The sequence below is a fragment of the Sorex fumeus genome, unplaced genomic scaffold (assembly GCF_029834395.1).
Source record: "Sorex fumeus unplaced genomic scaffold, SorFum_2.1 ptg000024l, whole genome shotgun sequence".
NCBI classification, from domain to species: domain Eukaryota; kingdom Metazoa; phylum Chordata; class Mammalia; order Eulipotyphla; family Soricidae; genus Sorex; species Sorex fumeus.
Window position 1 is genome coordinate 14,097,188 of NW_026606081.1, and position 72,089 is coordinate 14,169,276.

The 72,089-nt window shown below is 43.2% G+C and overlaps 1 protein-coding gene across 2 annotated transcripts; it reads right to left on the reverse strand.

Moving 5' to 3' along the window:
• Positions 1-1,613: 1,613 nt before the first annotated feature.
• On the reverse strand, positions 1,614-57,048 carry TRMT9B (tRNA methyltransferase 9B (putative)). 2 transcript variants are annotated; one of them, XM_056114107.1, is made up of 5 exons: positions 56,948-57,048; positions 24,865-25,062; positions 16,809-16,963; positions 8,804-8,977; positions 1,614-2,729 (listed from the first exon to the last, which is right to left on the reverse strand). In XM_056114107.1, exons 3-5 carry the CDS (start codon positions 16,960-16,962, stop codon positions 1,702-1,704), a joined length of 1,356 nt encoding a protein of 451 aa, XP_055970082.1. In that variant the 5' UTR covers position 16,963; positions 24,865-25,062; positions 56,948-57,048; the 3' UTR covers positions 1,614-1,701. The 2 variants fall into 2 exon arrangements, with proteins under 2 accessions (XP_055970082.1, XP_055970083.1); XM_056114108.1 differs by lacking the exon at positions 56,948-57,048 and adding an exon at positions 56,428-56,452.
• Positions 57,049-72,089: the final 15,041 nt, after the last annotated feature.

Sequence of the window (72,089 nt, forward strand, 5' to 3'; positions counted from 1 at the left end):
TTTTTAAAGTATTCCCCTTCCCTGTTAAGTTCCCCACCAACTGCCCCCCCCCCCCCCAAGCTCCTGGAAGCGCACGGCCACATTTGCGGCCACGCAACATCTTATTATCTCATTCTTACTTTGGACAACCTTGCAGGCTACTGAATGTCACCTTCCCACACGGCAGAGTCTGGCAAACTCCCCGTGGTGGACCCAATATGACAAATACCAGTAACAATGATGGGTCTTATTCTCCTAACCCCGAAAGAGCCTTGATTATGGCACTTTTTAAAATCTCAGGGCTAGGGCGAAGGAGATGTTACTGGTGCCTGCTCTAGGCAATCGACGAACAACAGGATGATCGTGATCATGTTAAGTTCAATCTCTATAGACCATCTGTTAACCACAAGAATAAACATTTCTTTATTTATTGTATTATGGGCCATAACCATGATACTTAGGGCTTATTCCTGGCTCTCTGCTCAGGGATCATTCCTGGCCATTCTTAGATTATTTGCATGCTGGGGATTGAACTCAGGTCAGTCATGTGCAAGGCAAGTGCCATACTCACTGTACTATCTTTTCAGTTCCACACTCATTAATTTTTATTGAAAATAATTAACCCACCAATACTCTTTTTCTGACTCATTAGCATATATTCATTTTTCTGAGCTGAGTTATATTTGGATACTATATCTCTGGATTTCCTCCACCTCTTTGCCCCTTTGATTGATGGCCATTTAAATTACAGAGGATTGCTTGACAACTAGAATTGGGAAGGGCAGAGAAAAGTGAACTAGTGACAAGCATCACATACTATTGTGTAAAGGAATGCATGATAAGAAAGGAGGACATCTCTGTGATAGTCCAAGCTATTTGTTAGATGATGTGGTAGCCATTATGACATGTGGTCTCATTTCATTACTATAGTAACGCTTTACAAGACAATGCAAGGAGGCCACTTACATGGTGATCACCATAACACTCTTTGATTGTACCCTTTGTCCCTGCTAAAGCACCTTCCCTGAAACCACTTGAGCGTGAGGTTGGAATTCTTTGCATGAGCTCATGAGGCATCCATCTACCAACAGGGGTGCTCAGGGGGCCTTGAGCAATCTCCTCACCGGCTGCTCGGCTTCATACTCTACAATAATACCCGTCTCCAGGAGAAGGAACAGGAAGGAGTGTGCTGGCTCCAGTGTTAATACGGAGTCTGTGTTTTCAAATTAGATAGCTCAGTAAAATCCATAATTGATCAAGTTAAGGTGCACGGCGCACTGACAAACAGCCTGTGTCTGTTTCAACTCCCTTATGACTTGTCTCTCTTTGAAGACAGTTCTAAAGATGAGCGAGATTTTTACACGATAGAGATATTTTTACAATAGTTCTTCAAGAGTGACGTTCACCTGTTGACCCCAAAGAGAGATATCAACCATGGAGCATACAAAACAATATCTGGATGCATAGAATTCTTGTGCTTGGTCAATGCAAAGCAAACGATTGCTATTATAATTTTTTTTCTTTTTTATTTAGTCCTGCCAACATGATGTGAAAACATTTCCCTCCTTCCAGGACCATCCAGAGTAATATTACACAAAGTGCATGTGTGTTTTGAGTGTATGTGGCCACTCACGGATCAGCTCATACGTTTTCTGACACCTTAGAAGGTCCCGAGTTCAGTCTGTGCGGCCGGCTGCACCCAGAATGTCTCAAGCGACCCCGTCACTCACAGTGCCGCTTGGCAATTTTCTCGGCGACCAGACACCAGTTGCCGTGGTCGTTTCCCGAGCTGAGAATACGGAGCTCTGACACGTGCTGAGTGAGCAGCTCACAGAGCTCGCCCTCGCAGAACACGTGGTAGTAGCGCATGAAGGCCGTGGTCTCCCAGCTCTCAGGCCGCTGCTGCTCCCTGCTGGGACCCCCTGGGTTGGAGACCGTGGAGTGGACCGCGGAGACCCTCGTCAGCCTCTGGCCGGCGGGAGGGTCCCCTTCAGCATCACCTGCCTTTGCACTGGCCCCGCGCGGGCCGCTGCCCTCCAGAAAACGCGCATCCCCGTTTCTCTTGACCGCGTCTGGACCATCTCCCTGGAGTGACCGCGTGGCAGCCGGCGCGCTCGGCCACTCCAGGTGTTTCCCAGATGCTTCCACAAACACATCCTCATCCAGAGTCGGCTCTACCGGGCCTGGGTGCGCCAGGTCTAGGCTGGCGTGTCGGCAGGGCTGCGTGGACACGGCGCGGGTGGGGGCCCAGCCCTCTGTGCCCGTCAGGGCTCTGGCTCTTTCCACAAACTGCTTCCGCAGCGTGGACTCATCGAAGGACCGGGAGGAAAACCAGGAGCGGAAAGATCTCTCCAGTGTGTTATAGAATCCGTTCTCTCCCTCGCCTGTCTTGGAGACGCTTGCACAGCAGTTGGTGGTCGCGACAGGCCCGCTGTCCACGCTGTGGCACCGTTTGGAGTCCCGACGCTCTTGCAGGCTGGAGGCGCGGGTCCAGTGGGTGCAAGGTCGAGGGCAGGGCTGCCTCCTCTCCGGCTGTGCCTGCTGCTCTCTCATCGACCGGCTGGGCTCCGCCAAGAGCCGAGAGCACAAGGCCCGGTTCCACGGGACAAGAACGTCTTGCTTCTCGAAGTGCCGGTTCTTCTGCTCCATGGCCCACACATAGATCATCAGCTGGCCTCCGGGGACTAAGATGCGGGCCATTTCCTTGATTGCCCTGATTCGCCTTTGTTTTGTAGAAAAATGATGTATGACTGGAAAAAGAAGGAACTGGATTGCAACGTCTGTCGAGATACATACATCAACATGCATTTATTTAGACATTTGTATTTGATGAGGACTGCTATGTATTACAAAATAATGACAGAGTTTGGACAGGTAGAAAAGTCATTTCCTAAGGAAGGAGGCAGGTAGAAGAAATGGTACAAACCATAAGAATATTATGGATTTTAGCTTCCCTCCACACTTTGTTTTGGTTTTTGGGCCACACCTGGCAATGCTCAGGGGATTGCCTGGCTCTGAGCTTAGGAATCACAACTGGCAGTGCCTAGGGAATCATATGGGATCCTGCGGATCAGACCCAGGTCGGCAGGTGCAAGACAAGCACCTGGCCTGCTGTACTATCTCTCTGGCCCCTGAACTTTAGCTTTGGTTACTATCCTTTTGTTGTTGTTGTTGCTTTGCAGGAGGGTGTGGGGAGGGTTCTAAGCAGAGAGCAGTGTTATGGGGTCTTCAGTGAGTAACTGAGGGTGCTTGTGTGGGAGCCCTGTGGTACCCAGATTTGAGGTAACGGACCTAGCACTTTGCCTGAGCCCCAGACCCCTGAGCTATCTCCCTGGCCCCGGCTTCAGGACTTCTCAGAGAAATGATCTTTGGCAATTATTTGGCTTCTGTAGATTTAAAGTTTATTCGTCTATTAAAAATATACCTAGAAAAAAAAAACACCTGGGATGAATAACATGTAAGGGCTTGTCCAGGACCCCACTCCTTTGAATTTTGCTAAGCAGGAGGATGACCCATAAGAATCAACTCAATTTACACAGAAGCACTAACTCAGTAAATGTTCCCAAATGGAATTCTGTGAAATAATTAATCACTTTAATGGTTAGTGCTTCTTTTGGGGGGGATTCTGGGGAACACTCTGGAGGTGCTTGGGGTACTGTGGGGGTGAAGGGGACTGAATCAGGGTTGGCTGCCTACAAGGCAAGTGCTTTAAATTTGTACTGTCTTTCCAGCCCCTGTGGTTTGGTTAGTACTCCTAATGTATGAAAAGATTAATAGTGGTAATGAGTATTAATAAAATTAATAGCAAAGAGAAGTAGAAACCAATGTTATTTTCTATTCAGATAATAATCTTGGCCAAGCACAAGTCCAAATGATTGCCTGTAATTGTAGGAGTGTTAATCACTACATCACTGTCATCACTGTCATCCCGTTGTTCTTCGATTTACTTGAACGGGTGCCAGTAACATCTCCATTCATCCCAGCCCTGAGATTTTAGCAGCCTCTCCTTACTCGTCTTTCCCAACAAATTGGAGGCTCTTTCAGGTCAGGGTCATTCCCATTATTATTACTGTTTTTGGCATATCGAATATGCTACAGTTAGCTTGCCAGGCTCTGCTGTGTGGGCGGGATACTCTCGGTAGCTTGCCAGGCTCTCCGAGAGGCATATATGTACATATTTCTTTAACATATATGGTGTGGTAATTATGGAAAATGAGTAAGGAGTGTCTTATGATCTTTCGCGGCTGCGCGTTGCAGGAATATGTTCATTCATATGTGAGGCTCAGCCCAAGTGTGCAGAAAGTGGCCTGGAGCATGATGGCAATTGGGCAGTGGAGGTCGGTTGCCAGGGCTGGGTCCCTTGGGGCAGGGAGGGCTCTCACCCGCCCCCTCTGGGGCACCCCAAGTGAAAACAGCCTAGCATGGAGTCTGGGACTCTGCGCCAGGAGTATTAATGTTACATGTAAAGTGTTTATGTACCATTTTAAAAACATTCCATTTATAGGTACTCCTAGTACTTCCAGTCCTGCGCAGTATTTAGTGCATTAAGCAAAACTGTCTTTGTCTAGACTTAAATGTGATTTTTTATATAGGTTTTTATAGGTTTTTATAGACTATAAAAACCAGCTCCCAGAGGGAGAACAGTGCAGTCCCCTGCCCCCGCGCCTGGCTATTCCTCGCCGGGGCCCCTTGGAGGGGAGCGGGTTGTGCTTTCCTCCCCGCCCTGACCAGGGCCCTGGCAGCCGAAGACCTCCAGGACCAGCCACCACCATGTGAGACCACTCTCCGCACACCTGAAGGTACCGGCAGAGGGACAAAGCCACGTGGGTTCCGGGGCCGAGATCTCCAAGCCTACTCGGATTGGAGTCGAGCATCCTCCACCCAGATCCTCCAAATTCCAGTAGGTGGGGGTCACACCCACCAACTGGCCCCCTGGCGCCGTGTAATCCCATCAGCAGCCAAGACTCAGAGACTATAAAAACCAGCTCCCGGAACCTCGCAGCTGCAAATGCGGCCACGATGACATCTTATTATGACATCTCATTCCTACTTTGACAAACTGGCAGGCTACCGAATGTAGCCTGCCCACACGGCAGAGTCTGGCAAACTCCCCGTGGCGTACCCAATATGCCAAATACCAGTAACAATGATGGGTCTCATTCTCCTAAAGAGCCTTGAATATAATCTCAGGGCTAGGATGAAGGAGACGTTACTGGGGCCTGCTTGAGGCAATCGACGAATAACAGGATGATATGTGATCTGTGATCTGTGAAATGTGATTTTAGGCATATTTTTATAGACTTGTAGGCTCTTATCACAATATTTTAATTTAATTTAATTTTTATTTCTTTTTGTGGGTTTTGGGTCAAATTTGGGGGTCGTACTCTTGACTGTGCTCAGGGATCACTCTTGAATGGCTCTGGTCCCCATATGGTGTGGCAGGGATTGAACCAGGTTGGCTCCATATAAGGCAAGTATCCTACCTGCTGTATTACTGATCTAACCATTACTATCTACCTTTAGAAAACCGAAAGGTCTTCAATGTTTCAGAATTCTAGGTTTCAAATAAATTTGTCTTTATATTCATTTATTACATTTTTTCCAGTTTTTGGGCCACACCCAGCAATGCTCAGGTGTCACTCCTGGCTCTGTACTCAGGAATCCCTCCTGGTGCTGCTTGGGCGACCATATGGGATGCTGAGGACTGAACCCAGGTCGGCTGCAGGCAAGGCAAATGCTCTTCCCACTGTGCTATTGCTCTGGCCTCTATGCATTTATTATATCTAATTCATTAATAAATACTTATTTTTTGCAGAGGGTTTTGGGGATTTTGGGGGGCTATACCAGACTTGGTGCTTTGTGGGTCGGGGGAGTCATTCTCTGAAATGTTCAGGGAACTACGTGGTACCTGAGATTGAATCCAGGGCTCTTGCAAGCAAAGCATCTGTTCCAGCCCTTGGTCTTTGCCCTTGCACCCAGTGACCATTTGTTTCTTAATTAATTTGGAGGTGAGTCCTAGGGGTACTCAGGGCAGGGAAGGGTCCCATTTCCTCTTCGAGTAGCCATGAGACACATTGAAAGCAGAGAAGGACCTAACCCTTAGTCCCCAAATACTTCCCGTGGGGCATTTCACCACAGTAACAAAGCTGGTTTGTTTCTATGCCCCCATGCCCACAACATGGCACAACTCCAGAAAGCCACAACTTTAGAGCCCTAAAACTAAGACAAACAAACAAAAAGCAAAATCTATACTTGTCTGACATTGTTTTGATTTCTAAGAATTTCAGTGGATAGAACAATCAACCAGAGATGACTGAAGGTACAAAACATTGCGGAGAGTTGCTAAACTTAACCAGAATTTGTCCTCTTAATACTTAGAATTAAAGAATGCTCTCAGTTTCCACAGCAAAAACAGTGGGACTGCCACAAAGCAGGTTTCTATGACAATTGTGTCCTGCCAGTCTCACCTAGTTCTGTGTTATGACATCCAAGCTTGTAGTTCTGTGTTTTGACATCCAAGCTTGTGTGACCTCCCTCTTTAAAGGTATAGTCTCCAACAAATGTTAAAAAAGAATCCATTTTTCAGCTATTCTAAATTTCTAAAAGCTTACTCACTTTTATATAGGATCAGTTTGCTTTGACAATGTTTATAATATTCAAATAGATTAATTTAGGAAGCATATGGGGTGGTGCTCAGGGGTTCTCCAGGTTCTGTGATTGGGGGGTTGCTCTTGGCAGTGCTCGGGGAATCAGTAGTGCCAGGGATGAACCCAGACCTTCTATGTGCAAAGCATGTGCTCCAGCCTGTTGAGCTGTTTCTGACCCAGATTAATTCTGGGGAGGTACGGGGTAGCTCCTGTGGTGCTCTGGGTATCTGCAGATGAGTTAGTCAGTCTCTGCCAACTGGGCCAGATGGTTGGGCTTGGGCCCACGATGCAGTGTTGTTTGGGACTTGTGGTACTTGGGACTACCAGGGCCATCAGGTAGTAGTTGCAGGCCTCCAGGACTGCACCCAGTGACACTGGAAGTGGGTTATATGTAGTGATAAGGATAGAACAAGAATCAGGCACACATGGCATATGCCTAACGCTTATGCTAGCTACCCTACCTGGCCCCTCAAATAGATCAATTTTTATTTTGCTGTGTTCAGGGCTTCCTCCTGGCTCTGCACTCAGAGATCACTCCTGACAGGGCTTGGGGGCATCACATGTGGTGTTGGGGATTGAACCTGGGTTGGCTACATGCAAGGCAAGCACCTCACCAGCTGTACTATCTCTCTGGTGCAACCAATAATTTTTGAATAGCATTAGATGTGTTTTGCATCTCGCTGGGGAACTATGAGGGAATGTACTCCCTGTTAGGAGCAACTTCAGCAGTTAGAGCAGAGGGAAGCATGCAGTGTAGGAGCAGGGGCGGGAGAAATAGTGACTGGTCACATGACACATCCTAGTGACTGGTCACATGACACATCCTTCTAGGTAGCACTCAGGATATAAGTTCCACGGTATCCTATAAATAAAAGGTACCCTGTGGCCAGGAGGACTGGTCATACTTGGAAGCTTGTCACAGTTCTGTAGGAGTTGAAGGGCACTTAGAGAAGGGACCAGTATGATAGTAATAACTGGAAATGATCACTTTGGACAGGAACTAAGTGTTGAAAGTAGGTAAAGGGATATACATTATAACCTTTCAGTATTTGTATTACAAACATACTGAGAGAGAGAGAGAGAGAGAGAGAGAGAGAGAGAGAGAGAGAGAGAGAGAGAAGAAAATAGACGAAGAAAAGTAACCTGCTATAGAGGTGGGGGTGAGGGTGGGAGGGAAATTGGGGACATTGGTGGTGGGAAATGTATACTGGTGAAGGGATGGGTATTGGAACATTATATGACTGAAACCCAATCATGAACAACTTTGTAACTGAGTATCTCTCTGTGATCCAATTAAAAAATTGAATAAATTTAAATTTAAAAAATAGTAGCACAGCGGTAGGGCGTTTGCCTTGCACGCAGCCAACATGGCCGACCCGAGTTCGATTCCTCTGCCCCTCTCCAAGAGCCCGGCAAGCTACCGAGAGTATCTCGCCGCACAGAAGAGCTTGGCAAGCTCCCTGTGACGTATTCGATATGCCAGACACAGTAACAACAAAGTCTCCAATGGAGACGTTACTGGGCCCGCTCGAGCAAATCGATGATCAACGGGAGGGCCTTTACTTTACTTATCTCACTACAAAGTTAAAAAAAGGTCCCCTGTAGTTTCATAAATGTAACAAGCACCAAGTCTTCCAATCTAATTCACACTGGAAGAATCTGACTTCATTCTAATATGATAAAGAACTATTTTTTTTTTTTTTGCTTTTTGGGTCACACCCAGCGATGCACAGGGGTTACTCCTGGTCCACACACTCAGGAATTACTCCTGGCCATTCTCAGGAGACCATATGGGATGCTGGGAATTGAATCCGGGTCAGGCTGCGTACAAGGTAAACGCCCTACCTGCTGTGCTATCACTCCAGCCCCAGATAAAGAACAATTTTCAATGCATAAAATATTCTAATAACTTTCTTTCTCCTAACTAAAAAAAATTGGAACATCAAATGAATTCAATAGCACTCTGAAGGTTTAACTAATTAGAGCAATCATATATACCATTGTAAGCATATTTGATGTTAGTCAGATAACCCAACAGACTGAAATGCTTTAAGAAATAGATAAACTGAATCGAGTAGCATGTTCTAAGAAGAATGGATATTGATCTGTGAGAGCATCTACAATCATGTATCATTATTCTCATGGGGGTGAGGAAACATGGGGCCAGGCTGCCTTACCTCCTATGGAGATGATGGCATCGAAGCCCTGATCCCTAAAGGGGAGATTAAGGTTGTCACATACCATGACTTCACATCCTCTACTCCGGGCAATCTCTACCAATGGCCCACAGTAGTCACAGCCCAGACTGTGGACCTGGCTGTTCACTTTAAGATACTTTCCAGTCCCACAACCTACAAGAGAGGAGAAAAAAAGTGTTACATGCAATGCCGAAGGGAGAGTGGACAGTAGGTAGTGTGTCTACATGAACTACCAAGACAGACTACAGCATGGTATGATATGCACAAAAAGAAAAGAAGTTTACAGAGATCACTTACATATTTTCCTATAGAGAAGGGAGAAGGAGTGGGGCTAAAATAATATTTATTGAATATTTACCAATGTTTACAATCTGTCACTGTCACTGTCCTCCTCTTGTTCATCGATTTGCTCGAGTGGGCCCAGTAAGATTGTGAGACTTGTTGTTACCGTGTTTGGCATATCAAATACTTCATGGGTAGCTTGCCAGGCTTTGCCGTGTGGGCGAGATACTCTGGGTAGCTTGCCGGGCTCTCCGAGAGGGGAGGAGGAATCGAATTTGGGTTGGCCATGTTGGCTGTGTGCAAGGCAGACGCCCTACCTAGTGTGCTATTGCTCCAGTCCAATCTAACATAGAATTTAATACTGCTTATTAAATACCAAATATTGAATGTCCACAGATCTGGGCATGGTAGCCCAGCCAGAATGTGCTAGCTGGTCTCCTGCAGGACATGTGAGCTCCTTGTCTGTCAGGAACAGTGCAATCTCTTACAAAAGTTACCTTCACCCACGTATTTCATGGTTTGTTTCTAAGTTACAGCATAGTTGCTAACTCTATAAGTATTTTTCTTCTGTAAATTGCAAATATACTTTTATCTTTATTTGTTTTGTTTTTATTTAGGGGTGTTGGGGGCCACACCCACCAACGCTCAAGGGCTACTCTCATGATTTGCTTCTCGTGGTGCTTGAAAGACCATGTGATTGATGCGGGGGATGGAATCAGGGTCAGCTGCATTGAAACAAAGTGCCTCAATCCCTGTGCTATCTCTCCAGCTCAGTACCTGGTATATTTTATTTTTTATTTTTTTGATTTTTGGATCACACCCGGCAATGCATAGGGGTTACTCCTGGCTCTGCGCTCAGGAATTACTCCTGGTGGTGCTCAGGGGACTATATGGGATGCTGGGAATTGAACTGGGTTGACTGCATGCAAGACAAATGCCCTACCCACTGTGCTATTGCTCCAGCCCTCGTACCTGGTATATTTTAGCATAGAACTCTGTCACCGTATTTGTTCATCACTTTTTCTTATTAGGTGCTGAAAATTCGTATCATCTAATGCCTCTTCTAAAAGAACTATTTAAAAATATTTTTAGAGCAGGTATTTTTCCTGTGGGCATTAGCTATCAGTTTTCTTGCCTGATACTTGTCTGAAAACCATATCTAGTGCTATTTAAAAATTAATTGGGACCAAAGGTAGTGAGGCACTTGTCTGGCACATAGCCAACCCAGGTGCAGTTCCTGGCACCACATGTGACCAGTCCCCCAAGCCCTGCCAGGAGTGAATCCAGAGAGCAGAGTAACCTTTGAGCATGGGTGAGTGTGGCCCTACACAAACAAACAAACAAACAAACAAAGAGATCAATTTCCCATGTCTGAGCTATGTCACAGTACTCTTATAACTATTCCTTATTAGGAATTGTTCAAAAATCATATGAGACACTAAAAGCAGAATTAATGTTCATCTTTTAAATGTAGGAGTGCTGCTATTTATTCAGCCACTGATTAAGCTGACTGAAGCAGGCATAAATTCCACATACCTTTTTTTAAAAACATTTTTTAATTGAATATCTGTGAGAAAGATCATTAAAAGCTGTTCATAATTGGGTTTCAGTCACACAATGATACAGCACCCATCCCTCCACCAGTGTACATTTCCCACCACCAATGCCCCTGTTCCCCGAACAACCCACCCTCTACCCCAGCCTCCCTCTATGGGAGGCATTTTCCTTCTTGCTCTCTCTCTCTCTCTCTCTCTCTCTCTCTCTCTCTCTCTCTCTCTCCTTTTCCTTTTGTGCATTATGGTTTGTAATAAAGGTACTAAAAGGTCATTGTGTGTGTTCAGGGCATTCAGTAATTTTATCAGGACGGTAAGGCTGAAGTAGTTTTATAACCGGGTGACAGTTTTGGGGTATAGATGTGACTGCCAAGGCTTCTGGAAGTACAGGGAGGTAGGGGGAGGTAGCCTTCCCAATCCCGAGAAAGCCTGGAGATTTCAGTCATAAAACTTGCATACCAGAATTTTTAGCAGATTATGTCTTAGTGACGTCCATCTTGAGACAGTGCAGTCAGGCTGGGGGTATGGCGGTGATTTTGGATTGTGGAAACAAGCAGCTGCCAGGGACTCTGCTTGGGTGGGCTCTAGGTTGACACGCCCTACTCCATTTACCCTGTCTGTTCAGCCTTGCATGGGTCTGAGATTAACTGCGGTTTTTGATCTCTTTCAAGATTTATTTATGGGTCGCTTAAATAAGGCCAATAAATGAGCTTGTAAAGCTGAGCCAGAGGTAGTTCGTGGGCATGGCTCCCACATATCTAACCTTTGGCCATTTAATTTCTTGGTTAACTTGGTCCCAAGTTGTTGGGGTCCAGCCAAAGGCACAGCAGCAATTTTGGAGATATTAGGAAGCTTGAAGGCACCATCAGACTGCTGATGCACTTGCCCTGCAGGTACAGGTTGACCTGCTGGTGGCATTATGCCACCAAATTGATGTTCTTTAATGCTAGGTGAGACAGTGGAAGATATGTAAGTAGAAAATGTTTCCAATATCATGATTTCAGCATGTATGACTGGGGCCTTAGAAAAATATTTTAGATTTCAGAACCACTGTGTCTAAGAATGCTGAGTGAAAGTATCCAATATTTATGAACAATCAAGGGCTTTACAAAAGTATTCTAAAATTGAAATCCTGAGCATTTTATTTTTAAATTTTATTTATTTACTTTTTTGATTTTTGGGCCACACCTAGCAATGCTCAGGGATTACTCTTGACTCTGCACTCAGAAATTATTCCTGGCAGTGCCTGGAGGACCACATAGGATGCCAGGGATCAAAACTAGGTTGACCGCATGCAAGGTGAGCACCCTATCCTCTGTACAATCTCTCTGGCTCCAAGAAATCTTGAGCATTTTAAAGACGAAGTCATATTTTAAGAAAAATAGGCTTGAAAACTAATTTGGCCTTTAAAAAAATGGCTCAGGGAATGCATTTAGAGAAATGAAGAGGGAATTGACTCAAAAATACTATCAAAACAAGCTCATGAGCAATTAGAGCTAGAAGGACCTGTTTAGAGAGCATTCTGTAGCAATGCAAAAACTGAAGGCATTTCAAATCTCCTGTACCATTTATAGTGCCCAGGAACCCTAGATTTATTCTGTATTCAGTTCTAATGGCATCAGGATAGTAGTGGAACTCCCAACTATGATGCAATTACCCATTTCTTAAGTGCATACACAGAGATACTGCTGCAAAGGGAAAGATTTTATCCTAATGAGGAAATCAGGAATAGTGCCAAGCCGAGTCACCCCATTATCTTAAGTGTACAAGAAATAAATCAGGACATTTTTGATGTTATGGCAAGCTGCAGTACACAGCAACTCTGCTCCTTGAAAAAATCTCATTAAATGATAACCTTCATGGCACTGGAGCAAGAAGACCGAGTGTCTGGAGTGTCTGCATTCTTCCATCCCCATCCAGTTTACAATGCACACCACACTACGAACAAAGGAGAAAACAAAACTGCCTTAACTCAAAAAGATATTTTGCTGCAAGGTAGGCAAGTATTTGCTACAAATCATGAATCTGAATGTTCCTTCTGAAGTTTGCTGCAGCAACAACATTTTCTAAAATGATAAGTTCTTTGCCAAGAAACTTATCTGAAAAGATAATTCTCTTTTTCTCAGGGGAACAAAGAAGAAAAAATGCTTACTTATTTCCTATTTTACATTGATTCCTAGAGGTTGTATATGAGAGAATATGTTTTATTCTGCAAGCACAGTGCCCAATAAGGTTAGAAACACTACATTTTTATGAACTCAGTGAAGGAATGATACTTAGATAGTGATTTAGCGAAGCAAATCTGACCAAAGACCAGGAACAAATACATGGAGAGTTAGAGGCAAAGGGGATATCAATGACTGAGAGATGTTTTGTTATAGTCAATGAGAGCTCAGTCCTTGAGGACTGTTGCATCTGACATCTGGTCAAAGGTAGCCTTATTCACAAGATAAATTAGCTACTCTCTTCCTCCTCATTATTTTATTTGATTTTATGGCACCAAGATTTATAACATCATTAATGATAGTGTCAGGCATATGGTGTGTTTCAGTCCTGGCCTGCCATCAGGGTATCCGTCCACCACTGTCCAGGGTTCCCTCCCACACCTACCACAATCTCTGCCTTTGTAGGCTCAGTTCTGTAGATTGACTCTCAGAGTCTGTTGCCATTGGCCATATGTTATCCTCTTACTGGGTTTCTTTATATTCCCTATGCAAGAGCAAGGACTTTCTGGACCTGTCCTCCTCCTTCTGACTAGCTTCACTTACCAAGATACCATACTGTCATGGAATCCAAATAATGAGGTCAAACCAGAGAATATTCTGCATACATAATTTAATGGCCTTAGTTGATCAGCTCAGCTCAGCTCAGCTAAAGGTTCTGCTACAATTGCAGAGATCACAGTGTTTCCTAAGAATATTCTGCTTTTCTGCTGCCTTTGAACTGCCAGAGTTATTTTCTTAGCTTATAGCTTATAGTTCCTGCCAACTTAATTCTTGCTGCCTAACTGGGGAATGGGATGGTACAGTCAGTTCAATTTTAGTCACGAAGAGTTGCACCACTGAAACAGTGAAACATCCTAGAAAAATCCTTTATGGGTACTTGAAGATTGATTGCCTTCGTATATTTATTACCTGTGTGATTTTTGTTTTTGTGTCACATTCGGCAGTGCTCAGGGCATACTCTAGTTCTGTGCTTCAGGATCACTCCTGGCAGGGGACCAAATATGGGCTGGGATTGTTCCCAGGCTGACTGCTTGCAAGACAAATATCCTACTCACTATACTATTCCTCTGGTCCAGAATATGACTATTTATTTGTATAGCATACTACATTATGTGATAAATAACACCTCCGCTTTGTTCTAAACCAGGAAGTGTATTCCCTATTAAAAAATTTTAAGCAATTAGAATTTATCCTCTGGAAGTATTTGATCATATCATTTCATCCCTTTTTCTTTTGAGTTGTTGGGCTTTCTTACTGGCTTTGAAAAACGCTTTGTAGATTAAGAAAACAGAAACAGATATTACAAGGGTTAAGGCACTTGCTTTACATGCAGCCAATTTAGGTTTAATCCCTGGCATAGCATATGAACCCTCCTGAGCGCTTTTAGGAGTGACCCTGAGCACAGAGTCAGGGTAAGCTCTGAGCACCAAGTGGTATGTCCAAACCTTTCTCGACACTCCCCTGATCCTAAAGTCAGGATTTTATTCTTTTCTTTTTAAAGGCCATATTCAGCTGTGCTTGAGGCTTACTCCTGGCTCTGAGCTCAGAGATCGCTCCTGATGGTATTCAAAACTGTGGTACTGGAGATTGAACCCAGGTTGGCCACATGTATGACAAGCATCCTATCCACTGTATTGTCTCTCTTTTTCCCCTTTTTATTTTTTGGTTTTTTTTTTTTTTGGCTTCACTCTAGTGCTCAGGGTGTTGGGATTGAATCAGGATCAGAACATACAAAGACAGCAATATAACCCCCTTTACTCTCTCTCTTACCCAACAGCCAAGTTTTCTACGAGACAGGCTATATGCATCTTACTTAGTGTTTGGTATTTTTGACTCTGTATACAAATTTGTTTAGATTTTTTTTCTTGTAGAACTTGAATATTTTCTGATTAAAAATATCACCACATTGGGCCAGAGAGATAATAAGGCGCTTGCTTTGCATGAGGCTGATTCCAGTTTGAATCCCCAGCACTCCGCATGGTTACTGGAGCACCACCAGGGGTCACTCCTGATTCTTCTGATTACAGAGACAGGTATAATCCCGAGGACTGTTGGGTATGGCCCACTCCCTTCCCTCCCAATTACAGATGATCGAAATAAATAAATAAATAAATAAATAAACACAGTTGATCCTTATTGCTGGCCGATTCCATATGGGGATGCTCCCCTAAGCTTGACACCCACAATCAGTCCTGGTACCAGGCACTGGTTCACCCACTGCCAGTGCACTCATGCAGCAGTGACGGCTCCGAGTGGCCTGAGACACACGTGACCATCCTCCCTCCTCCCTCAACTCTCAAGCTGTTGGCACATGTTCTGCAGGTAGTCTATTTATGCTGGGTTGGTTTTGGGTTTGCATTTTTGTGCTTCTGGTTGTTTCACTAACGTGGTCCCCAAGCACGGGACGGGAATACTGTCTAGATCCCTAAGCACAATTAGGCTGCAGTGTGTCTTATGGACAAATGGTGCATTAATGAGGTTCTTTCAGGCCCAAGTTGCAGTGAACGGGCCATCAGGTCAGTGTTAATGAGTCAACAGTATGTAACAAGGAGCCCTGAGACAGAGACGTGCACAAAACTGGTTAGGTACTGTTCAGTTGTCAAGAATGTGATCCTCAGAAGCACACTGGAAACTGATGCCACATTTTCCCTTGAGGAAGTGACTCAGTGTTCACAGAAACTTTATAGGATGTATGTATTTTTGGATAATAACAAGCAACCATACTTTATGATTCCTGACTTTTGCTGGTCTCATATTTAGACTTGTCTTTTCCCTCTGAGAATATTAAAAAAAAAGATCCAGTTGTCATGTACTCCTTTAATAGTTTTATTGCCTTACTCTTTGCTCCATTTAGAATCTGTGATGTAAGGCAGATGACAATCTGCTGCTCACGTGTCCCCTCGCTTACCTGTCACCACCTTCCCACACATCCACAAGATGCTGGGATCTAAGTAGAAGCAGGCACTAGTAATAAACCCCTACATAATAGTTAAGGACAAGGGTGCATGAGATGAAAAAGTCATAGAACTTTTGTTTGCTGGGAGGCCATAACCTTGAGTACCCAAGGCTAACTCCTGGGCCTGCACTCAGAAACCACTCCTGGCAGTGCTTGGGGAAACAGAGATGCCAGGGATTGAACCCGGATTGGCCACATGCAAGGCAAGTGCCCCACCTGCTGTACATCTCTCCAGCTCCAAGAACTTTTTTTTTTTGAATACTGGGGATTGAACCCAAGGTGTCACAGATGTTCAGCAAGTGCTCTACTGATGAGATGTAGTCCTAAAATAATTTTTTTTTTATAATTCCACAACTGGCTTTTCTGTAGAAGGCAAGAGAGCCACTCAATGACCCACCAAAATATGGTATTTTCACATGTGAATGTCTCCAAGCCTAAATAGCCCAGTTTCAGAAGCAATTATTGCAATTCTGTCACCTTACTCTGTTACCAGCAGGTTAGTTTTGTTGGAGGTATCTGCAAAGGCTCTGATAAGACTGCTATTATCTCTTGTGGATCTGAGATCACTGTCACTGTCCTCCTGTTGTTCATCGATTTGCTCAAGCAGACCCAGTAACATTGTGAGACTTGTTACTGTGTTTGGCATATCGAATACATCACGGGTAGTTTGCCAGGCTTTGGCGAGCGGGTAAGATACTCTCAGTAGCTCCAAGAGGAATCGAACTTGGGTCAGCTGTGTCAGCCACAGGCAAGGCAAATGTCCTACCCACTGTGCTATCACTCCAGCCCGGATTTGAGATAGTTTTGAAAATACTCATTTAACTGTGTGCTTTTCTGCTCTAACATGCAATCTAGGTGCTGGCGTGGAAAGGACACAATCTCGGATTTCTGGTTAGGAGAAAAACGAATCTACAAGGGAAAGACAAGACAGGATGTGTTTCCACCTGCGTGGCATGGTGGTGGGTTACCTATGTCAGCTACAAGGCTGCCGGGCTTCTGCTCCTGGAGGAACTGGCGGACGCGAGGCCAGGCTTTGCTCTGCAGGTCACTGAAGTAAGGAGCGGTGCTCTCATACACAGCATGTACGTGCTGCTGCTCCAGCTGGGCAGCTTCATGATCCATCCTGGGGGAAGAATCCTGGTCAGACTGTGCCCTGCAGACAGTGGAAGTCAGGGGCAGAACCCCCACGTTGGGAATCTACAGCTGCGAGAGGGTGCTGTTTCCATGCTGTTTCCATAAGACGCAAAGAACAAAACCTTCACTAAGAACCTCACTGTAGTTGTGAAGAGACAATCAAAGGCAGTAATTTTTTACCCACAAAATTTTCAGGAAATACTGATTTGGGGATGGACAAGTTAATCATCGCACATCTGTGGAAGATGTCTTGATTTTTGAAGCATACAAAAAAAAATCTTACTGACGGTTCACTTTGCATAAAATCTTTATCTCTCATACTAGATAGCTTTAAAAATTTTAAAACAGGTAGCTCTGGGGCTGGGGCCATAGTACAGCAGGTAGGGCGTTTGCCTTGCATGCAGTTGACCCGTTTTTGATTCCCAGCATCCCATATGGTCCCCCGAGCACCACCAGGAGTAATTCCTGAGTGCAAAGCCAGGAATAACCCCTGAGCATCGCTGATGTGACCCAATAAGAAAATAACTAACTAAATAAATAACTAAATAAATAAAACAGGTATCTCATTGCCAATTCAATTACAAAGCCCCATTGGTTCAAACTTCTAGTATATTTGAATTCCAGCTATTTCTCTGTATCTCATGCTAAGTCTATATTAGAAATGGGGCTCAGTTCTTTATTTTTTAAAAAAAAAACTCAGCACAGTGACAGGTACTTATGTTAACTTTAATGTTTATGGAGTAAAATGCTACTACCATATCTAGCCCCTCCTCTCCTGCCTCTAGTCCCTTCCTTCACCCCCCCTCAATTCAGCAGACTCAGATGTATAGGCATAGTCTTGTCCAGGGTTTGTTATCATTGGCTAGATTTTATGCGCTTCCTGTCTTCCTTGATATTCTACATGTTTGGTATCTGTCCTCCTCCCTTTCAGTCATCTCATCACAACACTTTCAATTCCATCTAAGTTTCAGTGAACTGGAGGATCTTATCCTTTCTTATAGTTGAATGTCATTCCAATGTGTGTTTGTGTGTGTGTGTGCGTGTGTGTAGTATTTTGGCTATTGTGAATAGTGTTTCATGAACATAGGAGTGGAAATGTCTTTTCTAATTGGTTTTGGGGCGCTTGGTCATAGATGCCAAGAAGAGAAATCACTGGGTCTGATGGAAGCTCGATTCAATTTTTTTTTTTTGAGAAATGTCCATACTGTTTTATTTGGTTGGTTGGTGTGTTTTGTTTGGGGGCCTCACCTGTTGATTTTCAGGACTTACTCCTGGTTCTGCACTCAGGGATTACTCATGGTGAGGCTTGGGAGATCATATGTGGTGTTGTAGATCCTGGTCAGCTGCATGTGAGGCAGGTGCCCTACCCACTGTCCTAGCGCTCTAGACCTCCATACTGTTTTCCATGGAGGCTGATCCAGACAACATTCCCACCAACAGTGTGTGAGGGATCCTTCTCCATCAGATCCCCACCAAGAGGTGCTTTACTCTTTTTCAGTTGGGGAGCCACAACAGTGGTACTCAGGGCTTACTCCTGGCTCTACACTCATGGATTACTCCTGGTGACCTCAGAGGGTAAGGAGAAACCTTATGGGATGCTAGAGAACAAACCCAGCTTCTATAAGGCAAACACTCTACCCGCTGTCCTATACTATCAGTCTAGCCTTAAAAGGTGCACATGTCTTGCCTAAATTGTTCAACAATATTTTTGTGAAGTATTAAAGTATTTTTTGGGTGTGTGCTTGTGTGTGTGTGTGTGTGTGTGTGTGTGAGAGAGAGAGAGAGAGAGAGAGAGAAGAGAGTTTTCAATACCTTCCCCTTCAATTAAATTATGTCACATTAAAAAGATGACTGTTGCTTCATATCTTAGACTTCTTCAAAGGAGCTTATAGCATATATGATCAGTTTTTGGTTTCTTGGGAAGGCAAAGTGCTATTTCTAATCTGTCCTAACCTATACCTAACATTTTTTCTCACCATACTTCCCCAATAAATAGTACAGAGCAGACCCTCAGAAAACACACACAAGGGGCTGGAGAGATAGTATAGCAACTAGAGCACTTACTTTGCACCTGGGTGATCTAGATTCAATCCCCAGCACCACATATGTTACCCTGGGCCCCACTAGGAGTGATCCCTGAGCACAGAGCCAGAAGTAAGTCCTGAGCACAGCTGAGTATTGCCCCAAAACAAAAATAAAAGAAAATGCACACTCAAAATCAGAACAGGATCTCAGTCTAAGTATAGAGAGTGACTGGCTTTATAAGAAGAAGGACCTCTTTTTGTGTGTGGTCAGGGAGAGGACTGTATATTCAACATCTTGCAGATGAGAGTGTGGCAAGAGAAGGTATTTAACTGGATAGTCTTTCTGTCCTGGCTAACCCAAAATTGCTAGAAGTATTCTGGGAATACTTCTGGGTAAGATGATATCTCATGAGTTACTCCATTATCAAGTATTTTATCCTTCCCCATTCGTTACTTATTTTTGTGGAGAGATACTATAATCTCCTATTTCTCCCACTCTTAGCCACCAATTTTAGCATCCAATTCTTTTATGGCTCTTGCAACCAATAAGTATTACTATAATTAATGCCAAATAATAACATTCTAATCCATCCTTCCTTCTCCTGCAAGGAAGAGCTTCTCTGGATTTATTCTTAAGAACACAAATGATCAGTAGGCTGCCCTAAGTTACTATGGACCTTCCCACAGACTCAAAAACAAAATCAACCAAAAACCTGGCAAACGTGAGGTCTGACAAAACTTCCACACAAACTGAAACAGCTGATGTTGCACCCTCCACTAATATTTAAAAAGGAAACATATGGCTGGCTATCACTGCCTACACACAAGAAGAACCAGCTAAGTGCTTCTATTTTTAATAAAAATCTCAGTAGACTTAAGTCTATTAAAATTTTTCTCCTTAAGGAATCAATTGGGCAATATAATTAAGAGAATGCCAGAATGAGTAAATGTTATTTTATCGCTTGGCTGATGTTAAGTGGTAATAGATATAAACTCACGATCACGATCACAATCATCCTGTTGTTCGTCGATTGTCTCGAGCAGGCACCAGTAACGTCTCCTTCTACCTAGCCCTGAGGTTTTAAAAGAGCCATTTCAATGCTCTTTCAGGATTAGGAGGATGAGACCCATCACTGTTACTGGTATTTGGCATATTGAGTATGACACGGGAAGTTTGCCAGACTCTGCCGTGTGGGCAGGATACTTTTTGTAGATATAAACTCAGTTCCCTCCAATTTTGCTGCAACTCTAAGTTCAGAACTTGTATTTTCTGAAAAGCAAACATTGGAGATCTTTTGTTCAGTCCTCAAATTTCTGGGTCTTTATTATAACCAGGTCACTTATTATTATTATTATTATTATTATTATTATTATTATTATTATTTAGTTTTGTGGTGCCAGAGACTGAATCCAGGGCTTCACACAGACAAAGCTGGTGCACCCAGTGCTGAACTACATCCCAACTCAATGAAGTAACTTAAAAGTGATATTTCTAACAGTGTTTGTGACTAGTCCATTTGTGACTGTTGTCACAACAGTGTTATAGTATTGTGACTACTTCTAATCATAGTATCTATTATATTTTAGAGTTAAGGTGATTTATTGAGTTCAGAGTTGGAGATGTCTAAATATGACATTTTTTAAAATTCTTTGGATCTAAGTTTCAGCAACATTTTCCAAAGAAATTATATATATATGAACTAAGGTCTTGTGAAGTTGGTTATGTGGTTAGCTATTAATATCAGTACAAATGCAGGGTTCAAGGGAAGCAAATGTGACTTGGTTTATTTTAGTTGGGATTCCCAATCTGTGTTCTGTCAAATTTTTTTCTTCTTTTTTTATTAGTGAAACACCATGAGGTACAGTTGTAGATTTACAATTTTTTGTGCTTGGGTTTCGATTATACAATGATCAGATACCCATCCCTCTACCAGTGCCCATTTTCCACCACCATAGATAATATCCCCCCCACCCCCATCCCCCCATCCCCCCCGCCTCTGTGGCAGGGCAATCCCCTGTGTTCTCTCTCTCCTTTTGGGTGTTGTGGTCTGCAAAAGAGGCATTGAGTGGCAAACATGTTCAGTCCATAGTCCACTTTCGACATGCATCTCCCCTCCTGGGAGGATCCTCCAAACATCCTTTATTTGGTGCTCCCTTCTCTATCTGAACTGCCCTTTCCTCTAGGATACCCGGCTGGCCTCTAAGCTATGGAGTAATCCTCCTGGTGCTGATCTCAGCTATTCTTGGGTATTAATCTCATATTTTGTTACTTTATGTCCCCCAGATGAATGCAATCTTTCTATGTCTATCCCTCTCTTTCTGACTCATTTCGCTTAGCATGATACTTTCCATGTTGTACCACTTGTATGTAAATGTCATGACTTCATCTTTCCTAAAAATTTTTAGGTATATAATATCCTCTAAATAAAATAGGTCAGCAGCCAAAAGCTCATACTCTATCTCTTCTCTGAGATTCAAAATATATACCAGAATTATACAGGTATGGGAAATGCTGAAGGAAGTGTCTTAACTAACTTTGTTTTTGTTGTTGTTGTTGTTGTTGTTGTTGGGCCCTACCTAACCATTTCAGGGGCTACTCTCAGATCAGGGATCATGTACTAGGGGTTGAAGCCGCATGCAAAGCATGAACTCCATCTGTTTAACTATCCTTCTGGCTCCTAAATGATCTGTTAAATCTGTTTTATTTCAAATTACTGAGTCTATTATACACTTTTTTTCCCCCAATAACTACCTCTTGTCTTCTCAGGAAATAATAATTTGAAGAATAAACTTTGGGAAACAGGAATTTAGTTTCTGATCCATTGAAGTCCTCCAAACAAGAGAATTATTTTCTCTGAATAGCCTTTATTCACTTAGGGTCTTTTTTTTTAAAGGGGGCCTGGTTCTGTGCTCCAGAGTGATCCATAGAGGTACTCAGTGACTCACATATGGCACTGAAAATTGAACCAGAGTTGGCTGCATACAAGGCAAGTGCCTTACACTTTGTACTATCTCTCTGGCCAATTCATGTCATTTTAAAAAAGTTATTATCTAAGAAGCATGATTTATGTACTCAATTTGTAAGAAGTCTGAAAAAATTCTTTAAAGTATGAGACTAAACATTTTAACTCCACATCCAAAAGGAGTCTTAGAGAATGGTCACTGCTGATTTCAGAGAATCCACTTCTTACTCTAGATCTTTCTTTCCATGAGTTCCAAATACTGGGTTTCAAGTCCATATGAAAACCAGATCTACAGGGAACTCGCCCATGAATATGGCTAATTTCATCTTGAGAATCTGATCGGAAGGACTGTCTGACCACATGAATGATTGCAGACTGTGGTCATTTGGGGTCTATTTTAGGAATCCTTTTTATCCATGAACATATGGATGAACTGAGGGAGATAAAGATAGTATATAAAACAAATGTTACTCTAGTTAGAAAAGCAGGTTAAAACACTGTGATGTTTTATAAAGACAGTGGAGGAGAGAGACAGAAAATACAGTGTGTGGCCTTCTAGTTCTCATCTCTGTCTGGGGTCTAGGCAGAAACTCTGTGCCATTCAGCTCCAATAAGCCTGTTCATTTTACAGTGCTAGCTTTGAGTCTGCTGTACTTCTCTGATAACCTTAAATATCAATAACATTCCCTGTTTTCTGTTATTAAAGAACATTTTTAAATTATCCTTTCACATCTCAAATAACTATCCTTCAAGTTAAGCAGTGCTGCTATTTAGTGTTGTTATACTTCACTGTTATCACCAAAAAAATCAGATAACAGACAGTAATGATGAAACAAGGAACAAAGGTTTAAAAACCATCAGAAAACAATATATAAAATGTCAATAGTCACACTTAATTGTCTATAGATAATATTATTATAAGTGTTTTCCTGAAAGGATAAAACAACAAGATCTGCTGAAATAGTGCAAACAAACTAACTACACAGGCAGAAAGTAAAGGCGTGGAAAGACATTTTAAGCAAATGGCAAACAATATGAGGCAAGGATAGTTATATATATTTTAGATAAAATAGACTTTAAGCTGAAAATTGTCAAAAGAGTCAAAGAAGGACATTATATAATGGTAAAGGAGTCACTTCATATAATATTTGTAAATATTTATGTATCCAACATCAGAACAGTAAAATATATTAAGCACAAAATGAGATATGAACAATGATACAGTAATAAATAGGGGATGTAAAAACATCACTCTCAACAATGGATTATTCAAATGAAAAAAATCAATAAATGTGTTTAAATAACATTATAGGAAAAATGAACCTTGGCACTGGAGAAAGTACAGAGGGTAGAGTGCTTCCCTTGCATATGGCTCAAAATAGAAAAGTATATGAACTGAGGGAAAATCAAGAGTCCTGGAAAAGTACTATACTCTCAAAAAAATTACTAACTATATTCTTATTTTATTTATTTATTTATTTATTTATTTTGGGGGGGTCACACCCAGCAATACTCAGGGGTTACTCCTGGCTCTGCACTCAGGAATTACTCCTGGCGGTGCTCGGGGAACCATATGGGATGCTGGGAATGGAATCCGGGTGGGCCACATGCAAGGCAAATGCCCTATCTGCTGTGCTATCACTCCAGCCCTGTTCTTGTTATTTTAACTTAGGACTATTTTCAAATTCCTTTTTTTTTTTGGAATAAAATAAATTTCTATTGCATTGTTATAGTTTCAGAAAATATAAAGAGAGAAAGAATATAGTATAACAAATTAAGCTTATTTTTTTAAAGCTTAATTATACAGGGCTGGAGCGATAGCCCAGTGGATAGGGCATTTGCCTTGCACGAGGCAAACCTGGCCGACTCGGGTTCAATTTCTCCGCCTCTCTTAGAGAGCCTGGCAAGCTACCGAGAGTATCTCACCCGCATGGCAAAGCCTGGCAAGCTACCCATTACGTATTTGATATGCCAAACACAGTAACAACAAGTCTCACAATGGAGATGTTACTGGGCCCGCTCAAGCTAATCGATGAACAATGGGAGGACAGTGCAGTGCTATATTATACATATACATATATACGTGTATATATATGTGCCTGTCTGTCTGTTTTTGGACTTTGGTATTTTATGCTCCTTCCACCATGGTCCTGTATACACACACACACACATACACACACACACACACAGAGTAATATTTTATCAAAGTTTGGTCACTGGCCAATTATGTCTGATTTATTTGGGGCACTCATTTGTTTTCTTTTTGAGCCTCACCAGTAGTGCTCAGGTGTCACTCCCAGCTCAGTGCTTAAGGGTCACTTCAGGTGCTAGGGATCAATTCTGGGCTTCCTGAATGCAAAACATGTCCTCCTGCCCAACAAGCTATTTTTCTGGCTCCTTCAGATACTCATTTCAAACACAAAACAGAGAATTTTTTTTTCCTTTTTGGGTCACACCCAGCGATGCTCAGGGGTTACTCTCCAGGCTCTGCACTCAGGAATTACCCCTGGCAGTGCTCAGGGACCATACAGGATGCCAGGGGTTGCGTGCAAGGCAAATGCCCTACAGCTGTGCTATCGCTCTGGCCCTCAATATTGTCATCTTAATGGTCAAGATGAGAATGATAAGAAGAAGGCAACTTTAACAAGGCATGTTCTGAGTGAAGGAACACACTTTGAGTGGGAATTCTTCAGCTTGGAAAGAATCTGAGCCTGGACCACATCTTTCAGTTCCTGGTGATCCAGTCCCTGAAATCTCTTTGTTTTAACCATTCTGACCCTAATTTTTATCATCTAAGTAAAAAAATAAGTAAACTTAATTTGTTATTCTGTTTAGTGCTGAACATGCATTGTGCCCCAAAGCTCATATAATTTGACTTTCAGTAATATCTGAAAGCAACTAACCTGAGTCATCTTGTGGTTACAGGCAAATCACTTCTTTGTGAATCACGCCTGTTGCCACTCACGATCCAAGAGTAGCTGTTGTTTTTGACATCTTCCTGTATGGAATGTAAGTGAAAGGTAGTAGAGGGGAAATGAAACATAGCGAGCTCCTTCGCATGATGAACCACTTTGCATGAGTCACTGAAAGGAGCACAGACCCTATTAGGAAATAAAAGCAAATAAAATATGTCATTTTACATAAAAAAATTCACTTGGAACTTTTCCAGGCACCCTCTCCTCATTCATCCAGGTACCTTCTGGTGGCAGGGCCCCTTCCCGGTGCTATGGCCACGAGTTATGCTTCCTCTACATATTTCATAGGAACCATAAGTTACCCTCTTAGATGGAACTTTCACTAGGTTAGCTTAATAACCAGAAACACATTAGCCTGTAATTCATTAAGTCTATCTCAATTCATTCTGCATCTCAAGCAGAATAGTAACAGTGAGTGTGAAGGTCTAAGCCACACAGGTCACAATGGTACAGCAACACAGAAGCCCACCAAGCTTACTGATTGAAGAGGCTAGCCCAGAAGACACCAACAGTATTGAAGCGCTAGACAACCTCTCTGACAAGGAATTTAGAAGGGTGCTTAGGGAGGATGCTTAGGGAGCTAAAAGAAACAACAGAGAGCAATGCCAATAAAAGACAAGAGGATTTGAAGGTAGAAATGAGGAAAATGTAAACAAAATTAGAAACGGAAATGTCAGACCTGAAAAACCTGGTAGCCGAATTGAAAAACTCAGTGGTTGGCCTCAGCAACAGAGTAACAGCTGCTGAGGACAGAATCAGTGAGCTTGAAGATGAAGTTCAGACACTCTCCAGAAAAGAGCAGAAAATGGAAAAGAGACTCATAATTCGGGAAAAGATGGCAAGAGAAGATAGTGATGAAGCCAAGAGGAGTAATATAAGAATTATTGGAGTCCCAGAGGGACAGGAAGAAAACCCTGATGAAGAAGAAACTGTCAAAGACATCATTGCTACAATGTTTCCAGAGCTGAAGAAAACATGCAACCACATTCAGGAGGCCCAAAGGGTACCAACTAGAGGAAATCCGAATAAAAATACCCCAAGACACATCCTGATCAAAATTACTAAAACCTTAGATAGAGACAAAATTCTGAAAGTAGCAAGATCAAAGAAAGAAATTTCCTATAAAGGAGCATCCTTAAGATTCACAGCTGATTTGTCTGATGAAACCCTCATGGCCCGAAAACAGTGGTGGGATATAGTGAAAAAACTCAATGAAATAAATGCCTCACCAAAAATACTTTACCCAGTGAGACTCTCTTTCATAACAGAAGGAACAACACACAGTTTCACAGACAAACAACAGCTCAGGAACTTCATAGTCTCAAAACCATGGTTACAAGAACAATTAAATGGGCTACTTTAAGACAAGACAGGCCCCTCAAATATACCAAATTTCAACAGAAAAATGGGACAAAACCCCATAATAATAATCTCTCTCAACGTCAATGGGCTAAACTCACCAATTAAAAGACACAGAGTGGCAGGATGGATTAGAAAATTGAACCCAACATTCTGCTGCCTGCAAGAAACACATCTCAGTAGTCAAAGCAAACACAGGTTCAGAGTCAAAGACTGGAAAACAATCCTACAGGCAAAAAACTCCCATTGATCATCGATTTGCTCGAGCAGGCCCAGTAATGTCTCCACTGTGAGACTAGTTACTGTGTTTGGCATAGCTTGCCAGGCTTTGCCATGCGGGGGAGGGTAGCTTGCCAGGCTCTCCAAGAGGGGCAGAGGAATTGAACTCGGGTTGGCCATGTTGGCCGCGTGCAAGGCAAACGCCCTACCTGCTGTGCTATCGCTCCTTATTTATTATCATCAGGTTCTGTTGTAAGTGTTTATATAACTCTGGCCAGAGAGCTAGTACAGGAGATAGGTGCATGCTGTGAATGTAACTGTCCTGCTTGATCTGGTACCACAGGGCTCCTCTGAAAGATCCTTCTGGCTGAGGCGCCCCCCACTGCTGTAGGGTCAGAGCAGGGATGCTTCACTCGTAGAATGTCTCAGGGGGGCCCTCAGAAATACTAAGTAATTGAGTCTTCACAAGAACCTGAAATAGAAAGTACAGTTTTCTCCATTTTAAAGCCCTAAACCTGAGATCAGAAAGAAGGTTCCATCACTAGTAAGTGCCAAAGGCAGGATCTGAGAGCAGAGAATGAGATTCCAGCATGCCCGTGGTGAACTATATAGCCGGCGAGGAGAGGGGAGGGAAGAGAGTGTCTAGAAGAGGAGGTGGCTCAAATATGCCCCCTAGATCACATTATCTTCTGGAAAAGTTCGAGGTTTATCTTTCTTAGTTGACTTCCTTTAGGAAGAGGACATTATCATCGTAGGACATTATCACAGTATCATAATCCTCCTTGAGGATAAGCGGGGGACATTATCAGCAAATTCTAAATAAAGGAAATGGAGGTCATCTAAAACCTGGTGAAGAATGTGCTCCTGCTGAGTCTGGGTGGGCCCTTAGGTTTACAGGGACAGCTGTGAGGTTGGAAAATACAAAAAAGGGAAAAAAAAAAAGGAGAAAGGCTGGCAGTACCACAATGATGAGGAGGTCAGTTATCAGAGGTTGTTCCCCCACAGGCAGTAATGGGACTGTATTCATTGTTGTTGGAATTAATTTTGATTTTGTAGATTAGAGATTATCTTAAAAGAAGAAGAAAACTGAATATGAGTTTTCAGAAAAATGAAAATAGAACACTCAGCTTTTCCCCGGATATGTGCTGCTGGTATCAGTTTGACAAAGCTGGCTCTCTGTACTGAGATAAGGGCAATAAGATCCCTGAAATAACAATTTGTCAGAAGGTGGTTCTGATATCAGAAAAGGCTGAAGAAGCACTCTACCCATCCTTCCTTCTAAGAAAGAGAATTTGCAGGTTAAAGGAGGAGGAGTCCTCTGTCATTTTACTTTTCAATGATTGCTCAGGAGGAAGCTTCTATAGGAAAATGGATTTTTTTAAAGCCCAGAATTAATTTCTGTTGTGTTAGATTAAAGGCCCTCCCGTTGATCGTCGATTTGCTCAAGCGAGCCTAGTAACGTCTCCATTGGAGACTTTATTGTTACTGTGTCTGGCATATCGAATACTCTCGGTAGCTTGCCAGGCTCTCCGAGAGGGGCGAAGGAATCGAACTCGGGTCAGCCTTGTTGGCCGCTTGTAAGGCAAACGCCCTACCCGCTGTGCTATCGCTCCAAATGTTGATTAATTTTTTTTAATGGTGTTGATCATTACCATAGTCCAGGCCATCTGGAGAAAGATAAAGATTCTAAAAAGCAGCCTAATATTCCTGAGTGTGAATCTGGCAGGCAGTGGTATCCAGAGGCAAAATGCAAATTCAGTTAGTTGTCTGTGATCCTGGTGTAGTAAGGCTGCAGACAGTCAACACTGGTCTTGCCCCAGAGAGGGAGGAAGGACACAAGGAGTTCAAGAGCTTAAGAGGCATCTGCAGAGCTTAAGGACAAAAAACCAAATTCCACCACTTCATTCTTAACTCAAGACCCAGGGCTGAAGGCAGTGGAAAAATCAGTTTCCAAATTTGAACCTGTGAAATGCCAAACTGCTGGAATTCCAGGCTCAGCAATCATCTTCTGTCAAAGCTAGGTCCTGTCTTGCCTTCTTTGCCTGATGAGGGAAATGGTTTCCTTGCAGGCCCTACAATTTTCCCACTGAAGAGGGGTTTCTGGTGGGTAGGACACAACAGGGGTTTCTGGTAAATTCACCCCACTCTAGACCATCGTATTCCTGCTCCCGTCTCACTGAGTCTACATCAAATAAAGATGGGTTATATGCTGGTCGAATTACAGATTGTGGAATCTGGAAGGCAAAGATCAAAGGAAAAATGAAAATTCTAAAAAAGACACTCAGGCAAGAGGAGGCAAGAGGATACTGAGTTGAGCGCATGCTGAGTTTATCAACATGGGTGCACATTCCAGGGGTTCCATCCCTCCGGGGAATCACAGTTCCAACCCAGGCAGACGGAGGGGATTGAAGGTGTTCTAGTACAGCCAAGTTTACATTCTGCCAGACTTATGCTAATCACGTTATTTTGCAGCCTATCTCATTTATCCAGCAACAAAACAAAACAAACACAAAGCAAGATGAAGTAACAACAAAACTCAGTATCGTGGTGAAGGAAATCCCTGGAGCTCATTGTATTTAAGTTGATTTCCTTCCCCCTGAGTCTCAGCCACTTCTGGATAATGACTACATCTGCCTCCTCACCTCTCCATCCCACAATGCCTCTCATTATATGTGACAGATATGGAAATCTTAGGTAGTTATCATCCCTAAATGTTATGCCCCACCAAAGGCAGCAGAATCACTTAAGAAAACATTTTGAGTGAGTTGTGGGTTTTAGAAATGCTAAGTTGTCATTTGTTTGGTTTTGTTTGGGGACCACACCCACCCAACCATGCTCAAGGCTTTCTCTGGTCTGCTTTCGACACTCTTCATAGTCCCACTCTGCTATAAAACCAGTTGAAAGTTAAAAGTAATACCCCCAAAGGAATTCAATGCCCATCTCTCATCCTTTACTCTGGCCTGCTGCAGGGAAAGGAGGTGGGCGGGAAATGGGTGTGGAGGGGCTTTTTGTCCTACTTGTTCCCCTCTTTCCTCACACACTAGCTACTTCAACTGTCTGCAGATGCAGGGGCTGCCAGGGGGCTGCGGGTGGGGGAGTGCTGGCAGAGAGGCAAGGAGCTAAAGAAGTCCGGATTGTTCACGACATGCATCAAGTCAGCCCTCTCTGGGCCTGGAGCCGACTCCGGCCTCTTCCCATTTCTCTTTTGCTCAGGGTGGGGGGCCCACCATCACTCACCCACTGCATCATGGCAGACCCTCATTACTGCTCACCTCTCACCTGTGGTTTTCTGACATTGTGATGTGGATGGGCACTGTCCCACCCCCTTTTCCTGAGAGTTCTCCCAGCAGCTGGCCCTTCTGCTTTTGCCTGCACTGCGCATCACTCGCCTGCTCCTCACCTCTCCAGCACCCGCTGTCTCTTCAACCCATATCAGGTCCCAGGAACATCCTCCCCACTGTCCCAGCCGCGCGACGTGCTGGTAGCTCCCAGTCAGCCACCGGCTGCTCCTGCCAGGCTTCAGTGTTTTCGGGCTTAATACCGCACTGCATCTTCACCACAGATGGTGGCACACATGGAACTTGTCTGTGTAGGTCCCTTGAGCCATGAGGCTGGACTTGAGAATGGAAGATCTCCCTGTCTTCTCACAAGGGGTGTGTGTGTGTGTGTGTGTGTGTGTGTGTGTCTGTGTGTCTGTGTCTGTGTGTGTGTGTGTGTGTAAGAGAGAGAGAGACAGAGGCAGAGGAGAGTGAGTGAGAGAAAGAGAGAGAGGGAGTGGGGGAGGGAGTGAGTGAGTGAGGGAGGGAGAGAGAGAGAGAGAGAGAGAGAGAGAGAGAGAGAACACCACAAACATCTCTCTCAAGAAATCTTCCAGACCTTCGGGGAGGAAATGGTTGATGGTTGGGAGGTTAAATTAATCACCAGAGACCAATGATTTAATCAGCTGTTCCTTTGTACTGGAGTCTTTCTAGAAACTTCAAAGCTTCCACACAGGTGAACACTTGGAGATCTGAGGAAAGTGCCCTTGGGACAGGGGCGTGGTAACTCTGGCCCCTCCTCAGCCCTGTCTCAGCATCTCTTCCTGGCCCTGCTCCTCTGGGTTTTCCTTTCTCTGTGACAATCAGGCCATGCAAGTGCTTCTCTGAGGCTTGGGAGCTGCTCTACCAAGTCCGCTGAACCCGAGGTGGGGCTTCCTGGAACTTGTCGTTCTAACACGCTCATCAGGAACACAGGCTCCACAAGAGGAATGTGAAGTGGGCTTTGCAGGCAAAGCCCACCTTTGTCAGACTCTGCCCTCCACCTGTGTGTGGAGAGAGGAAGACACGAGTGCAGTCAGCAGACACCCACTGGTGCTGGACTACTGCTTGGTGGGGGTGGGCCCCTGGGCCTTGGAAACAGGCCTGGAGCATTTGTATATTTCAATACATTATTTTTGTAGGGGGAGGTTCACACCCAGTGATATTCGGGGGTTACTCCTGGCTCTGTACTCAGAAATAACTCCTAGCGGTGCTTGGGGGACCAAATGGGATGCCGGGGATAGAACTTGGGTCATCAGGCATGTAATGCAAACACCTTACCCACTGCTCCATCGCTCCAGCCTTAATCCAGTATTTTTAAACAACAGGTGTTAACCTCTGCCTCTGCAGGACCTGCACGGGGAGCCACAGTTCAGAGTACTTTGTCACCAAGTATTTGGGACTGTCTGTGCCTGTGGTTCCACAGATACGGTCCACTCTCGCCACTGTTCTGTGTTGAGGGGGGTGCCGGCCAGGCGACAGGGAGCACCAGACGGCAGCCTCTAGTTGCCCACAGAGGCCCAGGGCACATGCTCCTTTCTGGTTGCTTCCTGTTCCTGCAGAGTTGCCAGGCAATCATGGGTCCCCCGCAGCTGGCTTGTGACCTGTGGCTTCTGATTGACTGTGAGGTATTTTCCACTCTGGCACACCCCTCTGAAGTATCCGCTCCAGCCAGGGAGCTAATCTAGCTTTGCAGGGCCTTGCTCTGAGCGTCTCAGGTATCTGCACTAGTCCATGCTCGGGAGGCTGGGCCACTAAACTCCAGGGGCGCCTCTGATGCGGGGGGGGCACAGGCTCCTCTACGCTTCTAGGGTTTGAGAAGCCTAGACTTTTCTCTCTGCCCCCCCTTCACCCCTGCCCCAAAGTGGGTGGCAACCACTGCTCCCTGTAGGCCGCCCTCCTCTGCTCCCTCACTGCACTCTCGATTCTCTGATAATCTGTTGAACCAGCTTCTCATGTGAAGTTCTCTCTGCTGACATGACTGGTGCAGTTTCTACTTTTTATTCCCTGAGTCTGGTCAACAGAACTAGATAACTCTGATGAACACTGCTGTGATTTTTTTAAAATCCTACTGTGAAAGAGAAATAAAAAGAAAAGAGAAAGGAAAAGGAAAAAGAGAGATAGTGACACAAAGAGAGAAAGGAAGCATTCGAATCCATTTCAAAGTCCTGCAAGAGTTTACTCACTGCTAATGGGTGTGTAAATACCATTAAACCAGAATATGAAATACTTTCTGATGGGATATACCCAATTCCTTGAACACAGCCCAGCACAAAAACAAGACACCAGATTACCTTTGCTGTGTAAATGCATAGAACATGTTCTCTTTTAAACACAAAACACTAAACAATTATGATCTTAGATCGCAAGTTCCATTTTCTCTTCTCTCCCTCTTTGTTTTATTAGTTATTACTTTTGTCAGTGAGGATTCCCCATGCTTTCATTATACATTATGGTATATTTCTTCTTGAGCTAACTATTCAGTTTGGTTTTGTGATTTTTGGGGGATGGGGGGTGTGGTGCTGAGAGGAGCTGGGGCCTCTCCCAGTGATTTTCAGCAAGCTAGGCTGGTGATATAATGTGAGTGCCACGTTGTTTGGCCTCAGGTTACCCAGGCTGCCTGGGGGTGCTTTAGGCCCCTTCAGGGTAATACCCAGAGATATCTTTTTTTTTCTTTTTGGGTCACACTCAGCGATGCACAGGGGTTACTCCTGGCTCATGCACTCAGGAATTACTCCTGGTGGTGCTCAGGGGACCACATGGGATGCTGGAAATCGAACCTGGTTCACCTTATGCAAGGGAAACAACCTATCCACTGTGCTATTGCTCCAGCACCCCCAGTGATGTCTTAACCCTTGCACTACCATGCCCCCTTGCCATTCTCTGGTAATGTGCTTTGTAGTGAGAAATATGCTGGCTAATGCTTTGCAGACAGGAGGCCCAGTTTCCATCCCTAACACCACAGGGTCCCCTGTGCAGAGTTGGGAGTGACCCTCTACACCGAATAAGGCACAGTCCCAAGCATGACTGGGTATTGCCACAAGCAAAACAAAATTTTAAAAAATTATATAATTTTGTCTTTGGTCCTGGAGCAGAGCATCTAAAACCCTTTGAATTTTCTCTTGTGAATATGACAGGGTCCTTTCTTGGTTCTGGTTTTGTTCTTAGTTCCTGAGATAGCTCTGGAGAAATAAGGTAAAATTGGTTTAAAAGAACAATAATAATAAGCTTTTTTCAAACACTCCTGACTTTATATAGAGAGGTTTACTTTATTTTTTGGCATATTGAATACGCCACAGGTAGCTTGCCAGGCTCTGCCGTGCGGGCGAGATACCAAACACAGTAACAACAAGTCTCATGATGGAGACGTTACTGGGCCCGCTCGAACAAATCGATGAACAACGGGAGGACCGTGACCGTGACTTTATATTTTAGGTTTATCTTTTTTACTGCAGGATCATGGTCTACAGTAGTACTGAAATCACTTTTTTAATAAATTCAATTTAATTTTTATAAAGTTGTTCATAATAATTTATTAATTCAATATTCCAATACCAATCCCACCACCATTACACTTTCCCACTACTATATTTTCATCCCGAACTCCAAGCTCCACCCCCAAGCAGAACTGAAATAATTTATTTTGCATTTCTTATTATAAATAATCCACTGAAAATGAGACAACAAAGGTTTCTTAAAGAAAAGTGGATGAAGATTGTATTTCACACAGGCGCCATTAAGCCCTTCTATAAGAGATTAGTGACATGTTGTTAAAGGTTGAGTCTTGTGTGCTTATATCTACATCTCTATATATTACCCCCTAAGATTGATTGCCTTCTTGGGGCTGGAGCAATAGCATAGCGGATAGGGCATTTGCCTTGCACACGGCTGACCTGGGTTCGATAACCCAGCATCCCAAATGGTCCCCTGAGCACCACCAGGGGTGATTCCTGAGTGCAGAGCCAGGAATAACTCCTGTGCATCTCCAGGTGTGATCCAAAAAGCAAAAAAAAAAAAAAAAAAGATTGATTGCCTTCTAAATCAAATGTGGTGTGCTACTCTTGGTATATTGGTGGTGTAAAGTATGAGATGTCCAGGAATAGATAGACTCATGAGTGAGTCTTGTCCCAGTGTGTGGAGAGTGGCCAGGAGCATGGTGGTGACTGAGTTCTGGAGGTTTTCGGCAGCCAGTGCTGGGGCCCTTGGGGTGGGGAGGAGACTCACCTGCCCCGCTCCGGGGTACCCTGAACGAAACAGCCTGGTGCAGGGTCTGGTGGCATGACTATGGCATGTCCTGGTCTACCTGTTCTGATGGCTGGTCTGTCCCAGAGGGGGCCAGCGGACCATGGGGTCAACATGTCCATCAGCTTGTCCCTAGAAATGTCTTCAAGAAGCTGCTGCACTAGACTACCTACCATAATAACTCAGATGGGAGAGCATGAGGGAATTTCAGTAATGAATCAGCAGCTCTGATAGCTTTTGATGACCAATCAGTAAAAACTGGTAATGTATCCATCACTGGATCAGCATTTGCTTATGCAAGGAAATTGTTCCTTTTACTGCCATCAGAAAGCTTTATGGGTGAAAGGAAATCAGGAAGGTCTATCCACACTGTTCCCATCTGACATTAAACTCATCAAACAGGTCACATCCCAGAAAGTATCATATTTCTGCAAACATTTATAGTCCCTTACAAACATTTTATGTGCACGTTAAGTAGGGCAGTGCCTCATTTGAAATAAAAATTACTCTATATTGTTTTCCTTTTTTAGAGATGGGTTATAAACTCTTCAGCCTCTGTTATAACAACGGCAAAAATTGGGGCTGGAGAGACAGCAGGTAAAGCACTTGTTTTGCATGAGGCTTACCTTTGATGAGGGGCACCCCCACCCACCCCACCACTACCATGCACAGATACACACACACACCAGTCCATGACCATAGAGCCAGAAGTAAGCTCTGAGCACTGCTAGGTGTGGCCCCCAAACAAAACAAACAATAAACAGTGGCAAAACATTGGTTTGTAACAATGCTGCAAAACAAATTTAAAGTTTGTTCACATCTTGCTTAGCTTCAATTACTACTTTCACTGTGACAGTATTTAATACAAAGACAATGTTCTAAAAATGTATTTACTCCTCTTTGGGCATAGTAATGATTACTGACTATAATTCTATGCAAGTTACAGCTTCTATACTTAGCAAGGAAAGGAAAAAAGAACATCCCAACGCTCTCTTTCCTTTCTTGAATGAGAAGAGACTTTGGTTGTAGCATATGAACAGAAGAGTTAAAGACAAACTTTTGCTTATTTTGTTTTGGGGCCATCATGGGCAATGCTCAGGGGTTACTCCCAGCTCTGAACTCAGGAATTACTCCTGGAAGTGCTCATAGGGACCGTACAGGATGACAAGGACCAAACCTGAGTTTCAGCTATTGCTCTGCTACACTTTGGAGGATTTTTGATTTGTACTTTTGGCGCAATGCACTAGTACTTAATTTAGCCAATCAAAGATTTCAGGGAACTGTGCACATCTCTTTAGATAATCATTTCCAAGAGAAAATAAACACAGGAATGGATTACTTTAATACTTTAATAATCAGCGTTTGAAGAAAAAATGTATAAAAGGTTTCTGTTTCTCAGTTCATTTTTTAATGAACTCTATCAAGTTTACTTTCATGCTGGAATCTTATTACATAGACTTCCTATCCAATACTTCTGTGGTACTAATCACCAGTGTTCTCATTGACAATAAACATTTCTTGATCCTAAAATGTTCTAGGATTATAACTACACCATGTAAGAATGGAAAGGGACACATAAGATATTCAAAGTATTGTGAACTCTGATTTGCTTTTTAAATTTGGGGATATGGGGTCTTCTGCCCTCTGCGATGCACTGTTCTGATTGACCCTTGAACAATCAGAGTCTGGTGGGTGAGGGGGGCTGGTGGCATTCTGACCATGTGGTCTAGGAGCCAGGGAGCCCTCTTTGGTTCCCTCACAAGGACCCCTACTCACGACTGGTGGATACACCCATAAGTCATCCGTCTTTCATGTTACTCTGCAAAGTTCACTGTCACTGTCCTCCCATTGTTCATCGATTTGCTCGAGCAGGCCCTGTAACATCTCCATCATGAGACCTGTTGTTACTGTGTTTGGCATATCGAATACTCATGGGGAGCTTGCCAGGCTTTGTCATGAGGGTGAGATACTCTCGGTAGCTTGCCGGGCTCTCTGAGATGGGCGGAGGAATCGAACTCGGGTCGACCATGTTGGCTGCGTGCAAGGCAAACGCCTTACCGCTGTGCTATAGCTCCAGCTCATACCACCCTGAACGCACCCCATCTCATCTGCAAAGTTCAGTGCTGATCAAATGGTTCTCAACTCAAAATTTATACCAGGTTTTAACTAAAAACCATATAATTTAACATAAGTAGTTGAGGTTCATACTTTTCAGCACCAACATATTCTTGTTACTCACTTTTATGAAAATCTTTCCAATACAAACCACATGCATATTGTCTTTTTAAATAACCTGTAAATAACATAATTCTTTATTTTGGACACAGGGACCCCTATGGAAAACAGTATGGAGGGTTCTCAGCAAACTTAAAATTGCATTGCTATATGCCCCAGCAATTCCAATTTTGAGTATTTACCTCTAGGGCAGAAAATTCATAAGGATGTATACATACCATTTTCATTGCAGCATGCAGTACAAGAACTTAGATTTGGAAATCAACCTAGATGTCCAACAACAGATAAGTGGGTCATGAAGACATGGTGTATATACACAATGGAATACAGCAGTGAGAAATGATTAAATCATACAACTTGCTGAAACATGCATGGAACTGGAAGACAACATGTTAAATGAAGCAAGCCAGAAGATAGATAAATACAGATGATACCGCTTTTATGTGGTATTTTAGAGTAACTGGATGAGGAAAGCCCATGGTTTGGGGAGGCAGGTGCCTAGATCACCCTTGGTCCCAAAGTATAGGGAGGAGAAAGGACAGTAATTGGAGGTGGGGACGCGGGGAGAAGAGACAGATGAGGAAGAACAGGAGACAAGGGTCAATGTACATCAGTGGTGGTGAGGAATGATAATGTTAAATATTCAGACCACACAATCAACAACACTAAAATCCTAAAACCCAAACTTTAATAAACAAATTAAAAAAGATGCCTGTTGAGATGACAGGCTGGGGTGGGGGTGGGGGAAGAGGGCACCTGGGAACTCGGGGGGTAGAAGATGAACCATGTGGGCTGGGTGATAGAACATTATCTATCTAAAAACCCAACTATGCATAACTGTAAATCATGCGTTTTCATTAAAAAAATTGTGGGGGAGGGGAGAAAAAAGAGAACACAGGGATAGTCGCAGCCAAGAATTCTAGCAGAGATGCAGGGACGACCTCCAGGGGTCACGGTGTCCTTACCTAAACTCAGTGGCAGGAGGGAGTTTCTGGGTTTTTTTTATTTGTTTTGGTGATGCTCATGGGTTACGCCTAGTGATGCTCCTGGCTCTGCACTCAGGAATTACTACTGGCTGTGCCCAGGAGACCATATAGGATGCGGGGATCAAACCTGTATTGGCTTCGTGCAAGGATAACGCCTTAGCCGCTGTACTATCGCTTGAACCCTGGTAGTTTCTGGCTTTAATCCTGCCCTCCCGTCCTTCCTTCCCTCTCTCCCTTCTTCCCTCCCTTCCTCCTTCCTTCCTTCCATCTTTCCTTTCTTTCTCCCTCCTTCCCTCCCTCCCTCCCTCCCTCCCTCCCTCCCTCCCTCCCTCCCTCCGTCCGTCCTTCCCTCCCTCTCTTCTTAGCTCTTTTTGGACCACACCCCAGTGATGTTCAGACTCCTGGCTTTGTGCTTGGGGACCACACACAACTTGGGACTTTGAATCTGAGGCTCCAGACTGCACAACCTGTGCTCGGACCCTCTGGGCCACCTCCCAGCTCTTTGGGAGAGCTTCTTAGTCAGTTTTCTGCCCAGCCCAATTCCAATTCTCTCTCTCTCTCTCTCTCTCTCTCTATATATATATATATATATATGTATGTGTGTGTATATATATATATATGTGTGTGTATATGTATATATATATATATATATATATATATATCTTGCTTTTTTTGGCTGAAAAGAAACCAAACACTAAACTTGTTGGAACCCTGACTAAAAATGTGAAACACCTCTCGATCTCTGAGGGGTCAGTTCTGGAGAAACTCGTTTGGTGACATCTGCACTTAAACACTTAAACTTTCTAGGGGTCTGAAACATGACCTGGATACAGGAGCGGCTGGGCAGCAGGTCTGGCCTCTGGCTAAGTTCTTGGGGACTGGCCTCTCGTTGCTTTTTAACTTGAGTCACACTCCTCAGCTCCACCCCTACCACACCTGAAACTATCTCCTTCCAGTTCTCACATTAGTGAGGCATTTATTTCACTGACACTGAGCTTCTTCCTAACAGTTTGGATCTGAGCGTTCTCTCCAGTCTGCAGCTACCCACACCTGCTGAGAGCGATGAAAACCAATGCAGCAGCAGGGTTGGAATGTTTACTTCAGGCAAGAGGCTTTCTGTTCTAAGTGCCACAATTATGAAAGCATCACAGAAGTAGGAAATACACCAGCTGAAAGAATGGCCCTATTTGCAGACAGCTTGCATTGTATTCTGTAAGAATATGTTTGACATTTTAAGCGTTTTTTTTTTTACAGTGGTAAATTGTGCTTTTCCTAGCAGTGGGAGTTATTAAGTCTGTTCCCAGAATAATCCAGACTGTTCTGGAAAGTTTAATTTTTTTCTTTTTTTCTTCAGTTTTGGTGCTCTATGTAATCACTGTGCTTATATTTTCAAAGATAAGCATAGAAGGATACATAGGCTATTATTTCTAATTAAAAACTACAAACACTGGGGCTGGAGCAATAGGACAATGGGTACAGCACTTGCCTTACATGTGGCCAACCCAGTTTTGACGCCTGGCATCCCATATGGTGGCCCAAGCACTGCCAGGACTAATTCCCGAGTGCAGAGTCAGGAGTAACCCCCTGAGTGCAGAACAAGGAGTAACCCTAAGCACCTCCAGGGCAGCCCAAAAAGAAAACAAAAAACAACTACACATGTCATTTATTCAAAAAATTCCGTTATAGCATTGTAGCACTGTCCTCCCATTGTTCATAGATTTGCTCGAGTGGGCACCAGTAACATCTCCATTGTGAGACTTGTTGTTACTGTTTTTGGCATATCGAATATGCCACGGGAAGCTTGCCAGGCTCTGCCATGCAGGTGGGATACTCTCGGTAGCTTGCCGGGCTCTCCAAGAGGGACGGAGGAATTGAACCGGGTTGGCCACATGCAAGGCAAACGCCCTATCTGCCGTGCAAAAGTTAAATTGAGGGTGGGGAATATGATAGAGGTTAAGATGCTTATCTTGCATGTAGCTGATCCTCATTCAATCCCCAAAACCACATATGATACCCCAAGCACAGCCAGGAGTTATCCTTGAGCACAGAGCCAGGAGTAAGCTCTGAGCATCACTAAATATGACCTAAGCTTACACACACACACACACACACACACACACACACACACACACACACACACACCACAAAGCCCTGATTCTAACTAAAAACTTAAAAAATGTCTAAAGAGATAGTCTAAGACACTGGAGCACTTGTTATGCATGTGGAAGGCCTAGGTTTGATCCCCAGCACATGGTCCTATAGGCACTGCCAGTAGTGACTCTCTGAATACAGAGCTAGGAGTGATCCTTATTTACACCACAGTGACCCTTAAATATAAACACAGTGACTGGAAATATAAATAAAAGCAAGTAAGAGGGGCTAGAGAGTACAGTGTACGACAGGGCACCTGTCTTGCACATGACTGGCCTGACTTCAACCCCTAGCTCCCCATATGGTTCCCTGAGCCTCAGGAATGATCTTTGAGCTGAGACACAAGAACAAGCCACAACCACCACCAAGTGCAGCTCCCAAACAATAAGAGCAGAAACAACAACAACAAAGATAAAAGACTGAAACTGAAGTTGTTAAAGCAAGATAGTAATAATTTTTATAACGACTATCCAAGACTTATAGGATCGGGATGCCATCTGCCTGGATGAATGTTTGTGTTTCCTGAAAGTCCCGTGTCAAAGTTCTAACCCCCAGGGTAAAGGTATCTAAACAAAGAGCCTCTAAAGAGGTAATCCTGGTTAGATGAAGTAGAAGGAGGAAGCCCTGGCCCCAGGACTGAGTGCATGCTAGGAGACGCTCCAGAGAACTCGCTCCAGAGACAGAACGGAAAGACTGTGTGAGAGCAGAGACAGCGGCCAAGAAAAAGGTTCTCAGACAGCTGCCACCTCAGCACAGTTATCCACTCAGTATTGGTGTCTTGTCATGCCACTCCTTGCTAAGACACCATCTACTCTGCAATATGCACAATTATTCTCCCAAGAGCTGATGATATGCAAGTCAATGTATACTACAATTCAGTTCCAGTAAAATATAGAATGTTAAAAATGCATATATTCTTGAAAACTAGTTTCATTTACTTTCTTTTTGAGAATTTTTGCCACATTCAGGGGTTACCCCTGGATCTGCACTCAGGAATTACTCCTGGAGAGGCTTGAGGGACCATATGGGATGCTGGGGATAGAAACCAGGTTGGTCATGGGCAAGGCAAGCACCCTACCTGCTATTATACCTCTCCTGCCCCCAGAGCTAGTTTTCATTTTCAAACTAGTTTTATTTTTAATTATGTATATATTATTATTTGGGCTGGAGTGATAGCACAGAGGGTAGGGCGTTTGCCTTGCACGCAGCCAACATGGCCGACCCGAGTTCGATTCCTCTGCCCCTCTCGGAGAGCCCGGCAAGCTACCGAGAGTATTCGATATGCCAAACACAGTAACAACAAAGTCTCCAATGGAGACATTACTGGGCCCGCTCGAGCAAATCGATGATCAATGGGAGGGCCTTACTTACCCCAATACTCAGATCTGCTGAAAAGGCAACAGTAGACAATTTGTTTTCTATTACTGGTTATGAATAACATATGATGTCGCGTGGCTGCAGTAGTGGCTGCGCAATTTTAAAATTCCAAAATTTTAACAATTAAATCTGGAGGGATTTCTGCCAAAACCTGCTGGTTCCGAGATTTGTTCCTGAGTCTCTTGGATCATGGCCATTAAGCAGCTTGATCAGGAGCCAGAAAGGCCATTCATGGGCGGTGATTCAGGGTCTCATTGGGGCAGGGAGGAAAGGGCCGGCTTCTCCCCCATCCCATGAGGCCCCACGTGTCTTGTCACTGTGTCCCAAACCTGACTGACCAGTGGCCTCTGGAGGATGGTGGCCACTGGGCCACCAGGGGGTACAGGCCAAGGAACGAAACTTATTCCCACCTGGGGTGGCCCGGTGCCGGTAACCTACTGCAATGACCGGATGCATTTCTGCCAAAAGCCTTTGAGTTTCGAGATTTGTTTCTGAGTCTCTGGGATCATGGCCGTTAATCAGTTTGATCAGGAATCAGAGAGGCCATGTCTCCAATTATATAGCTGAGCTGGAGGTGATTTCTGGGTGTGTCTCCCACATACCTAACTTTTGGCCATTTATTTTCTTGGTAAACTGCTCCAAGTTGTTGGGGTCTGGCTAAAGGTACAGCAGCAATTTTGAGGTATCTGAAAGTCTGACACTGCCATCAGGCTGATGATGCACTCGCCTGCCAGATACAGATTGACCTGCTGGCGGCACCATACCCCCAATAAATCTTTTTCTTAATGACTTCTAAATATACAAGAAAATGAGAAATCACCAGCTCACGCGTGGGAAGACAAGACTGCAAATGGGCAGACAGTTACAAAACCGAAGCTTAAGCGTTTTCCCTTGGGTATTTCATTTCCTTAGAAAGCCGGACATATTGAGGAAACTGCAGTATCAGGTTAACCCTGACCCTATATCACTAAAAACAATGAAAATTTCTTCAATGACTTTCTTTTCACCCCACAATCTTGCCCTGCCACTTGTCCCAGAATTTCAGACTCCCTGTAAAGGCAAATGTGTCCCCTTTCTGGACTTAGCCTGTTTTGGTTTCCTGCCTACCTTTCTTTCTCTCCTAGTTGCCTCCTCTCCTGAGTCGGCACAGGGTCCCTTTTCTGATAGAAAACGACAAACACACACACACACACACACACACACACACACACACACACACACACACACACACGTGCTCCCAGACCACTTTTGCCCTCAAGAGAGGTTCACAAACCTCACCTACTCCCAAGTGTAGTCTCAAACCTCTGCAGCTCACTGTCTTAAAAAGCTCCTGGGTTTTCCTCCTCAGGCTTCTTGCCAGGCAGAAGAGCAATGCTATACTTGAGAAAGACTGTAGGGGAATTCCAGGGGCTGGTTCATTTGGCTGGCACCTCTGGGAATGACATTTGAGCTCTCGGGCCATTCATCATTCAGGGCCCAGCTCTTCATCAGAAAGGCCTCCACAGCTAGTGTGTAGCTCACGGGAAGGAGTCCTAAAACAGAGTAAGGGCACAAAGAGAGGAGGAGGATGACGATGAGGAGGATGACAACAAAAACTTGTCTTTTTGGCTCAGTCCATCTTGTTTTCTAAGGGAAACTACAATTGTAGCTCTCTGATATTTGCACTAATCATTTTTTTCTTCGTAGGTTAACTGTTACCCTAATTCAACAATAAGAGCAATGCAATAACTATTTCTTGTCCTTATTAAATCTGAAGGCACCTAATTGGGAAGTATTGAAAATATTTACCTGCTTAATTTAGAAGAGACAGAAGAGACAGAAACTTTGGGGGTTAGGTAAAGTCATGTCAAGTAGGGAATGAATGTAACTCCAAATCAAAAATTTTATCATATAGAATTCCCAGGGCAGACAGGCAGTCATGGCATGAGGTGGTAGAGTTCTTCATGCAGTGAGCTTTAAGCTCCATCTCACAGAAAGATAAATCTGGAGCCAGAAAGATAGTATCAGGGTTAAAGCATATGCCTGGACTGTAGTTGACCCAGGTTTGACACTGGAGCATTGCCAGGTGTAGCTATGGTGGATCCCAAGCAATACTGGGGTGGCTTACAGGATCCCTAGAATCCCGGGGTCTATGCAGCACTAAATCCCCAGGCCCTCTCGACCTATCAGCTACATTGGCCAATAATCACCAAGAGAAGCCCTAGCATCCCCTTGGCCAAAGAAAAGGAAATTTGGTGTTACTGTGGTCATTTATAATACTGTAAAGACAACCCAAAAGAAAATTATCTAACTGACTTCATAAACAAGGAGTTTATGAGTCCACAAATCCACCTTATCACACTGCTGTTTAGTTTAAAGAAAGATCCAAAAAAACCAGGAGTCACCCACTCACCATTCAATAACCAATGGAAGAACTTGTGTGACTAATATTTATCTAGAATAAATGTTTTCATGTCAAAGGACAATATAAAATCCCCCATCTTTAACTACTCTTCAATTTTCTTCTTTAAGTAGATGAAATGTAAAACACAGAGCACAGGGAATAACTCAAATCACTAAACCGTGTGGTTAACAGTGTATAACCTGACAACGACCCACAGTGTACCTTCTCCTTAGAGGAGCTGCTTAAGCTTTTTTTGTTTGTCGTATGTTCAGAAACCTTTTATAGTTGCCGAACTTTTGGGAACTAACCTCCACAGTCAGTTCAGGCACCCCCACTATCTTCCCATATGGGATTCAACCCTTCAGTGTGAGAACTGAGTGTATCCAGAATGGTAAACCAGAGTTGTCAGTGACCTTCGTTTAGCCGTGGGTGTCTGGTAGCATCTGCTTTCCAAAGCTTCACTATCATTTTAGCGTAATGCGCTGTGTGTACAAAAACCATCATTTCCGTGCCAGAATATATTATCCTAATGAGGATGAAAAGCTTCTGTATGCAGAGTGTCAGTATATTTCAAAAGGTCCAAAGTTCGACAAGTAGAACAAATGATCAGACGAAAAAACCACACATTGCTTTTAGTAGGATAAACATGAAATCAGCACGCCTCCTGTCCCCCCCTCACAGGATTCTTCACACACTGCATATACAGTGTGAGTATGGATGTGATGCAGCTTTGTACGGAGAAGACAGAAGGTTCAGCCCACTTTTTCATGGGTGTGTAGGAACCACAGTAGCCTTTGCTTGCAACGCAGGATGAGCTTATTCTGCATTTTTGTCAACTCTATGCAAAGGCTCAAGCATTTCCTGCATGAAAAATCCAGTCTGTTGGTGTCTGAAGCAGAAAAAAAAATTGATGGGCGACCATTGGAGGGATCCGATGAAGAATGGCTTTGCAGCTTCGAGATCTGGCAGCATCTCTGATTTCAGGCCTGTCTGTAGATTCTGTGGGCACTGACCCAAGTCTTTAACCAATACAGCACTGGACAGCAAGCAAGTAGTTTGCTCAGAAGTTGGACTGAACAAACTACTTTTCAGAATGTGGGGGAAATTTCTGCACTGAGAGTGCGCGTGTAGCTGATTTGATGTTTCAGCTGGAGTCAGAATGACAGAACTGCTCTTATTCATTTTCTTGATTTGGAGTTACATTCATTCCCTACTTGACATGCCTTTACCTAACCCTCTGAAGTGTCTGTCTCTTCTAAATTAATCAGGTAAAGTTATTTTAAAAAAATATTTAGAGGGAACCTTCACCACATCTTGCATTGACATGGAAACCAAAGGTGATGAACCAACACTGATACATCATTAGGATTACCAAGTGCCTATAGTTTGTTAGTGTCCACTCTTTGGATTGGGTCATTCTATGGATTTTGTCAAATGCACAATGTTAGGTATTCACAATTTTATCATAATAGAATAATTACATGGCTCTAAACATTTAGAGACTTATTTATTTATACACACAAACAGATATACAAAACCCTGTCAGTTATTGTTGCATTTGTTGTGATGGTGGTACTGCTGCCGCTGGGGATGGAACCTGCAGGCAGGTGCTGCTACTAAGCCATACCCCCAGCCCAATAGTTGATTTTTTCATAATTTCTACAGTATTTTCTTTGTGGTTGGGCAAACACAGTAGTCTTTTCAGCTTAGTCCTTTCACTGAGCAATGACACATTTTTGGTTCCTCTGTATCTTTTTTATGGCTTGATAGTCATTTTCATCATGAACTTGATTTCTATTATATTGCTGTATTATAGTTGTCTGATTCATTGATGACTAGGAACTTTGCTTTTTAGGTCACACCTGGTGATGCTAAGGGGTTACTCCTGGCCCATGCACTCAGGAATTATTCCTGGCAGTACTCTGGGGACCATATGAGATGCTGGAAATCAAACCCAGGTTGGCCACGTGCAAAGCAAATGCCCTACCTACTGTACTATTGCTCCAGCCCCTGACTAGGAATTTTGTATTCAATAGGACTCCTTGATTATTTTCATTTTCAAAAACTAATTATACACAAAATTGCTATAAAATCCATCGACAGGTTCTTGTGTTGATTTATCTGTTAAGTTTTCAGCTCTCACAATACAACTTTGATGAGTGCAAACTAGAGGACACTGTTTATTCTGGACAGCTGTAAGATATTCATTTTATGTCCATTTTTCTCAAAGTCCTTTAACACATTTTTGGCTCTCAGCTCCCATTTATAACTTCCGTAGATGTCTTTTCTGAAGTTTCTCTCCTGCTCCTGACTGAAAGTTATCAAGCTCCTTCAAACTGCTATTAAAGAGGAAACTATTTCCTCTGTTGATCACACAGAGGGCTAATAGCTGCCACAGAAAATTAAAGAGAAAGCAGTTCCCAGACAATAAACGCGACACTTCTGTATTTTCTCCAGAAATGTCAGCTTTGCTTTCTAGGACTAAAAATCCCTGGTGCAAATAAAATAACTTATTATATTTTGATGCTTCTATTACCATAAAGAGATTGTCTGAGTTGAGATATTCTTGAGATGCAAGGCAGATCTTTGTTTGTTTTGTTTTGGGGTCACAACACCTAGCAAAGCTCAAGTCTTACTCCTGGCTCTGCATTCTGAGATCACTCTGGTGGGCTTAGAGGACCATATGGGTTGACCACATGCAAGACAAATGCTCTACACACTGTATTCTTGTCCTGGACTAAGATGCAAGGATGCTCTTGACTTTGATACCTGGAAGGTCCAGGTTTTACTATAGCTTGTCTCTTTTCATCTCTGTGTCCACTTTGTGAAATGGTTGTTGATTCTTTTTTTCCCCCTGTGTTACAAAGATACTCCTGATCCCAAGTATTCCAGTGTGTATTCTCACGCTGTTGGTCTGATTATTTGTCCTGGAGAAGCTATTTATTCATCACAGACTCCGGCATTTTTCAGCCTTTTTCACTCAGAAACATCTTTGGCCAATACATCATGGTAGCAGTGACAAGAAACCAGCTTGCTTTCTTCTGTGGGGAGGGAATTTAAGATCATATGTTCTTTCTTTGGGGCAGTTTCTGTAGATTATGCTTAACACTGGTTTTCCTAATAAATTCTTCTAAGGCACAACTGGACCCTAAATCTGACAGTACTGAAAAAGTATGGTCAGAGCAGTCCTGCAGAGAGAAAGAATGGTTGTTTTCCCCTTCATTTAAAAGTCCCTTTTTGAGTTTTGCCTGGGAAGTCTCTGGTTGGGCCTTCTCCATCCCCCTCCCCCACTGAGCAATAACGGGTTGTGCACCTTTGTTCTCAAATATGTCCCATAGTAAAATAGCCACATGAACATCCTAGATCTATTTTCTATTTCATAACTGCATCAATTCTTGCGTTGCTATCTTCAGTTGTAGCCATTTAAATAAACAGAACATGCTTACATTTTCTAAAATTTCCCCAAGTAGAAACTCAGTGTGTTATAGACTTTAGGCTCTGATCTCTTCCTCCCTTCCTTCCTCCAGAAGTGCTCTGGGATTACTCCTGGAGGTGCTTGGGGAACCTTATGGGATACAGGGATTGACTTGGGTTAACCGCGTGGAAAGCACACACCCTACACACTATACAATTGTCCTGGTGCCTTTAAAATGTTTAAAGCACAAAACCTTGAATTTTTATTCAGCTCACTTCAATTTGCATGGGTTAAAGAAAGCAAATGAAAGGAAGACATGTTCTTAGTTGCCCTTTTATCTTGGCTGGTTTTTGTTGTTTAAATTAACAGACATTACAGACATTGTTGAATCCATCTCAGACTGGAGAATCCCAGGGGTTAAGACACTTATTTGCATGTAGCTGTTCTTGGTTTGATTCCCTGCATAGCGTACAGCTCCCCAAGCATTACCAGGAGTGATCCCTGAACATAAAACCAGGAGCAAGTCCTGAGCACTGCTACTAGGTATGATTTTCCCTGTCTCCTAACCAAAGTACATCTATGTGTCAACTCCACCTTTGACTACACCATGAAAAGAATAAGAACAGACTGCTTGTTCTTTCTAAAAGCCCCAGTTCTTAGTCACAGAAACTACCAAATCGCCACAGCCATTAGTTTCCCTCTCCCTGGATCATTTTTTCAATCAGCAAATAAGCAAGTCATCAATTATGTTCAAATATAGTCTTACTTGGTCCTTAAATTTTGCTTAAAATAACACATACAAAATATCCATGTAGTTTCTACCTTCCCTTTATCACTTCTTTAAGTCAGCACATCAATGGTTTAACTAGTGAGAGATTTCCATTTGGCTATATAGCAAACACACACACACACACACGCACGCACTCATGCACACACACATTACGGGCCATGAGTGATGCCTGGTGGTTCTCAGGGAACTATATATGGTGTCAGGAATTCAAAACAGGGTCAGCTGGAAGTGGTCACACACAAGGCAAGTGCCTCATATTTGGATGTTCTTATACTTTACACTTGACAAATCAAAAGACTATTTTGATTTTCTGGTTATAAAAGGAGTTGTATCCTACAATATTCAAAGTGCCAAAGACAGGAACTCAGAATCCTTACAATCTAGAGGGAAAATAATTTAGGTTTTTTTAAAAAAATATATATGTGTGGGGCTGGAGCGATAGTATATTCGGTTGAGTGGTTGAGTTTGCCTTGCTGACCCGGGTTCGATTTCCAGCATCCCATATGGTCCCCTGAGCACCGCCAGGAGTAATTCCTGAATGCATAAAATTTAAATACATGAATCAACTCACATGTGAATAAGAGATAAAAATCTGGATTAGCAAAAGGAGAGAGAGAGAATAAAAGAGAATATGCCTGCCATGGGGGGGTGCGCAGGGTAGGGATAAAGGTGATGGGAGGGATACTGGGATCATTGGTGGTGGAGAATGGGCACTGGTGGAGGGATGCATACTCGAACACTGTATGACTGAAACAAAATCATGAAAGTTTATAAGTCTGTAATTATATCTGATGGTGATTCTTTAAAAAAAATTTTTTTTAATTGGGATTAGAGGAGAAGCTGGAATTAGAGAGGTAATTGATTTGCTACTATTAGTTACTTGAAAAAAATTAATGACTATTCCCTTACAATTAATCAAATAATAGTAAGATTCAAATAGTGCCCTCTTGAGAATTTATGGTAAGTACATATTTATTTATTTTGGTTTTGGGCCATACCCAGTGGTGCTCAGGGTTTATTTCTGGCTCTGCACTCAGGGTCACTTCTGACAGGACTCAGGAAACCATATGAGGTGCCAGAGACTGAACCCTGGTCAGTTGCATATAAGGCAAGCACCTTACTTGCTGTACTATCTCTCCAGCCCCAGTACTATCTTTTGAGACATAAAAGAACCAATTAAAATTATATATAATGAACTGACAAGTTCACTTAGTGACTCCATCTCTTTCAGCCATTTTTTCTCATTTCCTAGCTCCAAACATCGCAGGCAAATATAAAATGATTTCATTCAATAACTGAGACTCATTCCTAACTGTGCTAATGTGATTTTTGAGTGCAAATACACTGATAATGTATTACTTAGACATAGTAGATATCAAATCATATCTGCTTTAATAGTTTGCAAAAAAAGAATCTTAACAAGCACCACGGTATGAAGCAAATGATTTGAGTGAATTCAAGCATAGTGTTATTTTAATCTCCAATTAACAGGGCATTTCTATCTCTGTAATCCTTTCTGAAGAAAAAAGGGACACCATTAAGGTTACAGAGCCAGAAAAAAAGTAATAATTCAGTAGAAACACACATAATTCATCTAAGAAAAGATCTGCCTGCCAAGGCTATTATTTCTCTAAAAGGACACTATGTTCTTCTTTTGTATTGCAATTTGTTAAATAGGTGAACTATCTGGGACTTCAGTGGGGAGGACCTTTCTAAAAATCATCTTCCTGGTATTTTTACTTTGGCCACTAAACTGAGACAAAGGAATATCATTTTGCATTCAGATGGGATGACATGCAGAGAGGGGTGCTTGGTAATTTTTAGTTATTTATTTGCTTGATGCTTTTTCCAGCAATTTCAGCTATAATGACTATAATACCCATCTGCTTGAAATGGAAATTGGTTAGCAACTAGATCTTTTTTTTTGATTCTTGCGATATATTCTACCTGCTTTGAATGAAGTATTCTAGCATGTTTCTGATGAAATATGATTTAGTTTTACAGGATAGTGTCACTCCTCATTCATTCCAGACTCCATCAAGGATTCATTCTCTCTCTCTCTCTCTCTCTCTCTCTCTCTCTGAGACTGGAAAGCTAGAAAACCAGCATTTCCCAGAGTCCCTTGCAACTCAGGCTCCTGGCAGAACTGTTGCTCTTCCAAGGAAATGAGCTGGATGAGAAATGAGGTGGGAGAGATATAAGGGTGCCCTGTGCTGACTTGTCGTTATTATTGCAGGGTACCATTTTCAGTTCCTAGCTTTCTGGGGTGACTGGGGCACTGTGCAGCAACTTCTCTGATCACTGGCCCAAAGCTCAGCATGCTCTTGATGTCAACAGCTGCAGGGGCAGCTCATTCTCAGTCCCCAACCTCCAGACTGTGGCAATAATGGCAGCAAGTCTGGAGGGCTGGCACAGTCCTGCTCCTGCGAAGTCACACCTCCAGCTCAGTGTCCACCGTCCCCTGTCCTCTAATTCCATTTTTTCCCTCCAACCTTTCCTCGAGAGCCCGATTCCCATATCTAACTCCTTCCTGCTTCAAGTAACTGGGTTACTTTATCCGAAACATGACCAATGTGAGAAAGGGAAGGGAGAGATGAGGATATTCACCACACTGAGAGTGCAGGGAATGCTGTGGGAGAACCATGCAAGAACCATGCTCACCGGAAGTTAAACTGAGAGGGACACAGAGGCCACACACCTTCTCATACAGACTTTCCAAATCGGGGCCAACTAGGGCCACACACGTGATGATAAAGCCTGAGAAATAATCACGAGGACTGCTGGAATGAGGGAGCAAGTAGCGATCGTAGAGAGAACACAGGGAAAAGACACACATCTTGCATGCTGCTGACCTGTTTCGAACCCCGGTGCCACAGAGGGTTCCCTGAGCACTGCCAGGGGTTCCTCCTGAGCACAGAACCAGGGAAAGGTTATGTATGGGGACAAAGGGGATAAAGGAGAGAAAAAGGAGGGATGAGAGAGAATGACCTAGCGAGTCTCAGAGAAGGAAAGCAGACCCGTCACCACTTCCCTCCACATCCCTACCCTGGCTTGCCTCCTTCAGCCAACCACACAGAGGGCTGCTTCCTGCCACTACTCTGTAGAGATGGGTTCCGGCTTCTGTAGTACTGACTCAAAACGCTTCTCTACCCCAAAATACAAATAAACCCCTCCCAAGAGCTCTTTAAACAAGACACAGATTCAAACATGGCTATATATATATATATATATATATATATGGTCATTTCCAGCTCTACATGGTAGGAAGACAGCAGCTGGAAACACATCAAATGTGTATTTTATTTTATTTCTTTGTTTTAGAGCCCACCTGGCAATTTGCTTAAACAAACATTTTTAGATTCAACACAGGAAATTGATCTCCGTGATTTTCTTTTTCTTTATCTTTTTGGGTCACCAGAGATCAAAAGCAGATCAGTCACATGCAAGGCAAGCACCCTACATGCTGTATTATCTCTTTGACCCCAAGTTCCATAGTTTTATTTTTATTTTTAATTTTGTTTTGGGGGCCAAACCTGGCGATGCTCAGGAGTCACTCCTGGCTCTGTGTTCATAAATAACTCTGGCAGGGCTCAAAATACCTTATGCGATGCTGGGGATCAAATCAGGGTCAGCTGCGTGCAAGGCAAGTGCTGTACTGTCTTTGGCCCAAGTTCCATAGTTTTAAAATTAGACAATACTCTATAAGTTATTGGAAAAAACTGAGTGTACATTTCCTTCCAATTCCAGGACCATATAATTCTAGAATAGAACGGGTCTGATATATTTTTTAAGGGAAAAAAAGTGAAAAGAATTGAGAAACCAATGAATTGTGGTATACATTGGCTTAGTTTCTGATCAGCTAAAAAGAAATGATAAGTATAAGTTCTCTTTTATAATCTAGCAGGGTACAGGATGGAGAGCTAGTACAGGAGAAAGACATTTGCCTTGCACTTGGCAGACCTGGGTTCAATCCCAACACCCTATATATTCCCTGATCCCTCTAAAGAGTGATCCCTGCACAGAACCAGGAGTAAACCTTTAGCACATCAGGTACTGGCCCCCAAACAAAAGCAAAAATAATGATAATTCAACAGAAGAGTATATTTTATAAAGGGAGTCAGGGGAGGTCCCAGATGGGGTAGGTGCTGCCTCCCCGCCTTCTCCGGATGGAATCCCGGTCACCATGAGCTTCTACAAGCATGGCTCTGGCATGCGGGTACCAGGACTATTTTCCGAACCACAATGGGGCCACCCCAGCTCCCAGGCAACCTCTGATTCTGGAAGTCACGCCCACAACTCGCCCCCAGCGCCATCTTACAACACACAGCAGTGAAGAAGAAAACCGGCTGGAGGGTCCCACAGCTCCTGGAGAATACTCCAGGCCCCAAACAGAGCCGATATCACCGGGAGGTCCAAGATGGGGTAGGTGCTATCTTCCCGCCTTCTCCAGATGGAATCCCGGTGATTATGAGCTTCTACAAGCGTGGCTCTGTCATGAGGGTACCAGGACTATTTTCCAAACCTGATATGCAAAGTAATCAATGGAAAGTAAATGATCTAGCATTTCTCCCTGAAAATCAGGCTTGAATGGTGGTGCGAAAGTCTGAGCAAAAGATAATGCCCAACCGAAATACATCTGGACTGTGTATTTAACTATGGTGCTATGCTGCCCTGGGAGGGGAAGGGTGTCTGTTCCTCCACCTGTCCCCCTTTGAGGTGGCGACATGGTGGCCTGCATCTTTTAGAGCCTAATGAACAGCCAGGTATGAGACTGCATTGACGAGGCACATGGGGTTTCATGGGATGGGTGGGGGGTGAATTCGGCCCTGCACCCTGCCATGAAAATGCTCCGGTTGCCACCCTCAAATGCCTCCTCTGGCTTCCGACCGACCATGAACCCAGAGGCACACATACCAATCTCAGAACCCAGGGGCTTCTAGCAGTAATCCCTCTAGGTTTATTACTAAAATATCAGAAATCCAAATTTGCATGGCCACTATTGCGGCCACACGACATCATATGCTCTTCATAATCAACAATAGAAAACAAATTTTCTAGTGATGTTTTTGTGGCAGGTCTGAATGTTGGGGAAAAGTCCAAATAACAATGGTGGGTCTTTTGTCGTAATATTGAATATGGTCAACGTAGAGAGAGAGCAAAGTGGAAATCTGCCCCACAGGCAGAGGGTGGGTGGGAGATGGAGTATACTGGGATTCTTGGTGGTGGAAAACGTGCACTGGGTGTTTGATCATTGTATGACTGACCAAGACTTGAACTGAAAGGCTTTGTGACTGTTCTCATGGTGATTCAACAAATAAATAAAAAAAAGAAAGAAAAAAAGAAAAATCTAGTTGCTAGTAAAAAAAAAGGGGGGACTCAGGTAAGATGTTAATATATAAAGAATTTATATATTAATATAAAAAGTAATATATAAAGTAAATATACGAAGTAAAGAGTTGAACAAAGTTCAAATATATAAAGTAAAGAGTTCTACCAAAACCATAACCCTAAACATATGGTCAAAGAGAAAAAATAAGTCTCACAACCCAGGTCTCAAGACCTGGGCCGCAAATACAGTTTGGCCTCATACTTAGCGCTGACCCTTCCTCCAAAGTCACCTAGACTCTCCCTGCCCCTCTCTGCTGTGGGCAGCACAGTGCCCAGTGTACTGTTCACAAGGGCACCTGCCTTCCTACCCTGGCACCCCTTCCTTCCACAGGCTTTCCTGACCTTCCCTTCGCAGGATAGACTCCCTATTTCTGCCCTGCACAGCCGTTGGCACACATCTAGAGAGAACTTTGCCTATTTATTACCAGAAGATCTGTATTCCCTGAGGGCCAGGTCTATTCTCCAGGTGCAGCCCTTACATGATGCCTGGTGTATAACTGAAGCACCAAAGGAACAAAGTTCAAATGCTTCATGCCTAAAGTTCAAATACTCCACTGCCGAAAGTCTGAGGGAAAAAACTAGAAATATTTTACTTTTTTTTTTTTTGCTGGGTGGGTGAGTGGTGGTTATTTATGGCTCTGTGCTCAGGGACCACTCCTGGTAGGGCTCAGGAAATCATTTGGGTTGCCAGGGATGCAACCCGGGTTAGCTACATGCAAAGCAGGCTTCTTACCCTCTCTGTACTATCTAGCTCTAGCTCCCAAGCCATTCTCTCTCACGAGAGCCACTTCTGTTTTGTTTTGGGGCCACCCCTGGGGCTACTCAAGGGTTGCACTTGGCTCTGCACTCAAGAATTACTCCTGGAGGTGTTTAGGGGGCCATATGGGATGCCGGGGATCGAATCTGATTGACCACATTCAAGGCAAGTGCCCTAACCATTATATTATTCTCCAGTCCCATTATGAGGGCCACTTCTATGACATTAATGCTAATGTCATTAACAAGAACTACTCAATTGTTTAATTTCTACCCTAGAATTTCAGCTGACCTTCTCTTTCCAGATTAGTTATCTCCCAAACCAACACTGGTGACCTCTATAACGCAGATAGACCAAAGGCTGAAGTTGCAATTTTGATGATGTGAGCCTCTAGTTCCCAGAGGACACTATCTTCTCAGAGTCTTATGTATTGAGTATCATATACTATCGGGATACTGATCAGTATACCAAGACTAAGGATAACCCAGGTACCTTCCTATTCAATTCTGTCAGCTTCAGCAACCCCCTCTGTAACATCCAGAGGGTGATATTTACGGCAGTATCTTTCTATTTCCAGTAAAATTTCCCATTGTGCACCAGTGCTGGACACCAATGATTCACACCAATGATTCCATTTGCTTTCTGAAGGTCACTCCAGGAAGTATCATTATGTCCATTTCTCACCTGGGGAAATGGCTGAGCAGCGTGAAATGGCTCAGAGTGGAGATTCACTGCGAATTGAATTCGCTGCCGATTCAAACTTAAAATCCCTTCTCCTGAGTGGTGAGACGGTTCTCCGGATGGGCAGGAAGGACCCAAAGTGAATGATGTCAGCTCCTTTTGGACACTGCTTAGCTGGGGATTCTGTGCAACGTATTCACTTAAGAGCCTCCAGAGAAGAGAATCACAAAAGCTGAAGGACAGTCAGCTGGCCTTTTAACACCATTAAACCATCAGCGCTGCCGAGCACCAAACTATGCCTAGACTCAGGCTCAATGCTTAGTTCCTTCAGTCTGTCCTTAAATCAATCCCTGATATCTTACCATTTTCATGTCTCTCCTCTCAGAACACTTGCTAATTTATCTTCCAGTGGAAACCGGAGCTTGCACAGACAGTGCTGACAGCCTCATCTCAACAATGCATTCATGCTATTGAAAGCTAAATTATAGGGAAGACTTGATTCAGTTCCTCTTTAAAAAAATACGAATGGTTCTAGCTGGATAGAGAGAACAGCAAGGAGAGTGTGTGTCTTGCAGGCAACCAACTCGGGTTCAGTCCCCAGCATGACCACCAGGAGTGAGTGATCCCCAAATGCAGAGCCAGGCGGGTGTGGCCCCCAAACAAACAAATCAGATCAACATGCAGTAAACAGAAGGACTGAGTTTTGGATTTTTCCTAAACATTTAAAATCTTGTCTAGTCCTCTTCAAAGCAGTGAGAGAGTCTTCATCATGACTTGTTGCAAATCTCAGAAACAAGTGCTCTAGAGATGCAAATGAATTCTTTAGAAGAGAGAATTTAAGTACTCAGGCACCAGCCTTCATGCTGGACATGCTATTGCCTTCTTCAGGATCCTCATAATCTTCAGTCAGATTTGGCTTTAAAAACACATGTGAAAATCTTTCATATTGGTTGGAAAGGCACCACTGTCTCCATTTTAAGGCAGAGTTAAAATGCAGAAGTAGCATTTTTGATTTTACATCCCTCTCTAAAGTAGGAGGAAAATTTCTTGGAAACCCTCTAAATTACCAGACAGATAGGAAGACATGCACATAAAGGACCCAGTCTTTCCAAAGAACATCAGTAGAACAATTGACTCTTTCTAGAAATAGTATTTCTTTTGAGTAACAGTCCACAGAGGGCTCCTTTGGGAAATCTGACCCGTGCAGGAAGAAAACAGCAGTTCTCTGGGGCTGCTTCCTGAGTAAGCAGGTCCTCCCCAGCTTGGCCAAGGTTTCAAACAAGTTCAGGGCCATTTCTGGCTACCTGGAGAGGGCCTGTCCCTCTTCTTGAGCCTCCCTCTGAGCTGCCCTAGAGCATCCTCACCTGTCCACAGAGCCCTCCCCACTGCCATTTCAGTCAGGTAGCAACGGAGAAAAACCTACAGTTTTTCCCCTGTGGAACTTCAGAACAAATTAACCATTCATTGGCCAGTAACATCAAGGATTCCACAGCCTCCTGCGCAACGTGAGTGAGTGTACTTTGAGCACTAAATAGAGAGTTGATCACAAACAAATCATTCTCTGTAACAATGCCAATATGCTTAACTGCAAGAAAAAAAAACCAATATAGGTGTATTCTAGCAATCTTCCTAGGGAAATGTTCAATGCACACTTAAATTCTCACATACCAATCTATAGCCTGCCACTTAGATATTTTCAGCCTTATCTTTTTTCAGCATAAAGCTAATAACATGCGCTAATAACATGGGTCCAAAAGAACCAGGAAATAGAAAAAGACATGCAAAATAATACACCGTCACACTCCAATTACCTTGGACATTCCTTCTTAAACTGTTTTTTTTTGGGGGGGAGGGGAGTTATCGATGTTATTTTTTCTCATTAGCTTTGACTACTACTGGAAATTCTTCCCAATCAACTGAAAAAAAAATTGTGACAAACTTTCTGGCTTCTAGTTACCTTAGTCCACCGCTTCCTGCAGGTTAAAGGTCCACCCATGCCTAAGAGGTCGCTAACGGGGGAGCTGAAAGATCAATTCTTCTTCACCTTTAAGATGCTGAAGCCCCTGCAGCTCTGACCTCGGATGGAGCGGCGGGTTCACCACAGCAGCGCAACCCGCAATCCCGTGCAGGCTCGCTCGTTTGGATCACGTCTAAATTCCAAGGTAAACAGGTCACCCACTCCGAAAGGCAGAAAACATAGAGCACCACTCACCCGGACGACCTGCTCGCCTCGAGGCTCTGGGGGCTTCTCTGGGCTCCCCTTGGCAGAGCACGATCAGCCTCGGTCCCCGGCGCTGCCTGCACGCAATGGGGGGCGGGAAGCTCGACCCAAACGTGCAGAGTTGCAACGCTGCCCAGGATCCCCCGAGAAACAGCAAAGCAAAAGAAAAGCTGCTTTTTTGGTTCGGGGTTTGCATCCGCGCCGGGGGCTCTACCCGGTGTAACTTGCACCCCTTGACCTATTTTGGAGCGTGAGAAGGAAAACAATAGCAAAAAATAGACGGAGGGCGCGCGTGCGCGCGTGCCCGAGGAGGAGCACCCGCCCCCTGCCCCCCTTCCCCGGGTGCGTGTCCCGCCTTCCAAAGAGAAGTTGCAGCGAGGCCCGGGGAGGCCTCCCGCGCCGCAGCTCCGCGACCCGCAGAGCTTGGGCCTGGGGGGGACCCTCCGCACACTCCTCCTCCCGGCGCGGGGGGCGCGATCCCCACACCCGCACCTCCCCGGCCCGCCCGTACCTCTCTGGAGGTGGCGCTCGGGCTCCCACCCTCTGGCAACGGCGGCCTGGGGTGCGGCGAGGGTGTCGCCTCTGCCCAGCCCCCGGGGAGCGCCCCGCCCGCTGGCTCTGGGGCAGTGAGGCTCGGCCCCGCCCGCCCCGCCCGGGCTCCGGGTGACCTTCCCTCCTCCCGGGGCTCTGCCGCTCTGTCCCTCCCCAGCCCTACATGGGGGAGGAAGCCGAGGGCGAGTACACCTGGCGGCCGCAAATACAGCAGCACTGTACCTGGGGTGGCTGCAATGTGACACTTCCGTGTGTGTGTGTGTGTATGTGTGTGTGTGTTCCCTCCCCTCTCCTTTGATCCTGGCAACCACCTACCACTGGTGCTGTCTCCGTTGGGTACAAGGGATTGACCTCGGTCCGAAAGGGATAAACTCAAATTCCCATTGCCTAGGCACGCCAAATCTTTGCTCTGAAAACAGCAAGCTGAATCAGCATGTTCGGAGTTTTTGCAAAATCAACCTCGTCAAAGTAGCATCTCTCAGGAGGGAGGGAATTTAGGAAAGGAGTTTTGGTCCAGCATTGGGCATCACATCACCTGCAACCCGGCTTTCTGTATCATTCCAGTCAACGACTTAGCCCCCTTCCCTTAGAACGATAATCCTCCACCGCTATTATTTAACTTCTATTATTAAATCGGCAGGCTTTATTTAAAACGCACAAGAGGGGGTTGTCGGAGAGAAAGCTTAGTGGGCTGGAGCACTAGCTTTACACGCAGGAGACCCACCCCGCAGCTCTGAATGGCTTGGGGGAGGGCCGGGGGCGGGGAGGAAAGCTCTAGTAAGTTCTCTGCTGCCCTTTGTGGCAGGTTGGGCAGAACTGAGAGGAGAGGGGAGGGAAGAGAGGGGAGAGAGAAGGGGTCCGGTTCTTTCCCCACCTAGTGTTTCGTGCCCACCGTGGCGCAGCAACCCTGAACAGAGTTGTAGCTGGAATATGAATAAGCGGGGAGTGGTAGGGGGGCCCCGGGACTAACAGCCTCGTGGACTTAGAGCCTCTACTGTCCTTCACGTACAATATTTATTGCTCTGGTTCCACAAACATTACTGGCAGAAGAGCATTCCTGGATCACGTTCTTAGCTTAATCTCACAGAGCTAAAACCTTTGAATTTTTCAGAGGGTCTCAATGTATTGGGACCAACGTCTTTGCTGTGGGTTTATCTAAAGGGATTGTTTCTTGGGTGGAAACAGAGAGAAGCTGTCCCTGGACCCTGGCCGCAGTGTTTTTCCACAGCAACGCCTATTTTCTGAGTTTTGTGGGTTCCGTTTTCTACCCATTCTGTTTTTTCCTTCATTCTATCTGAGCCCTTAGTCCCCAAGATGCCTAGACCTATCTATATGCCTGATAGAAGGACACTAGATTTAAGGAACTCAGAGATGGAGAGAGAGTACAGCAGGTAAGTCACTTGCTTTGCACGTGCAGGAACTGGCTTCTAACTCCAGCATCCCATAGGGTTCACCAAACACCTCTAGGAGTCATTCCTGAGTGCTGAGCCAAGCATAATCCCTAAGCATCACCAGGTGTGGCCCCAAAACAAAGCAACGGATAAGGAACTGTCAAAAGAGCAGGTGGAGATCGGCTCTATCATTTGTGGTTCTGGATCATTTCTGATACCACCTTTACATGAGGTGGGAGTTTCTTAGGCCTCTTATTCTAGTAAGATTAAATTGATGTTTCCCCTTTTTAAAAAAAGAACGAAATTTAGTAAGAGTGAGGAGAATTAAGAAAAAATTTAAGAGAAAATCTGAATAAGCCAAATGAAAGTATAAATGTGTTTTATTCTAAGAAAGGGAACTTGACTTTATGTTAGGAAATATAATAGTATAGATATTGCTTAAGTATCTGCCTTAATAAGAGATTGTAATAAAAATCTCCATGGTTATAAAAAAAACTACTTGATCAGACATAGAACATTTAATATAGATGAAATGTTAATTCTTTATTGAACATGTAGAAAATCCCTTAAAGTGAGGAGTAAATGAACCTTTTTCAATGTATAGAGCAACTATAAACTCCAGAAGTATTATATATTCTTTATTCAAATTGTTGTTAATGAAATTCAATGATCACAGTTCTTTTTTTTTGTTATAATGCAATTTTATTCTGATAAAATTTTTACCCTTTATTTTATTTTTTTTACAGTTGTAAATTTATAATTTTTTGTGCTTTGGTTTCAATTATACAATGATCAGATACCCATCCCTCCACCAGTGCCCATTTTCCACCACCATGGATAATATCCCTCCCACCCCCATCCCCCCATCCCCCCTGTCTCTGTGGCAGGGCAATCCCCTGTGTTCTCTCTCTCCTTTTGGGTGCTGTGGTCTGCAAAAGAGGCATTGAGTGGCAAACATGTTCAGTCCATAGTCTACTTTCGACATGCATCTCCCCTCCTGGGAGGATCCTCCAAACATCCTTTATTTGGTGCTCCCTTCTCTATCTGAGCTGCCCTTTCCTCTAGGATACCCGGCTGGCCTCTAAGTTATGGAGTAATCCTCCTGGTGCTGATCTCAGCTATTCTTGGGTATTAATCTCTTACTTTGTTACTTTATATTCCCCAGATGAATGCAATCTTTCTATGTCTATCCCTCTCTTTCTGACTCATTTCGCTTAGCATGGTACTTTCCATGTTGTACCACTTGTATGTAAATTTCATGACTTCATCTTTTCTAACAGCTACATAGTACTCCATTGGATCACAGTTCTTTTAACTCTCCAAATATATTTTATTTTTTACTTTAAGCAAAAAGAAAAAAGAATGAGACTGACTTTACATGTGGTTCTAGAGCTGAATGCGAGTCCGCTGGAGTGGCACTGCTCACTTGTGTTTCCGTTCAGTACTCACTGAGTCAGCTGCACTCAGCTGCAGAAGACACCTTGCAAGGGGCCTTGTGCTCTTCTCATAGATAAGAAAACCACACCCGAGGAAGAGTAATAGCATCCCTGACACACAGGAAGTGCTGAATGAATGTCAAGTAATTGGGATCTCAACAGAGTTTACTATCTCTTTAGCCCTCCCCCCCCCCCCCCCCCAGGGCAGGGAGGAAAGAGGAGAACCAATTTATATAGGTGAGATAATCAGGGAGAGCTACCCAGAGGGGTGCCAGGGCAAGCATTGGTACAAAGAACTGGCTAAGGAATGGAAGTCAGAAAGGACATTTAAGAGGCTTTCAAGATAAGGTAGAAGCTGGGGGACTTGACCCTATAAAGGTGTAGTCCCCTGTGAGAATCTGAGCGAAGCCACAGAACATTCCTTGATAATAAACATGTGTAAAAAGCCATGTGTTTTTCTGGACTTTCACAGACCAGTTGGAGCATATCTGTACTCCCTACACGTCTGCAGGCTTGATTATTTCCTTGTTAGGAAGCAGGGGGAAAAAATAGATTATTCTATTTGAGGACATCAAAGGAGGCATCTCCATGGCCACCAGTTTGGGTAATGACTGAAGCAATGGAAAGGAAAGTGCTGTAAGAAAATGCATGCCTGGGAGAAGGAGAAAAGAACCATTCTTCTTTGAACCAAGACCTTTGACCATCTCTCTTCATTATTTTGTACACGAGGAATTCACTTTCATTTCTCAGTAAGAGAAAGGAAGACACAGATACAATATGACTGTCAACACTGGCTGTGCTGTTGCTGGGGGGCTCTATGGGGTTAGTGTATTCTACAGTGTATTCTACAGTATAGTGTATCTACAATCTAACGTTTGCTTTTGTTTGGCGGCCATAAAGGGAACCCACAGATAAGCTCTACACAGGTCTTGCTCAGGGCTTACTCCTGGCTCTGTGCACAGGGTTTACTGCTGGCAGTGCTTAGGGGACCTTATGTGATGCTAGAAATTGGATCAACTCTGGGTGTGTCTCATGCAAGACAAGTGTCCTACCCACTATAGGGCATTTATCATTCTGGTCCCTATAATCTCCTAATATGTGAGCTTTGGCATTTTTCCTCGAAATAATACATTAGTGAATTTTCGTGTCAAGTAGATATAAGCTATGACAGTCCCTAACTTGTCTAGTTAAATGGGATTTCCATACAAAACATGGTGAACAATAAGTATGCCAATGATGCTGTACATCAGATAGTTATTTCTATGTAGAATCTATGTAGAAATTAATAGGTTCTTGATAATGGTGTCATCAGAGATGTTCTCCCATTTCTTTCTTTTTGGGAGGATGATCTAGGGATTTGGGCCATATCCAGTGATGCTCAGGAGCTACTCCTGGCTCTGTGCCCATGAGTGACTCCTAAACATGCCCATGAACCATATATAATATGTAATATATAACATCATGTAATAATATATTATATTAAAGATACTACCATGTAATATATGTACTACTTCACATAACACACCAGTTCAAGGACTGATGCTGGTCCATGGGTGCAGAAAGAGAAACCATTGGGTCTCTCACCTATAATCGCTGTTCCATGGAGGGTCTGTATAATAGGTGTCAACCTGCAGGTATGAAAATGTTGAAGAATGCTGCTCTGCCATATTAATTCACAGTCATACTATTTCTTAGTTAAGCAGTTCTTTTAGTATTTAACTTTAGGTCTGCACCTCTTAGAGAGCAGGGGGCAAGCAATGGTAGGAGGTGCTGTATTGGCTAGAGATGCCGGTCCCAATTAGTTCTTTACCCAGTGACCCAATTAGATCTTTATCCAAGGAGGTTAGAGTCAGGACCTGGATTTTATTTTATTTTATTTTTTATGTAGAAGTACTGCTATTTATTCAGCCACTGATTAGCTGATTGAATTGTGCATGAACTCCACCTTACTTTTTTTTTCATTTTGTATAATTTTATTTATTGAATCACCGTGAGAGCAGTTACAAAGCTTTTGGGTCTAAGTCTCGGTCATACAATGAAACAGCCATACCTTCACCAGTGCCCATTCTCCACCACCAAAGACCCCAGTATACCCCCATCCCAGACCCTTCCCCTAACTGTGGGGCAGATAATTTCCACGTTATTCTCTCTCTACTCTGATCACATTCATTATTTCGACACCAGACCCGCCATTATTATTTGGGATTTTACCCCAGCACTCAGGTCTGCCAAAAAGGCAACAGTAGACAATTTCTTTTCTATTGCTGGTTTTGAATAACATATGATGTCACACGGCCATAGTAGTGCCTGCATGATTTTGGAATTCTGAAATTTTAACAATTAAATCTGGAGGGATTTCTGCCAAAACCTGCTGGGTTCCAAGATTTGTTCCTGAGTCTCTTGGATCATGGCCATTGAGGAGCTTGATCAGGAGCCAGAGAGACCGTTCATGGGCGATGACTTAGGGTCTCATTGGGGCGGGGAGACCAAGACTGGCTCCACCCCCATCCTGTGAAGCCCAGCTATGGAGCAATCTTCCTGGCCCTTGTATCTACTGACCTTGGGTGTCAGTTTCGTGTTACGTTATTTTATACTCCACAAATGAGTGCAGTCCTTCTATATCTGTCCCTCTCTTTCTGACTCATTTCACTTAGCATGATACTCTCTATTGTCTATTCACTTATAAGCAAATTTCATGACTTCATCTTTTCTAACAGCTGCATAGTATTCCATTGTGTAGATGTACCAAAGTTTCTTTAACCAGTCATCTGTTCTAGGGCACTTGGGTTGTTTCCAGGTTTTGGCTATTGTGAACACTGCTTCAATGAACATATAGGTGCAGATGTTATTTCTACTGTGCTTTTTTGCACCCCCAGGATATATTCCCAGAAGTGATATTGCGGGGTCATATGGGAGATCAATTTCTAGCTTTTGAAGGACTGTCCATATTGTTTTCAAAAAGGTTAGACCAGTTGGCATTCCCACCAACAGTGAAAGAGCGTCCCTATTCCCCCACATCCACACCAGCACTGTTGCTTTTGTTCTTTTGAATGCGTGCCAGTCTCTGTGGTGTGAAATGATATCTCGTTGTTTTGATTTGCATCTCCCTGATGGAAAGTGGAGCCAGAACTCTTGCTCTCCATGATTCTATTCATTCACTCATCTTGTTTCCTCCTAATAAAAATAAATACCTTCTTGGAGATATTATTTGAAACCACCTACTTCAAATCAAGCCACGTTTCCCAATTTGCAAAAAGGTAAAAATTTCTCTAATCCATTGTAACCAAACCCAGGCTCAGGTGCTCACTGCTTAAAGGCCAGTATTCACAAAAGACTGGAGTGAAAGTGCAAAATCACAAGTGACTTGAGGAGCTGAGTGACCTGAGAAAATGGAGACTCATGCAACTCAAAAATCTATCCTTCATGACAACAAGAAGCAGGCTTCTTTGGGGGGGGGGATGTATGGGGAGGGGGATGGGAAACACACTTGGCAGTGTTCAGGGTTCACTCCTGACTCTGTACTTAGGGATCTCTCACTCCTGTCAGGGCTCAAGGGACCATGTGTGTTGTTAGGGATTGAAGTGGGTCAGCCATATGCAAAACAAGTGACGTATTATCCACTGTATGATCTTTCTTGCTCAAGAAGTAATTTTAATTCAGGGAAGCACATTTCTGGGAAGAGGGGTTTACAGATTGGTGGACACCAGTTCATTCAAGGACCCAAACAGCAACTAAAGGTTTTGGATCAAGATTCCCTGATTCTTATCCTGTCAATAAAGATATGGGGAACATTCTCAACATTTTCAACCATCCTTGCCCAGACAAGTTGGCTGACTTCTAATATTAAATTCAACTCAGTGTCCTTGGGGCAGACCTCACCATCATGAATATTATATACTTTGGTGAAGATTATTTTAACAGTTTATTTAGCAGAAATATGGGAAAATACAATCCATAAATACTAACACCAAATTAGTTCATGGCCCTTCTGTGTGGGGGTCCCTTGCCAGTTCTCCATTGCTTGTTCAGCACCACATCCTATAAAGGTTATAGTGCCCTTCTCAGCCTGGACCAACCTATTTCGCTGCTCCCAAGGAATAACATGAGGTTTCTCTAGCTTCTACAACTCTAAGTACCATACACCCATTTTCCTAAATTCTGGTATTGATGTTAGGAATCCATGTCAATTGTGTTATGAGGGCTTTAGCTGTATCTTATTTACCCTGTCCTCATTGCCTGTCACAGTCTTCATCACTTAGAGGCTAAGGTATGTATTTGAACTAATGACTCTGAATAAATTGCTCCAAGTCTCATAATGTACCTTGTGATACTTATTTAGCTCTTTTATTGGTTTTATCTTTAACCACCTACTACACACATACAAAGCACTGGTCTAATTGCTGGCTTTTTAATCAGTTTGGGTGCTTAGTCTATTATTATTCTAATGTGGACTTTACAAAATATTGCTGTGTTTTTACCCACATTTCTTCTGCTTCCAAAATCATTCTATAATTTTGAATATTTGTAAGTAGCTTTGCACAACTGCATCTTGTTGTAAAAGAAAGCAGGACATCTCAGCCAGTTGAAAGGCAAATCTAGGTGAAGTTAGCTACAGATTACAGGAAGAAATTGTGAAGTGTTATCGTCTCCCTGGAGAATCACTGTAGGCGACAAGAGAAAAAGCAGTTTCACAACAAAGACAGACCAGGCTCAAGCTCCAAGACCTCCTTGGTTTCAAAGGATATTGTACAACAAACAGATTCAGAATAGTCTGGGCATCAAAGAACTCACAACTGTTGATAACATAACTCAGCCTTCCTCAGACAGAGGAGGCTAACCAGAGGCTGTCTTTGGCAAGGCTTGGAGTGGAATTCGCATGCTATCCACTCAAGTCCTAAATCCTTTGCTTTATAAGCCACTTTGGTGCCTGACAATCTGGATCTGTTGTCTTTATCCTAGGAATTGATTTTCTCCAGACCTCTAAGACATGGAAGTCCTCTTGGGGAAAACGGTGAATTTCCAGCATGGAAGACAGAATGTTTTTTTTTTTCCAAAAATCACTTATATGATTTGTATTGATTTATTAGGTATACACACTTATCTGAAAGTGTTTTATGGCCTTTCTGCCTTCCATGACTATATAGAAAATAATCTTGCTCCAAATTTCAACATTTCTTTAGAACTTGTTTTTGGGCCTCTGCTTTTTTTTTTCTGCATTTTTTAAAATTTTTATTAGTGAAACAACATGAGGTACAGTTGTAGATTTACAATTTTTTGTGCTTGGGTTTTGATTATACAATGATCAAATACCCATCCCTCCACCAGTGCCCATTTTCTACCACGATGGATAATATCCCTCCCACCCCCATTCCCCCCCCCCCCCCATCCCACCCTACCTCTGTGGCAGGGCATTCCCTTTTGTTCTCTCTCTCCTTTTGGGTGTAGGGCCTCTGCTTTTATCTCTCTGTATCTTTCCCTGGATGGTTTCTTTACCTTCTTCACTATCTGTTAGCAGAATCTCTGTGTTGATGCCTTTAAAATGTTTCTCTCAGTAGATCGTCTCACAAGCCTTCAATTCCACATTGCTAGCAAATTGTCTTACATTTCCTTGGGGGTGATCTCAATACATTTCATCAGAAGTCCTATGCCTTCTCTGGGCTTGAGCCTATTGTTCTCTGCTTTCTTCTTCGGCCTCTCTCCTCTGGGTCATCTGGAATATCCTTAAGCTCTTTGCTTCTCTTTGCCCTTCATAACCATTGGCAGTCACCATCTGCCAATTTTATCATTGTAAAATTGGAATTAATTGGAATTAGTAATCTGGAATTAATATTTATTGAGAACTTAACAGTCTTTACATTGATAAGAACCTTTCTGAAAAGAAACATTCATTTGTTCATTAAGAACTCCTGGAGGGACTGGACTGTTAGTACAGTGGGTAATACAGTTGTCTTGCATGCAGTCAACCCTGATTTGATCCCACCACAAGAAGTGGTTCAGAGTGCAGAACCAGAAGTTACCCCTGGGCATCATTGTGTATCCAAAAAAAGAAAACAAAAAGAATTTATCAAACATTTATTATGTACCAGGAACCACATGCAGAAAGCAGTGGTAAAGGAAATAAAATTACCTCTCCTCACTAAACTCAGAGTCTAGAGGACTAAGAGATTATCAAACAATCACAAGTAAAGTGTCTGATTCCAAATGGAAGCAAGTATCTGGAAGGGAAGTAACAGGATAAGAATTCATATTACTATGCCTATCCTAGAGGAAAAGAATCCCGACAGGGTTAATCCTTGTGTCTTCACCATCTAGCCCAGAGCCAGGTGTAAAGAGGCCTTCATTAAGGTTTTGTGGAAGGAATCAGTGCTTCTTCTTTTGACATAGACACTCATCCATTTCCCCAAATTGCACAGTATTGAGTAAAACACACAGCAGGTATTCCATCAGATGCTGATTTTAACACACTGCCACTTAAGCTGTTTGCTTTTATATCCATTACCACCAACCCAGGGTCATCTATCACCAAATGCATCCTGTTTTCTTTACCAGTATGACAACTTGTAAATTCTTATTATTCTAAAGGCATTATGGAAAACAGTTTTTACTATAGGACAAAAATTCTAATTATACTAGTATTTGACTAGTATGATTTTTGTATAATCACCCATACAAACCTACCACTCCTCTTTTTTACCACTGACAATGTTGGCTGAACTTGTAAGACAATATTGTTCCTCTGTGTGATGGGAAATGATGTCACCCGGTCTATCCACTGTGTCATTTCCTTACTTCCTCTCCATCTGTGAAGCTATTCAAGTTTTTCCACTGCATTCCTCTTTCTGTAATTTTTTATCCTGTTGCTTTTTGTCATATGCAATTGGTGATGAGTTTGTAATTTGGAGAGTCAGCCTTTAGTTGGGATTGTGAGTGACACCTGTCAGCTGAATTGTTTTATCTTTACATTTTATAGTGGTGGTGTTATTTCTTTCTCTTTCAAAAAGCTCTCCCAGAGGCATAAAATCATGTATGGATTTTTTTAATATGTATTGGTTGTTTTTAGCTTGTAAATCACAGGGAATGAAAAAGATGTCCTTATTTGTTATAGTAGGAAAAGAAAGCTATAAAAAAGTAAATTCCAACTACAGTGTATGTGTTAGACAAAGAAAAATGTAGAAAAAATATAGTCATGATTTTTAATGTTTATATATTTTTCTGTTTGTTGTTACTGTGTTTGGCATATCGAATACGTCACGGGTGGCTTGCCAGGCTCTGCCGTGCGGGCGAGATACTCTGGGTAGCTTGCCGGGCTCTCCGAGAGGAGCGGAGGAATCAAACTCGGGTTGGCCATGTTGGCTGCGTGCAAGGCAAAAGCCCTACCCGCTGTGCTATCAAGGCAAACAGCAGGGCCTTGCACGCAGTCCTTCTCAGAGAGCCCGGCAAGCTACCGAGAGTATCTCGCCCGCACGGCAAAGCCTGGCAAGCTCCCCGTGACGTATTCGATATGCCAAACACAGTAACAATAAAGTCTCCAATGGAGACGTTACTGGGCCCGCTCGAGCAAATCGATGATCAATGGGAGGGCCTTTATTATTATTTATATATTTTTCAGCCTTTATTGAAATGTGATTGATATATGATATTGGATAAGTTTAAGATATACCGTGTGTTGATTTGACACCTGTATATATTAAGAAATGATTGCCACAATGTAATTAGATAAAAATTCATTCCTCCACAAAATTGTACTCTGTGCATTTGAGAATGTATCAAATCTATTTTCTTAGCAAATTTTATATGAATCATGGACTACTGTTCACTGTAGTCCACATTCTTTCCTTTGAATTTCCAGAACTTATTTATTTTAAATTAGAGTTATTTGTATTTTTTCAACATCTTTCCCTCCCCTCTCCTAAGCCCTGGGAAACACCATTGTATTCTTTATTTTTGTGCTTATGGTATTCTTTTAAATTACACATCTAGGTAAAAAGCATATGCATTGGCACCTTGAGCTCTCTCCCTGACCCCTGAGATGGGGCTTTGTAGAGAAAGAAAACAGGGGAGCATGTTTTGAGGAAGGATGGGTTCCAGACGAGTGGGTGCCAGAATGTGAAAAGCTGCTCTTGAAGACAGTTTTAATAACATAGAAATTATAATATAGTAAAGGGAAAAAGAATTTTGATTACTATTTTGTAAACATTACATTTTTTACATAGGACATACACTGAACATATTAATATGTGTTTTTTTGAGTTATGAAACTTTCATTTTCATATTCTACAATATATTTTACAGATAGAGGGATGATATGTGGTCTCAGAGCCAAGTTCATGCCCATTTTTAGCTATAGCTCTTTATTATTGTATTCCTGCTGTTAACCAAACTTGTGTATGAGAAGCAGTTTCTGCATGTGGAAAGTCCTTTTCATTCTTTATTATTTTATTATTATCATTATTATGTTGGTTTGGGGGTCACACGCAGTGGTGCTCAGGGCTTACTCCCGGCTCTGAGCTCAGGGATCATCCCTGGTGAACATGGGGAACCACATGGGTGCTGGGACTCAAACCCTGTTTGATTCTGTGCAAGGCAAGCACTCTTCACATCATGCAATAGTTTCAGTTCCAATTCTTTATTATTTTAGATTATTAAAGACAGTGGTACAAGTAAGCTCAATTATTTTAAATATAAAAACCACGACAATTTCAGCATTCACCAACTAAAAAAGTCTTTCGTGATTATACATTGTACTATATCTAGATGGGCTGGAGCGATGGCACAGTGGATAGGGCATTTGCCTTGCAAACGGCCTATCCAGGTCGATTCCTCTGCCCTTCTCGGAAAGTCCGGCAAGCTACCGAGAGTATCTTGCCTGCACGGCAAAGCCTGGCAAGCTACCTATGATGCATTCGTTATGCCAAAAACAATAACAACAAGTCTCGCAATTTGTTGTGAGTCATTACTGGTGCCTGCTCGAGCAAAGTCAATGAACAACGGGAGGACAGTGCTACTATATCTAGATTGTTAGTTCTATTTTTTGCCTTTTTTATTTTTATTTTTTTTTTTGGTTTTGGGCCTCAGCCAGTAGGATTCAGTCATTCTTCCTTGGCTCTGTGCTTAGGAGTGACCTCTTGTTAGACTGGACTGGGGTCAGCCATATGCAAGGCAAGAACCCTGCCTCCTAAACTGTTTCTTTGACCCCATTTGTTGTATTTTCATCTTGTTGGCTAAGGCAAGTCAAATTTCAGCTCCTTGGAAAAGAATATTGACTTCATTTATTTTATTGGCTACGATACTCTTGAACTTACGAAAGTTAGCTCTAGGAAAAATGGAGATGTTGACTCATTGTGTGGATGGCTCAATGATGTTATATGTAGTCTAGAAAGCTGTAAATGAAATGAATTTAATATCCTCTTTATTTGATCATTTATGATCGAGAGGTTGAGCGGAAGTATCCTATTTCTCAAGCTCAACTGCAAAGTATTGAATGTGGAACTAATGGTTCCTAATACTTTCTTAGGCATGTGAATAACTAAGGGAGAATTTGTGATTTGGAAAAGGAAAGAGACTTATTCTGAGAGGCTCCAGAGGGCAGAGTTGGACTAGCTAAAGCAAGGTACAGAGCAGAACATTTAGGCTCAACAAGAGAAGGGATTTCTAACTTCAGTTTGAGTTGCCTGAATGCGGAGCTCCTTTAAGGGGAGGCAAAGTCCTTTGTCTCTGGAAAGGCTGACATAAGGGCCAGCTGACTTACTGCTGATGTTTTCGAAGAGAATCCCTATGGGCTAGGTCACAAAGACACCTCAAAGCCTTTTCCCGTGCTGGCATTCTTTGATGTGATATTGACAAAGGGTGTGTGAAATAACAAAACACAAAGTCTGTGCAGGTGTTTGAACAAAGAAGAAGCTGGTATTTTTACAGCACAGACTTTGCAGTGCTTGTTTTCTTTTCCTTCCACAGAGACTTGCTTGCATCTCTGTGTGGGAAGAATCTGGTGATGTTAGAAACAGACAAGATGTAAATTGACACATGAAAAGTTCTCACTGATGGGTTGAATCCCATCATTTTGGGACTTTGGCTGAGACCAGAGAGGGATTATGCTGTCAACCATGAATCCAAGAGGCACCAACAGTAAAATAACGGTCCTTGGTTTGGCATTAGACTGTTCTCATATCCACTCACCTAGACTTTGTTTTTCTTATTTAATATGAAAGAAGAAAATGAGATAAAATAATCAAATATGGTGGAAGAGTAATTAAAAGCATAAACCGGCCCATTGAGGAATCGGAATGCCAGGGAAGGATGTTTATTCTGGATTTGTTAGTTTATTTCATTTTAAGATTTTTTTAGGCCACACAGGGGTGTTCGGGGTTATTTCTACCTCTGTACTCAGGCGTGATCCCAGACAGTGCTCTATGTGTCATTTGAATTGTGGTCAGTGCAATGCATTCCAAGTACTTTAATCCTGGTACTGTTTCACTGGTCCGTTATGTTTTGTATTTAGTCAAATGCAAAAAAAAAAAACCCAAAAACAAAAAAGTACCTCAATGCTGACAAAACTGGACAGCTACATGCAAAAAAAAAAAATGGGCTCAGATCTCTACCTAACACCATGTACAAAAGTAAGATCAAAATGGATTAAAGTCCTCAACATTGAAGTCAAGGTTGGCAAAACCCTCCATGACATTGAAGCTAATGGTATCTTCAAAGATGACAGGCTACTGAGCCCAACTAGTCGTCGCCCCTCCCAAACAGGTACCTGCTGGGCGCCCACTCCCCACCCAACTTGGAACACCAAAAGCCAGCTGCCCCAGGCAGCCAGTACCCCGGCCTGGGGCATCTGCCTCCACTTCCTCAGTGAGTGCCAGGCCAACTAGTCGCTGCCCCTCCCCAACAGGTCTGTGGACTAGCATCTGAACTGGCTGGGGGCGTGGCCTCTTCAAAGTGGGCGTGGCCTTCTCCGGGGCTGGCCACAGTTATATTCCCCACTCCCAGCATTCTAGATTTTCATCCCAGCCCTTATCACCTAAATCTGTGGAAAAAATTCTGGCCACCTCAACTACAATACAACAGTAATCCACTGTCTACTCCAATTCTAACAAAAGACCAGTAAGCAAAGAAGCTGTACAAGTCCAATATTAAAAGAGCACCTCCTCCAAAGCTTCACTAAATGCCCTTTATAAGCCAAAGAAAATTGCCTGAGAGGATGGTCAGACTCTAGAAAGGGAGAAGGGTGATCACCATCGACCGACCTTATCCAGAATCCTTTCCTATGATAAGAGGGAACAGTACTAGTGAATTTCAGGGTTTGACCACTAGGCAACCAAAACAACATGAAGAAATAGCAACAATCTCTACTACAAGGAGAATAAGAAGAAAAGAGTCCCAAATCCTCAACTGGGATTATCCACAAATATGCTCTCTTTGATAAAGAATTCCGAGATGAGATGCAGAGGATTTTCAAGGATCTACTCAAAGAATCAATGGAGGAGATATCCAGAAAACTAAAGGAAGAAATGAAAGAAACACTAGAACCGTGAAAAATGTGAAAATACAGGAAGAAATGAGAGCAGAAATAAAAAAGCTACAAAAAGAAGTGTCACAAATAAAGGATTCAGTAGACCAAGTTAAAAACTCAGTAAGTGCCCTTAGCAGTAGGATGAATACAGCTGAAGAAAAGATCAGAAAGCTTGAAGATGAGCAACATAAATCCCATAGTGAACAACAAGCAATGGGAAAAGACCTCAAAATGGCTCTAAGGAGAATCAGAGACCTAGGGGATGATGCCAAGAGGAACAACATTAGAATCATTCGAGTACCAGAAGGACAGGGGGGCAATCCCAATGAAAAGCCACAGTCAAAGAAATCATTGCTGAAAAGTTCCCAGAGTTAAAGAATGCAGACATCCAGATCCAAGGAGCCAGAAGGGTGCCAGCTAAAAGAGACCCTAACAAAAACATTCCAAGGCATATCATAGAACGATGGATGATGTGGACAGAGACACAATACTACAAGCAGCAAGGTCAAAGAAGGAAATCACATACAAAGAAGCACCCCTTAGATTCACAGCAGACCTATCAGAGGAAACCCTTCAAGCCCGAAGGCAATGGTGGGATATAGTAAAAAAACTCAGTGAAATGAACGCCTCACAAAGAATACTTTATCCAGCTAAGCTCTCACTCAAAGTCGATGGAATGATACACCATTTTGTAGATAAACAACAGCTCAGGAACTTCATAGACTCAAAACCAAATCTAAAAGAAGGATTAAAGGGGATAAG

What these genes read in the sequence shown, in the direction of transcription:
- TRMT9B (XM_056114107.1), bottom strand. Translation starts at nt 16,962, where the DNA reads ATGGATCATGAAGCTGCCCAGCTGGAGCAGCAGCACGTACATGCTGTG. An exon ending in CAGCCTTGTAGCTGACATAG is followed by an intron (nt 8,978 to 16,808) that starts GTAACCCACCAC and finishes CCTCTCTTGTAG; the next exon opens with GTTGTGGGACTGGAAAGTAT. An exon ending in TGCCATCATCTCCATAGGAG is followed by an intron (nt 2,730 to 8,803) that starts GTAAGGCAGCCT and finishes TTCTTTTTCCAG; the next exon opens with TCATACATCATTTTTCTACA.